Source organism: Castanea sativa, chromosome 7 (genome assembly GCF_040712315.1).
Source record: "Castanea sativa cultivar Marrone di Chiusa Pesio chromosome 7, ASM4071231v1".
NCBI classification, from domain to species: domain Eukaryota; kingdom Viridiplantae; phylum Streptophyta; class Magnoliopsida; order Fagales; family Fagaceae; genus Castanea; species Castanea sativa.
This window is the reverse complement of record NC_134019.1, coordinates 3910896-3982984: the sequence shown is the minus strand read 5'-3', so window position 1 is coordinate 3982984 and position 72089 is coordinate 3910896. Positions and strand designations below refer to the sequence as shown.

Sequence of the window (72089 nt, the reverse complement as noted above, 5' to 3'; positions counted from 1 at the left end):
TAGCAACTCCAAATGAATTTTTATACTTAAAAAATTCATACATCTCAATAAAGAAAAATTCTTTCTCTCTCCTCTAACAGCTACAAACACAATGGCTACAATCACAACAATCTTTCTCTCAAACATCTCTAAATTCAAGCATAATTAGATTATTAGAATACAAACTCAAAAACACAATTTTAAAATTAATCAAATCATAACAATGAAAGCAAAAAAAAAAAAGGACAAAAGATAGATGCCATTTGACCCATCTGGACTGCGTTGGGGACGAAGATAAGCGATGGCTCCAGGCTGGTAATAACACAATGGTAATAAGCATACCTTCCAGAATGAAGGTTCCCTAACTCTCCAGTATATGGGGCAAACGGATCCCTGCCAACCTCAACAGGGTGTCTTGCCCAGAAACCAGAAACGAAGAAAAACTCTGTCTTCCAATTCCTATCTGACGTAACCAAAGACTTTATTATCCTACAATCTCTCCCTTTGGCTGTGGATTGATAAAAGCCAAAGGATTGGTTAATTTCAGAGGGTTTATAACAATAAAGGAATTCGTCCATGGTGAGAGGACGATTCCCTTCAAACACCTCTCTCCACAAAATTTACATAGAGACGACTAGTCTCCATGCATTGGGGTTAAATTGACACAACCCTAAACCTAACCTAGTGAGTAACTCCCTAGAAAAAGCATTAAGAGGCAACCTAAGACCTCCTAAAAGATAAGCCTCATAGACTCCTACACCAAAACGAGGCTAGCAACACCATTCCTCTCGAACGGCCAACCTAGGGTTCAACTCGTCTGGAATTTGATACCAACTCCTAAGAGACGCTAACTTCTTATCATCCATCCTAGAGGGGACTCCCACAACACAATTGTATATGGTCTCAACCTCGTCTTGAGGGGTGGACAGGGGAATACTTGAAGGACCGGCCCTAGACCCAAACGCTACTCTCGTCCTAAGTTGTTCTTGAAGGACTTTTTGAGGAACCCCAAGAACCCCAGAAGTATATTCCTCATTTGTGGTGTTTCCCCCACTACTACTATCACTACTAGAGCCACTGTAGCTAGTTGAGTTGTGGTACTCATCTATCTCCTTATCAACATTATTACTAGACGAAGAAACAACAATATCAGACATTTTGAAAACTTAAGGAAAACCTAAAGACGAGTATAAAGAAGATACCTAGCTCTAGACGAAGGAAAACTAGGGATGCTAGAATACTTCTAGACGAGGCAATGGACGAGAAATGTCAAAGAATAAAATTTGAGAAATGTAAAGGGCACGAGAGGAATTCCACTATTTATAGGCGTTGAAAATTGGTACCTGGAAAGACGTGACCAATCGGGAAGCGCCGTGTGGCATTTCCCTTGAAAACTTAAATCGACACGACAGTTCACCAATGAAACCATGATGCGTGGCGCATTATTAAACAGTAAAATTCAGCCATTAAAATTGTGATACGTGGAACAACATCTAATTACCGATATGGAGACATGTGTCCAAAGGACGCCAGTAGATCCTCCAACACTCTAGACGACCCTTGGACAAGGGGGCAACTGGTGGTGAACTAAAAATCTAACCAACTCCAACTCGTCCATAGGAGACATCCAAAACAGAATGAAGATCCCACATAAGAAAGTCGTCCATGGAAGGACGATCGTCCGTGAGAAGTCCATCTATGGAGGGATGACCGTCCTCGAGAACGAAGTGCATTCATCAAGGAAGGCTCCTGGACGACCCCCTAACACTTGGGGAATTCTCAAGTATGGATTAGCTTACAAGAGCTAGAGATGGAACCACATACTATTATTCCAAGGCATGAGTGAGATCCAGATTCATCGCTACAACTAATTAAATACTTAACTTCTAATGACAGTTATATGAAAAAATATATAACTTCTATAGCGGTTATGGACATTATCCCTAGACCCTCTGACCTCCTCAAATATAGGGGAAGTTACAAACCTAATAACCGTTTCCAGGGTGCACTATATAAACTCTCATTCATACCAGATAAAGGTACGTTTTTGAAACACTTTCCTAAAAAGTTGGAACTCCAAAACTTAAGAAAGAAACTAACTTTGGCATCGGAGGGTTCTTCGCCGGTCCACCCCGGTCACCTTTGATCATTTCTTTCTTTTTCAGGCCTTCAAAGCAGTCGCTAGCCCCTTAAAGCCCGAAGCATCCAGTCTACTGATTTTCTTCGCATCATCAAAAATAAAAATAAAAACATAATTAAAAACAAAAAAATGGAGGAATTTAGATCTGTGTGTGTGCGTTTTTGTTTGTACTCATTTCTTTTTACTCTTTATTTTCTTCCCCAAATCTCTTTCTCTCAGTTTCTCCGCCTATTCTTTCTTCTTCTTCATCTTCTTTCTTTCTTTTTATTCTTCCTTCTTTCTTCTTCTTCCCTCCTTTTCTTCTTCTTCCTTCTTCTTTCTCTTCCCAGATCGTCATTTCTCCACCCTTCTCTTTTTTTTTTCTTCTTTCTTCTTCTTCTTTCTTTTATGCTGTTCTCTCTCTCTCTCTCTCTCTCTCTCTCTCTCTCTCTCTCTCTCTCTCTCTCTCTCTCTCGGTAGAACCCCATTTTTCTCTTTTTTTGTTCTTCCAAATCGTCAGTGTGACATAGGTCCTCAGCTAGCGATGGAGCAATGTGTTGTATATATAGGTATATACAAGGATAGGTTGTAATAATGATGGTTGAGTTTGGAGAATATGGTTTCATAAAGTGAAAATTCGAAAATTTGAATTTTCTAGAATTTTCTTGTGACTATTCAGAAAGGTTGAAGATGTTTCAATCTTTGTTAACCGTTTTATGAAGAAATAACTAATTCTCCATACGTGGCTTTTGCATGAAACAGACTTATGTTCACTTAAAAAATAACTAACCCTCTATATATACCTTTTCATAAAACAAGCTTATGTTCACTTAAAAAAAATAACTAACTCTCCATACGTGCATTTTCATGAAACATAACCCTATAAGTATAAATAAAGACTTATGTTCATTTGAAAAACTAACTCCACAAATTCAAAAATTGGAGAGAAACACAAGAAACACAAGAAATCCTGTGGTCATTCTTCAGAATTGCTATCTGTAAAACCCAACATCTTGGTTGTATCTTGGGGACAAATTTGCGATAACTTTTTAGCAACAAAAGTGTGGGGGGGGGCAATATTGTTTAAGGAAAACGATATAGTGCCTCCAAGTTATCTATTTTCTGTTTATCTTCTTGTTCTTCCATTATTACTTTGTGTAATATCCCCAACACAATGTGGGATCGACGGTGTTTGCAAGTGGTGGGTCAATTTTTTGGCTGTGTGTAGTGTGTGGTGTGGGTTTCCAAGTATATTTGAAGCCAATCTGGGATTGAACATGAATCCTCTCCCTCCTCACTTTCTCATCTCACTCTCTTTCTATCTTGGGGTTGAATCTAAAGTCGATCTTGAGTTTGTTGTATTTGTTTTGGATTTTTGACAAATTTGATAAAGGATATCATGGGTTTGTGAAAGGTAATTTTTTGGGTTTGTGATAGAGAATTTGTTGGGTTTTTGTACAAGGGGATTTGGTGGGTTTGTGAAAAATGTTTAGATCTTAGGATTAACATTAAAAATTTGGTTGGTTGTCGATCTGATTTTTTTTTTTTTTTTTTGAAACTGTAAAACCTGTTTGGTTGCTAGGAAAATGGATAATAAAATGTTATTTTCTTTTAACTGTCAATAAATTTTGATGAGTTTGGTTATAAAGAAAGTACAAGATAGACAAGGAAAAAAAAATAAAGGATTAATTTACTAAGAGAATATGAAAAACATGAACATGATCATTTATGTTCTGGGGAAGAACACAAAGAAGATGAACTTGTTCTTTCGAAAAATAATGAAAGGAATAAAAAATTTTATTTTATTTATTTATTTTACTTTTACAAAATTTGTAATTCAAAAGTTTAATTTAATTGCTTTATCTGATGTGGCTTTTTTAAAACCAAATTGCTAACGTGGCATTTTTAAAAAGCCAAATAATTTTTTTTTTAATATCATTTTAATGGACATGTTAGTATTTACTGTGCCAACAGTGCACTCGATTTTCCATGTAAGATATCTTTGTTAAATGAATAACGGTAAGAACCAAAATAGAGCACTTTTTTTTATGAATATAGGGTCAAAATGTAGGGACAAAAAAGGTATTTCTGCCTTTATGAATTCCATTCTAGCTTACCCCAAAATAGCCAAAATTTTCCATTCTAATTAGTTAACTGGTATGAATCACCCATTTATTCCATCTCATTCTAAATTCTGGTTTATTTCACTCCATTCTATCTAATGGTGATTACGGCCATTATATAACCAAATCATTATTTTGTTTCCTAAACCCATTTTTATATTATACTTCACTCATATGAAATTTTATTATTATTTTCCTTTAGCAATGTGTTATTCTTGTTTACTTTACTCACATATGACATGGTTTATTTTTCATTAATATTTTTTTCTTTACTTATATATGATATGTTATATATTTATATTATGTAATATAAATAAGTCTGTATTACATGATATTATACAACATCAAATTATTAATTCAAAGTCAAATAATGTGCAGTCTTAACATCGTAAGTACATAATATAAAATGATGATGGGTTAACTGAATTTGACAGAGGCACGTCTCTACCTAAATTTTTATAATGATAATCTCTCACCCATCAGTTAATGGGCTGTCAAGTTGTCAACAGATGGATTTGACATGTTACATAAAAAAAAATTAATGATTTGAATTGCAGGAAGCTCAAAGCTAGACAAGTCACAAGCTTGAACTTTGAAGTTCATCATGTTAACTCTTATGTATTTAAATAGCGCAAATTATAACTCGTATTTATGTAATGACTATTGACACTTGTTATATTTGTAGAAGCAACTGTACAAAATTGTGAGCCTTGTGGCATAAACATGATCCCCTATCCATTGAGCACTGGATCAAATTGTGGTGATGCTATTTACTTCAATTTCTACTGCAACACTACCTCGGGCCAGGTTAGTTTCATGGCAACAAAGGATGATCAAGTTTCATGGCCCGAGGTAGTGTTGGTGGAACAACATACTTCTTAATCTTTCCCTTGCCATTTTTAGAGAATGAGGAAGCCACGATCATTATATTGGTTTTTTTTTTTTTTTTTTTTTTTTTTTTAAGAATAACAATAAGGTTTAGTCAGCTTAATCGTAGTTGTGGTTAACCATTAACCACAACTAAAGTTAAATTTTTGTCTTTTAAAGAAGTGGCATGTTCCATATCCTTGGTATATTTCATTTAAATCCTACCCTTTAAATAGACTATCTCCATTTCATTTTGAAATTAATGGAGAGAAACCGAATCTGCAAAGGATAGAGGGCTTTGAACTATATCCATATAAAATTTAATCTCTTAAGTTTTAAGCAATAAATGATCAATCCTTCTTAACCAAAGTTATCATTTACTTTCCTATCACAAAAAAAAAAAAAAAAATAGTTATCATTTACTTACCAGTCATCACTTTTAGTTCTAACTTAGAAGTTGTGAGGCCTTTCCTAAAATTCAGAAAATTGCCTGTACCAAGTTTAATATGATTACCTGTTATATGATTTATATAATAGTTTTCAAAGGGGTGGAGCTATATTGGGACTAAGGGGGCCAATGGCCCCATAGTCCCAATAATTTTTAATAATTCATATATGTCATGCTTTATTTATAAATAATTTTTAATAATTTATGGTTTCATGTTTTTTAGCAAAAATAGATTTCTTAAAAGTTCGGCTACTGAAAAGATATGGAGTCTCTCACACCTAAAATAAATAAAACAGTCTTTTAAGGAAATTAAAAAAAAAGTTAAAAAATTGTAATATTGCATACAAAATAGTAAGATTACAAGTAAATTATATAAATTTTATAACAGTCCTCAAATTAAGTATTTTTATGAAAATATGCATAACAAATCTTTAGTGGTTTTAACTTTTAACACAATTATCTTTAAGGCATCTAGCTAAAGAAATTTCAATGCCAATTTTAAAATAAAGTTCCTATTTGATTTGAGTGGTAATATTGTCTAAGGAATTTTAGGTTTTGTAATCAAATTCCAACTTAATGCATTTTTTAGTCTGTGTGTTTAATACACTTAGTTATCATAAATTTCCTGAGTAAAATAATTTTTTTCTTCAATTTATTTATTGTTATTTTTTTCTTATTTTCTAGTATGTACGTAGTTTGTTGAGATATGGGATAGGAAAAAGTGCAATCTTGCATGACATGTCAATTGAAAAGAAAATAGAGTTTTTTGAGAGATTTATTGGAATGATGGTTTCCTAAAATGATTGTCAATTGATTTATTCTTTTGTTATTTGCGGGTCAAATACTTGTAATATATGCAATTTCAAGGCATCTAGTACATTCCATAAGTGCGTTAGTATTATGAGTGGTAAATATTCGTTATTTTTCTAAAATAAAAATTTTAATGTTTAAGAAATTAAAATGTTCAATAATGAAAAAATTATCACATAAAACATTATTAAAACTAAAAATCTATATTACAAATACCATATAAATGCTCAATTTAAAATCAATTTTTTAAATAAAACTCACAGATCTTTCCATTACTCAATAATCTTTTGACTTGTTCCATTTTATACGAACAATAGTATATATTGCGTATATGTATGTGTGAGTGCATGCACACACATATCTGTCATATTTGAGTTTCATACAATTTCATTTGATATAAAAATTAGTCCCTAAAAAAATTTCTTACTATGTTTGTGCAAAGTTTGTATTTTGCACTACAATAGCATTATAATTGCACCATTGATGAAAATATAACATCAATTGAATCCTACTTATTATCTTTTAAACCAGTTATTTGAGATTGTTCGTGATAATAAAATATGATTTAAGACACTTTTGTCAATTCATTTTATTAAAGTATGTCAAGTATTTGTTTATTTTCTGTCTTTTCTTTGCCATCAAAAAAGTGGATGACATTGCTTCTGAATATTGGAATAACAAGTGTGATTACTCTCTGTGCCATTAGTTCTATTTACATATGGAATAGAAACATAGCCAAAAGACAAGGTAACTTCCATACAAAATGCTTGCCATGCACAATTTATAGTTTTTTTTTTTTTTTTTGTGGCTAATTTGAATATAAATACAAACATTTATAAGTTCTTCCATGTACATAAAGTATTATGAAGTATATATAAAGTACCACCGCACACCTTTGGTGCAATGGTCACTCTATAAGTATAAGTGCTTATGGGGAGTGGGGGGCAAGGGTCAGGGTTCAAGTCTCTAGAAGAGAGCTTCACACACATATACACTTAGGTTAGGATAGAATAAAAATTCTATTTTGTATAAAATATATATATATATATATATATAAAGTATTTAATTGTTTTTATATTTTAAGTAAAATTAATAATTTGAGCATTTTCCTTTTAAAAATAACAAAAATATGGACCTTGATACGATGATATTGACATAATCTATAATTAAGGGTATTGGGTGTTCAAAATTTATGGCCAAATTTGCGTACATGTACATGCGGCCCTACTCATCTACGGGAGAGAAGCAGAAAATACTATCGAAATTTTATGACTCTTAACTCATAGATGCCTTTCTCGGTTTATTTAGCTATAAACAAATCAAGTTGCTTAGATTTCGCTAGTTTGAAACTCGATTGATTATTTTTATCAAACAAATGAGTTGAGTCCAAGTCTTGTTTTTAAAATTTGTTTGTCCAACATGCCAACTTAAATAAAATTAGCTTTTTCATCAACAAAAAAAAAAAATAATAATAAAATTAACTTGGTCGAATAAATTTATAATAAGAACCTTGACTATATACTAATAATAAAATTGTTTGAAGTTGATTCAAATTTTGTGTATTGCTTATCCGATAAATACTTTAATATTCCTTGTCTAAAAGGTATAGGAGTAGGAGTTAAATAGTGTTTGAAGTTAAATATATAGGTTTTGACCAAATATACCCTCCAATATGGGGAAACAAGAAGAATCTTATAAAAGTTTAATAGTTATCTTTGGCTTGAAATATATTCGTGTGTGAGAGTTAGAAGACAAAGTTTTGTCTAGTTTAGTTATTGTCGAGACTTGTTGGAAATTAACTCAAATTCATGGTTACTGATGAATCAATAAATTTCCATCTCCAGACAAGCCTTTGGACAACCAAAATGCCATAAACACTCATTTAATGCATAAACCGTTACTAGTGGACGGACGCATAGATATGACCGTTGGCAGGATTTTCAAATCACCTCATTAAACCACCAGAGGCGTTACCAATATCATTAATGCCACCAATGAAAGCCTGCAACGGCTAGAAAAGCAATGATCTATATAAACCAACTCAAAACCTAAGCAAAGGTACATATACACACTGCAATATACTCTCATATAGATTTATCTCTCTCAATCATCATCTGACTTTGTCATCAAAGGCTCATTGGATAGCATCACGCCAATGACGTTGAAGGGAGAAACATCTTTTTCTATTCTTTTACAGGTCTCAGACTTATTCTCATCAAATTTCGTCTGGACGAACATATTAACTAACAATTTTGGCATCATTAGTTTGACACTATTTGTGGGGAACTTCTTTCGAACTCTAGTTTGCAAATGTAGCTCTACCATTCTCTACATCTAGATGGAACCTAACGTACAACAAGATCCAACAGCATTGGTTCTGCAGATCAAAACTTTCACAGCTAATGAAGAAGAACTAACTAAGCAAAATCAAGAAATAAGGCAGTGATTACAACAAGAAGAAAATCACTCACCAAGAAGGATTGAACACAATGGAAATGAATACGAAGTTCAGAGCCTAGAAAACAGCCATGCAAAGGAGGGCTCAAGAAGGACAGATTAATCTGAGAGGACAAACGATGATCTCCTTAGGAGTATGAAGAAGGAGATAGACAAACTAAAAAATGCAATGAAGGAGAAAACAACCAAGAACCTAGATGAAATGGTGGAAAGGACAGATTCTCCTTTCACAACCAAGGTTCTGGAATGCCCTTTGCCACCAAAATTCCACCTTCCACAACTTGATTCATATGATAGTTTGAAAGACCCATTGGATCACATAACCACCTTCAAGATGACCTTGAGTTTGCAGCAAACTCCTGATGAAATTGTATGCTGATCTTTTCCTTCAACCCTTAAAGGAGTAGCACGAGTATGGTTCATCAAGCTAGCCCCATCGTCCATAAATGACTTCACGTAGTTGAGCAACTCATTTGTACATCATTTCATTGGTGGCAAAGGCAAAAAAGGCTGACAAATCACCTACTCATGATCTGACAAGAAGAAGGTGAGTCACTAAGGTTGTATGTAAAGCACTTCAATAGGGAAGTACTAGAGGTTAACAAAGCTAAGAACTAGGTGCAACTAACCACGCTTAACACTGGTTTGAAATCCAAAGATTTTTTAGTCACACTCATAAAGAGTTCCCTAGCAATGATGGCTGAATTGCAGTTAAAAGCCCAAAAGTATATGAACGCAGAAGATGCTTTAGTTGCAATCGGAGTAAAAGGTACTCGGAAGGATAGAGGAGATACTAAAGAAGACCAAAAAGGGAAAAAGAGAGACAAAAATGACTATTCGTCCAGTCATGACAATGTCAAATCTAGGAATGAAAAATTCAGAAGGATAGTAAATTTCACACCCTTAGTAATGCTTGTTGACAAAATCTTAATGTAGATTAAGGACGACCATCCTCTTAAATGGCCAAAACCATTGAACTCTTCTCCTAATGCTCGCAACAAGAAGAAATACTATCGTTTCCACCGGGATCTCGGACATTTCACGGACGAGTGTAAAGATTTAAGCGAACATCTAAAAGAGTTTATTCAGAAGGGGAAGCTACAGAAGTTCATCAAAAGAGATCCACAAGGATGATACTAGCACGATCAAAGACCAAGATCAAAAGATAAGCCCAGAGACGAAGATAAGCAACATGATTGCCCAAAATGTGCTATAGGAGAAATAAGGATGATCAACGGAAGTCCGTCGGCGGGAGGATCTTTTAAGTCTCTGAAGAAATCATAGCAGAAGAAGATTAATAGTGTCCATACAACACTACCATCGAAACACCGAAGAAGAGAAAATAGGGATATGGTGTTCTTTGAGGAAGATGCCAATGGGGTGAGGCAACCACATGACGATCCACTAGTTATCATGCTCATGATAGAAGGTTTCAACACCAAGCGTGTCTTTGTCAACAATGGAAGCTCTACCGACATCATTTATCTTTCAGCTTTTCAGTAGTTAAAAATAGACCCAAAGAAACTTCGTCCATTCAAGTCTCCCCTCGTCAAGTTCAACGGAGACAAAGTATACCCAAAGGGAATAGTCACATTGACAGTCACAACTGGCTCACACCCTCTCTAAGTAACTAAACAACTCAATTTCCTAGCAGTTGACTGCCCATCATCCTATAATGTGATTATAGGACAACCCACGCTCAATCATTGGAAAGTGATAATATCGACATGTTGACTAAAGGTGAAGTTCCCAACAAAGCATGGCATAGGAGAGATAAAAGGTGATCAAGTCCTAGCTCATGAATGTTACCAGGCAATCTAGCCTCAAAGGAGAACCACATGGAGATGATTGAGGAGAAAAGTTTAGAAGCACTAGAAACTATTGAACTTATAAAAAGGGATTCAACGAAGATAACAATGGTAAGGATGAGCCTTGATCCTTCGACGAAAGAAAAAATGATCAAGTTCCTAAAAGACAATCTGAACGTCTTCACCTGGAGTCACGAAGACATGCCTGGGATTTCTGGAGATATAATCCAACATTAGTTGAATGTAAACCTTGAGAGAAAACCAATCTAGCAAAGAAGAAGAGTCTTTGCTCCTAAATGAAACAAAGCAATAATGGATGATGTAGATGAATTGCTAGTAGCCAATTTCATTCGAGACATCTATTACCTAGAGTGGCTGGTTAATGTCGTCATGGTAAAGAAGGCAAATGGAAAGTGGAAAATGTGCGTAGATTTCATTGACCTAACCAGTGCCTGCCCAAAAGATAGCTTCTCATTGCCTAGGATTGACCAACTCGTCGATTCAACAGCAAGACACAAGCTTTTGACGTTCATGGATGCATTTTCAGGGTATAATCAAATTCAAATGGCTGAAAAAGACTAGGAGAAGATAGCATTCATTACCAGCCAAGGGCTCTATTGTTATAAAGTCATGCCTTTTAGGTTGAAAAATGCAGGAGCTACATACTAGAGGTTGGTGAACCAGATGTTCAACAAACAGATTGGAATGAACATGGAGGTCTATGTCGACGATATGCTCGTTAAAAGCAAGGAAGAAGGAAGTCACTTAGACGATCTCAATGAGACTTTTGAGACGCTGAGACAGTACAAGATGAAGCTGAACCCAAAAAACTGTGCATTCGGAGTATCATCTGGAAAGTTCCTTAGCATCATGGTGTCACAACAGGGAAGAAGCTAACCCTGAAAAGGTGAAATCTATACTGGAGATTCCGTCACCTAAAACTGTCAAGGAGGTACAAAAATTGATAGGAAGAGTTGCAACTCTCAACAGGTTCATCTCTGAAGCAACAAACAAATGTTTGCCTTTCTTTAAGACACTTAAGTTGTATACCTGGGATGCAATTACGGATTAAGTGGATGTCTAAATATAGTTGTCTTGATCATAGCCTAGTTTAAGTCTTATTACACTTCTAAGATAATAAGAATTAGAAGTTTAAGCTGAATGATGGCAAGTATTTGAATTGATGCACCAGGGGCATAAAATAAAATTTAAAAAAAAAAAAGAAGCAAAACAAGGGAAAATGCTTATTAACATTTTGGATATTCAATTCAGGCTTCCCCTTTACCAGATTTAGGCGACATAAGATTTTATGGATTACAAGCCCACACCTCATCCCACAACCGTCCACGTGGGCGTGCGCCTCTTGGCCTTTTGGGTCCTTACACCCCAAAAAGAAGAATTATTAATTTGAACAAAATTACTTTGCAAAAGACAAATGATACCTATCATTAACATACCATCCAGAGATATTGCCCACTTCTTTCAAGGCAACTTTCCACTCTTGCACATCCTTTGGGTTAACCTTGGGATCTTTTTGATATTTAGCAAAGGCTTCAAGAAGAGCCCTCATCTGTTTCCATACATGAGAGGGATCCACATGGTAAAAGATGGGCAAAACTATTAACTTGGTCTCCTTCATGCATTCAACAATCTTTGCTAATTCAATCAAGAACCACCTTGAGGAAGCATAGTTTTCTAAGATAACGATGATTGCATACTTGGACCCTTCTATTGCTTTCAAGAGCTCTTGAGAAATATACTTTCCTCTCTCAAGTTTCTCATCATCCCTGAAGGTGATGATGCCTTTTTGCTTCAAAGTAATATAGAGATGGTGGGTGAATTTTTTGCGGATGTCAACACCGCAAAAAGTAAGGAAGACATCATATTTCCAAGAAGACGAAGAGGCTGTAGGCGTGGTCATGGAAGCAATCAGAAATATACTAGCTTATTGTAAAACGATATACCAGAGTGTTGCAGTTGCAGACTTGTAGAAATATAGGATTAGGGACAACAAAAAAAGACTTCTAGTTTCTATTGTTGCAATTGCAGATTTAGGAAAATTGCAGGTATATTGCTAATGGGCACTATGAGACAGAGGATCCAACCTTTACAAATAAACAATTCATTTTTTATTAGAGTTGGTGTGCAAGTAGCGCTCCTCTTCTTCCAGGTACCTTCCTTGTCCAACAACTACTTAAACTAAATATTGGTTGTTAATTTTGTACCTGCAAAGAGTACAAGTAAGCAAGTGGCCCTATCCCCTCCAGGCTCCAGCTGCCATTTAGGAGGATTGTTATTTACACACTGGTGTGTAAGGTATGTGCACATCATATCGGTTGAAATCGTCGATTCACAACATGATCTATCGGGACACTATTTGTAAACAAAAATACCTTAAAAGGGCTTGGAGTAAGGAAGACTGAAATATATACATGGATTTTGTTAACAAATGTCCTTAGTGCATTTGTTAGTAAACCATTTTTAGGAAAGTTTTTATAGGAAAAGAAAACAAACAATTAACTTTTTATGGTTTTTTCTATTTTTCATAAAAATGATATCAAAATTTTCTCAAAATAACTCATTGAGAATGAGAAATGCCCGAATGGCACCATTAAAGGACCCTAAATACAAATACATAAAAAATGGAGGGCTTAAATATTAATTGAGATTGCCTCCTGCTGTGCGCCAAGTAGAATTTGTTGTCCTCTCTATCCCTTCTTCTTCAAAATCGTTTCAAATTACCAGCTTGTTGGTGTTCTTCAATAAAATGGTTGTCTTCACATGAATACTTATATAGACAATGGTGATGACAATTGAGTAGATACAGTTATGCAGCGGTGCCAATATGCGAGTTGATCTCAATGATCATGGAGATGGCAGCACTGTTAGTAGATGATATGACAAGTACTGTGTACAAAAGAAAAGGGTGGTATCAGAAACCAGTCTTAAAGCATGGAGACAACTTATGTTAGAAATATCTCCGACTGACAACTTGAAATACCAACAAATATGCAGCATATGCCCAAGCTTTGTTTGATAATTAAAAATATATATTATATTAATCAACAAGCATATTATTTCAAAACAGTGTTACACAAGGCCCCAAAGGGCACTAAACTGCTATTGACAGAGTAAGCCTCCGTAACACCAGATATAGAACAAAAGCACAGCAATATACAACACAATATTCTGTTAATGACAGGGTCAATTACTCTACTTTTTGCTCTCCACTCAACTCTTTGACATCCCTCTAAATATCCTTAACTATCTGCTCCTTTGAGTGGATAATAGCAATCCTTTGCTGCCTTAGATAATGCACAGCAGCCCACAAAGCCAATTTACAAATAGCAGCTCCAACAGCATTCTTATCAAAGATGTCAAAATGCTAAAATATTATTTTATAGCTTAAAACTTTAAAACATACTCTACACCAAGGGTTTGTTTGAATTGCACTAAACATGTCCGCGTTTAGCTTTTTTAGTAACTTTTTTTTATTGAAAATAAGTCTCACAATATTATTCACATATTTAAAAATTATTTTATTACAATATTTTTAATTTTTAAATGTATTCAAACAGACTCCAAAAATGCTAAAAGTTTTCACTTAAGCTGCTACTACTAGCCCCTCACTATAGCGGTGCTAGTATTTTTTTTTTTTTTTTTTTCTTTCTTTATCACGTTCTCTCTCTTGTGTGGTGCCTCTCCTTCCCTTCTTCTCTCTTGCTCTTTCTTTTTCTCTTTCTCTCAGCCCATGCCTCTCCGTCTCTATCTGTGTCTCTTCTTTCTCTTTCTTTCTGACTCTCCCTCTCTTTTTTTGATTGTTGATCTTTCTTTGTGGGTCGAGTTGATTTTGTGGGTAGTGGTGGATCGTCCTTGTTCGTGATTTCATGGGTCTGGGTTGATTTCATGGTTTGGTTGTCGACAAGTGTGAGTCTGGGTTGATTTCGTGGGTTTGGATGATGGTGGTTCGGCAAGTGTGGCTGATTTGGGATTTGATTTTGGCAGGTGTGATATGATTTTGGTGGGTTTCGTGGTTTGATTTCAATGGGGTGATCTGATTTTGTGACTTGGTGGGTTCGTGGGTCTCTGACCAGCGTGGGCATCGACGTTGAGGGGAGATCGGCGTGGGTCATTGGCTAGGAGATCGGCGTGGTTGGATTTGTGTGGTGGGTTTGTGGGTGGTGGATTTATGGTGGTTATTGGTAATGTTTGAGTTTTGGGCATGGTAGCTATTGGTATTGTGGTGGCTGTTAGGTGTGATTGGGTTTTGCTATTGTGGTGGTCGTTGGAATTGTGGTGGCTGGTAGCTGGCTCCTGGCGGTGGGTACTGGGTAGGATTGCTGGGTTGAGAAAGAGAGAGAAACAGAGAAACAGAGAGGGAGAGAGAGACAGTTTGACAGAGGGAGAGAGGATGAAAAAAAAAGGAATAAAAATAATTTAGAAAAAATATTTAAATGAAAGTTGTAAAAAAATAAAAGTTTGATATTAGGTAGATTACAAAGTGAGATATTAAATGTTAAAATTTGTAGAACCCTCTAAAGCTATTGCCTTTGAGACGAGTGAAAGCCCATTCAACCAAGTCCAGCCAGCTGATCAAACAAAGCCTTCTTTTATACTTATAAAAGAGCTTCTTCTTTTTTCTTTTTTAATGGAACAAAGGGAGATATAGGCTACACTTTGTGTATTATTATGAAGTGCTACAAACGTTTTGTTATATTCCTTCATGTAGTATTTCTACATCTTTGCCATAATTGTGCTCCTAATTTACAGAGAATTTTATTAGAATAAAAATGCTAGATATATATGTATACACTTCTGGATCCTTGGCCCTTGCCATGTCCGGGCCTTCTTTTTCAGGATTTTCTTTTTTGACTGATACTGTATAATACTGGTAGCCAATGTTCATAACAAGACTACGCAGGTTGGCAGCAGATGTCGTAGTATTCATAGTAAAATCAGTGTCTTCTAATGTACTCACGGGCTGTGGTCATAGGCTCATAGCAGCAGTGGCAGTAGAATCCCACTCGCGATAGACAGAAATGGTTAAATTTTGGCTGCAAAAAGCAATCATAATTTGCTTCTACTGAAATTTAAACCTTTGGCTTTCTGCATCCAAATAACTTTTTAAAACCATCACCAGACAGGACATTTTCTCTCTTTGATTTGCCTTTTTAGATGGAGAAGAAGGTATTTTTGGAAATGCTAACAGCCACTGCAACATATAATAGCTACTGCCAATATATGCATACAGAAATTATGGCAAGTGGAACATGCAGGTCAACTATTACCTTTTTTTTTTTTCTTCTTCTTTTTCTTTTTTTTTTGGGTTAAGGTTGATCACCTTAACTGAGACTTCATTCAATTTTCAATGCAAGGATTACATTAAATTATGCATTCCTTTGGAGTCTCCAAGTCCAAAGCAACTGTAGAACCTTTAAGTTCATGCGTTCCAGACTGAAGCCAATCTACTGAATCTGAAAACAAACTAGGCAGTACTGAGGTTAAACAGAAGACCAATTTATGTGTGGACACACACAATAGAGTATACAACAAAGGATGAAGCTCCACAATTGTCAACCTTCCAACACACACCTCAAACATTATACTTGTAGTTTAAGAACTCTTGATTAAATTAACAGTGTGTTTTAAAAATTCCCTTGAAGAAAACAAGAATATAAAAGCTTCATGAGTTGAGCTGCACTTCCTGCATTTCATACATTACAAATCCAATTCAACAGTGTTTTGTCACTTGATCTTGAATGCAAGCAACTTCAAATTTTAACCTTTCGATGTGAAAAAGTGAGCTAGGGTACAGCTTAATGTAGGGCAATATACAATAGAAGCAGGAAACTCAAAACAAATAATGAATTAGATTGCAAGTAACTTCTCCTTATTATAACTAGTCGCAAACCCGCTTATTACATGTGATAATTTTTTTATGGTAATCTCATTAAATTTTTTTTTTTTTTTTTGCAATTTAGTCTAATTTAATAAAGAGTAATGTATTTTATAATCATATCTTCATTTATTATAAGACAATAAAAAAAAATGTAATATATATAATTTATGGCGTACCAAAATGAGAACAATACAATTTTTTAGGACTTCAAAAGGCAAGTTAGTGAACATATTCATTTTTTAATAAAATTTCTTTATAACATTTTGTGTATCATTAAAAGGTATATAAAATTTGGAAATTATTTTTTTAGTTTTTTAAACAAACTTTCTTAAACCCTACTTTTTCTACTCTTCAATCCAAAACTCCGAAAAATGTATCTAAAAAATTAATAAAACTTAACAATGATTAACTAAACCAATTAGGAAAACAATTTGTTGTTGATAATCTATTGAGGTTACTTTCTTTGTGAAAATTACAAATTCATCCACCAAAAAAGATTATCAAATAAACAATTAGAATTAAGTTTCTATATATGCATAGTTGTAAAATATTAATAATAATGAAAATATAATTGCAAAATCTAAAATACGTCATTCATCCAATTATTTTCATTTGATTAACCTTTGCTTTTCGTTGAATAAGTGGCATTATAAAGTAATTCTAATACAACTATTAAGAATACTTTCTCTACAAAAACTACAAATTTTTTCACCCAAAAAGCTTAAAAATAAAAAAATTAGTAAAGTCTCATAGATTAACATTTAAATGGATCACTAAAAAAATCAAATTCTAACTTGCAAAACAACTAATTATTAACCCAAATCAAATCAAACTAAGGGGATAAAGAAAAACACTTGTGATCAAGAATTGAAATACCAAAATATGCATAAAAGTCTATACAAATTATCAAAAAGAGAAACAAATATGATGTGACAATTAAGTCAACAATAATAGAATGAACCATTGGTAGAAAATACACAAAAAGATGCTCCAAATATTTGATATCTTGTTCTCTGAATGAGATCTCAATTCCAGCGACAATTTCATTATTAGATATCTTACAACTGGAATCCTAAAAATAAGTGGTTGAAAAAAAATCCACTTATAAAGAAACAAAATTGGAGAGAGAGAGAGAGAGTATTGACCTAGTTTGTCGTGGACAACTTGGTAGGAATAGAGGAGGGTGGAAATGAAATAATAAGAAATTTATATAAAAATTAAGATGGAAGAGGAATAGTGGAAGTAGAGAAAATATAAAAATTTATAGAGGGAATCAAATGAATTTTTTTTTTTTAAAACAATGATTGGAGGTGATGAAAGATTGAATTAAGAAGAAAATAAAAAGTTGAACAAAGTAAAAATTGCAATAATAATAATAATAATAATAAAGAATGCTAAAGATAGTAAATAAAATACTAATTGTAAAAACCATGTCTAAAAATGAGGAGATTACATACATGAGTTTAGTTGTATATTGCATATATAGCTTAGGCCTTAATGAAAGTTTTTTCATGCGGGCTTATGCCATTTTTCCATGGGCCCGACAAGATTATTGTTTACATAATCATTTAAATAGTGTTATTTTTCCTTCAATCTTGAGCAAGGATTTTCCATATGGGCTCAGGCCATTTTTCTGTGGACCCGATAGGATTGCTATTTACATTTTGTCATTTAAATGAAGTCATTTTTCTTTTTAACCCTATGGAGAGTTTTTCTATGTAGGCTTAGGCCATTTTCCATGGACCCAACAGGATCTATCTCTACATTTAGTCATTTAAATAACATGGATTGTTATAGATTATTATTGGTGGGGCAAAAAAGTAATTTCAATGGTAGGTTGAAATTAAAACCAATAACAACTAACCATCTATGATCATTGAGAAATTGTTTTAACAATATTATGAATTGTGGCAATTCTCATGTATTTTACTCGCGCTAAACCCAAGAAAATAAACAAACTCTTTTTGGACTTATTTTAGGGCTTTTGTGAGGGTTTCGGCCCATTTTGTTACATGGATATGAGAGCTCACCTTGGGGTACCTCATCCATCAAGTTTATTTTCTTAAGCCATGACCCATGTTTATTGGTCTCACCGCTCATGGACCAAGAATGTGCTGAATTAAAATACTTGGATTTAACCCATCTCTTTGTGTTTATTTTGCATGATTGCTAAGAAATAAACTACATGGATATTTGTATCCAAAAAAAAACTACATGGATATTTATCACTAATGATTTCACTTCGAGTTCGGAACCTTGGTCCAGTTTAGCCTCATTAACCTTGTTAAATTTTTAAGTGTTTGATTTCTGTATTTTAAATTCAGGCTTATCCCTATATTAAATTTCCGATGCATCATTTCTGAGTCATGTCAAGCATGTTTTGGGATGAGAGATCATCTACCCAAGACAGAAGAAATCCTATTGGGCAGAGTTATCTGTACACTAGTGCACGTACATGGGCCATGGAAAAAGCCTAACGGTCCATATGTTTGCACTCGGTGGCAGGTGCGTGCCTGTTGTATTTAGCTTGTATGGGCGAGTGTCTCTATCTATATCAAAACTATTTTATCTCTTTGACTTTGAGCCAATGTTATTAAACCCGGCCCCACACGGCCGGTCGGATCGGTGACCTAGTGACCCGGCACATTGATCGGGTCGGGTATTCAATTGGATCGGAAAAGTATGTTATCCGATCAAAACTGGTACAACCCAGTAGGTTTTAAGCAACTCGTATGACCCGGTTGGGTTTTATTAACCCGGTTGGATTTGTAAATTATGTAAAATTACATTAATAAATCCACTTTGTTAACTCTTTTATTATTTAAATGTGTGATAATATGGCAATTTAAACAAGATAAAACCTAAAAAATTCAAAAAAAAGCATTGTTATGTATATCGTACCATCACATCACTTTTCAATTTTCACAATTTTCAAAACCTACTGCTATGGGCTGCTATTGTGCAAAGACTTTGTTGCAATCTTATGACATTTGTTTATTTTCCTTGTGAATATAGAATTTCTAATGCTATTGCTTATGAAACATTGATTTTAAATTATAATGGTGAGTTTAATTTAGGCATGTGTCCTTTTTTTTTAATTTACATATTCAGGTTATGATTTTTCAAACTTAATTTTATATATTTTTAATTTTTAAATTCTTTTATTTGACCTGGCAGTTTAACCGGTAATTCACTGGTTGAACTGGTAACTCACTGGTTGAATTAGTGACTCAGCTCATAGATCGGATCAACGTTTGGTCCGGGTTTAATAACTATGCTTTGAGCGAAACCCTACTAGTGTGCCAAATGCACACCACATGCGAAATATTGCCACAATTTTCGCAAGAAGTTAAAGTCCTGCCAGATTTTCAACATGAAAACTTAACAGCATTTCTTGCGTGCCAAAAAACATAGATAGAGATCACACAAATTTTACTCTTGAAATTTCAGAATTTGAGGATGTAAAATCCAAACATCCTAAAACTTTAAAAGTAAAATCTAAATTCTGAAACATCAGGGTGTAAAATCCTAATACCATCAAATTTTAGGAGTGCAATTTTCAATTTACTCAATTTTATTTTTTATGACAAAAAATAAAAACCAAACTAAAAAAAGAAAGAGAAACTTTTGGATGTGATGGTGGGGAAAGCCATGGAAGAGACAAATTGAATTAGAAAAGAACAAGAGTAAAATCAAAGATGTAGAAAGAAGTTGAATCGATCAAGAATGACAGTAAAAAAAATTTTAAAAATAAAAAAAAAGGATGAGAGGTCAGATGAGGGAGTTACAAACTTGGAGAAGAAGATGAGGGATGGGAGGACTTTGAGAATAGGAATGGCGAGAGAGAAATAAAAAACAAGAGATATTAAGGGTCTATTTGGTTAGGCGTTTTGAGAGTTTAAAAGAGCGTTTTCAAAACTCAAAACTTTGTTTTGCAACCACAATTCTTCATAACTTTTTTTACAAATGCTCATTTATACTCAAAATACTGTTTTCCACCGGCTTATATAAACTCACCCCAAATAGGTGGTGATAATAAAACATGGGAGGGTAGATAGGAAGCTTCTAGGAAGGTGCTTCCTTTTACAATTGCCATTACATTGCTTTTCTATTTACAATAATACCATTACATCAATTCATTAGTTCTTTGAAATATTTCATTTTATAATCAATTTTAAAATTTTAGTTTAACAATAATAGTAAGTCCCATAAAACGATGACGACGACGATGACGACGACGACGACGACAACAACAACAACAACAATAATAATAATAATAATCCAACTCTTTTATTCTAAAAAGGTACAATAGTACATACTGGTAGCGAAATATTTGGTTCTAGCAATCTCAAAACGGTTTGAACGAAATTCAAAATTTTGATATGGATGCTTATTTGAAGGTTTTTTTTTTTTTTTCCCCTTATACTTCAAACCCATAGCTTGAAATTCTGGGTCCATCCCTACTTATAAGCGCATGAACTGCACCAACATACAGTTTGGCAAGCACGCGGTCATACCTAGAGAGACTTACATGAACATAAGAAAATTAATCAAACCTTAACCAAATAAATCCTAATCTAGTTCAGTAAAAATTACTTTCTTCGTCCCAAATTGTTTGGCCTGTATTCCATTTTGGGATATCCCAAAATTATGTCCTGTTTGAAAAGTCAAACACTATTAATTTATTAACATTTCCTTTATGCCCTTAATTTATTTGTGGGATCATTTTTTTAATTAAAAAAAATTAAAAACCTAAATTTTGAAATCCACTAAGGTGGCATTTGGATTGCGTTTCTGCGGCCACGTTTTGTTTTTTTGTTTTTTTTTTTTTCCAGCTAAGCGCTTCTTGCACTGTTCATTGTCCATGAACAATGAATTTTGGCATGTGAACAGTAACTTTTTTTTTAATATTATTTTTGTTATTTTCAGCAAAATAAGCGGTATCCAAACAGACCCTAAAACTATTGTTTTGCCACCAGTAGAGTTTCTAATCTACCGTATTAAAATTTGATTTAAAGATAAAATTGAATTTGGATTAGGCTTGGTGGCTATAGAATTCGGATTTGAATATAGGTTTGCAAATTGTAAGAGTAGTACACTAATAGAATTTGAAATGTACAATAACTTTGAAAATTGCTTGGCAGTTGGTGCCAATACAAGAAATATTTTTTGATAAATTTTTTAAGGGTAATTTAGGAAATTTTTAACTATTTTTAAAGAGATAAGGCAGTTAATGATGTTTCCCTAAATAATTGGGTTTTTCTAACTAGGCCAAACAATTTGAGATGGAGGGAGTAGTTGTTTTAAAAATCAAATAAAACTAGCAAACAATTAAATTAAGCAAAGAGATTATTGAAGGCAATAAAAAGATGAAAATAGCCAAGAGAAAATAATTAAGGCTTTGGAGTCTGTCTTGTAATTCACATCAGCATATTTTTATGATCATTGAATTTTCCCAAACTATTGCATGATTATCTAAAAATCAATCTTGTTATCAATATTCTCATTAAAATCTAACATATGCTCTTCTTTGCTTCCTAAATATAAAATCAAATCATCAATTGACAAACAAATTACAACAAGATATATCCAATTATAAAATCAAATCATCAATTTTTTCTCCGTTGCCAAACAAATCATGAAGAGATATCCAATTTTAAAATCAAGAAATAATAAACAAAGCATTCAATTGATTATGACCACCCTAAACAATGAGAAAAACATTATGGAACTCATATTCAGAATAATATTTTTATCAATTGATATAAAACAAGAACAATTAAAACCAATAATAAACAATTAATATGGGAAAAATTAAATCTCATAAATAAATATTGATAATTCTCAACACGGTTTCATCCTCACCTTAGAAATTTAGCTTTTCAAGTTTATTAAAATAAAATATTAAACAAATAAAATAAAAATTTAGAGAAAAAAAATAATCACTGTGATTTCATGGAATCACTAATGCAGCCAACATTGGCTACTCTCTCTCTCTCTCTCTCTCTCTCTCTCTCTCTCTCAAACTAATCTAAAGCCTTTATATATAAGAAAAGCCACTTGACACTTCAATCCATTGCTAACTCCACTGACCACACATTAGAAATCATTCTCAAAAAATCTAGATCAGTGTTGATGTTGTTGGGTTAGGGATTTGGTGGGTTATTGGTGAGTATCTTCCCCCCCCCCCCCCCCCCTTGTTATAGCCTTTTAGACACTCAAGCATACTACAGTATTTCTATTTTCTGATTTTTTTCCCCTTTTACTAATCGGTTTTATTATTTCAAAAAAACAATAACATATTATTTCTTTTATTAAATAATATAAGGGAAAACCAAAACATTGCTATTTTGGGTGCTTTTAACTGAGGAGTGCAACTAGGCCTGTTCAAGACTACACCGTTGCCAAAGGAACCGGCTAGAGCCGTGCTGAGCAAACCGATTAAAGGCTCCATCGAATCCTCCTGGCACGATGCCGGCAGGTGTTTTTCGTTTTACTGAAATCGGCCGATACGGTGATCGGTTGCAAGATTTGCACATAAAAAAAAATGACCTTATATATATATATATATATATGCCAAAATGGTCAAATACCACACCAAAATATTTTGCAATGTACCATTGTTTTGGAACTATTTAAAGATTTACCACTTTTTTAAAACTCAAGTTCGAGAAACTCGAGTTTTTTATGTAAAAGTGACATAATGACAAAAGCTGACCTAAAATTAAAAAATATATAAAATGCCATGTGGAACTTGAGTGGTACAAACTTGAGTTAAATTTGAGGTGGATCTCGCTATCTCTAAAATCGAGTTCCACTTAAATTCTAGTTAGAAAGCCTTTAGCTTTAGAAATAAGTCAGCTTTTAATTTAGAATCAAAACAGTTCAATTTCAATGTATAGTTTTGACTTTGAGTTGGTGCAAAAACAGGATGTACAGGAAGCTTCAATACGTGAACAGTTAAATTTTATGACGGAAATTGTAAAAAAGGTCCAGTTGGATCAAAATGAACGATAGAGCTGAGAAACATAAAAGCCAAAAGGAAGGTAAAAAACAAATGAAAAGAGCTTACCATCTAGAAAGTAAAAAAATGTTATGTTGAAGGAAGAGGGTCTACGAATATCAGATCAGTTGCAAACGCAGATGGGTAATTGAGAAATTAAAAAATTGAATAAAAAAGACATGAACCCAAAAGGAGCAACTGTAGATGCAGATGGGTATTTGCTGAAGGAGGAGGAAAGACATGAACACAAAAGGAGAACAGTTTACCTTCCAACTGAATGAGTTGTGTCAGTGAGACCATTGGGTGGGACATGGTTGCAGGGCCGGCTTTTTTATATTTAAATATTAATCAAATAATATATATATATATATATTGAATTTTTTATTTTAAAATCTATTTTTTTTTTATTTGAAATATTTATAATCAAACCGTGTTCAGATAAAAACAAAATAATAAAAAAAGTGAGAAACCGCATTGTTATATAAGAGCATCCATATCAGTGTGTGGATAATCATGTATAATGTAAATTTTTTTCAATTTTACACATTTTGAGCTACATCAGTGGAGCTAAAACTAGCTAAAATAGTGTAAAATCATCCCGAGCTACAGTACCGTGTATATTTACACGGTTACTGTAGCTCGGGTAAACAATATTTTATCATTTTTCCTTCGCTCCTTTTTTTCTCTCTCTGATCCGTTCTTAACAGACTCCATCATTTTCTCAACACAGAATACAGAGATATACTTTGCTAAAAAAAAAAAAAACACAGACATACACAAACAACCACAGATCGGTGCTTGACTTGTAGATCGGTGTTTGACTGGTCGGAGCTCGTGGGTCTTGCCGTGGATCGCAGCTCGCGAACGCTGGATCGGAGCTGGCGGATCGGCGATCTGAGCTGGCGAATCGCGATCGGAGTTGGCGGATCGGCGATCGGAGCTCGCGGATCGGCGATCGGAGCTCGCAGATTGCCGATCGGGGCTCGCGGATCGCGATCGGAGCTCGCGATCGGAGCTCGCGAATGGCGATCGGAGCTCGCAGATCGCCGATCGGAGCTCCCAGATCGCGATCGGAGCTCCCAGATCGCGATCGGAGCTCGCCGATCGGAGCTCGCAGATCGCGATCGGAGCTCCGGATGGTGATCTGAGCTCGCCGATCGGACTCGCGGATGGTGATCGGAGAGGGAGTTGATGGAGAGGGAGAGGGAGAGGGAGAGGGAGAGTCTGAGAGATGGGTTTAGAGAGAGAGAGCGAAAGTGAGAAATGAGTTAGGAGAGAGAGAGAACGCGGTAATTTAAGAGGTTGTTGGGGAAAAGAATAAAATATTAAAGAAAATTAATTATTTAATTAAAAAGGGTGTAAGATAGATGAACTGATGTAGAGGTTTTGTAAAATTAGATGAGTAAAATAGAAAAAGTAGATTTTTAGTGTAAAAGTGGGTATGTAAAATGGAGGATCTGATGTGGATGCTCTAAGTGGTAACTATGAGCTGTACTGCACAGTTGCGTATTGTGCTGCTGTGCGCCTCCCTGTGCAGTCCAGCCTATACTCCTATCAATCTATGGCTAAGTTTTTTCTTTTTAGTTGAGAAACCATCTTATGGCTAAGGTTTAAAGCAAAAAAAGTAATAAAAGTATTTAAATTTTTTTTAATTAAAATATATAAATAAATATATTAGGTATAATTTATTTTTTACAAATAGGTCTTCTTTTATTTCTAGCCTTAAACAATTGCACATCACCTACATGGTTGAAGATCAAGGGAGAAAGAGCTAGCTAGAAAATGTAGAACGACGGTGAGAGATGAATTATCGGTACGAGTGGCAGTCACTTCAGCTTTACCTTTCTCTACTTTTTCTGAAATCTTTTAATGGTGTTTCAACTTTCATGTTTGTCTGAAATCTTTTTCTCGAGTTTCACGTTGTCTCTTTTAATTAAAATAACTCAGGTCAACAAATGCACGTGGCAGTTTTTTAATAAACTCGATTTTTTAAAGCTCAAGGAACAGATGGTGTAAACGGTGCTTAGAATGGCCAGTTTTCAGTTATATAACTCAACTATCTTAACTCAAAACTCAAAATCTGTGAGACGCAGGGTGTTTAATTTGTATTTTCAAACGGCTATTTTTAATTTTTAAACAATATTACGTATATTTTTACATTTTTACTTCCGGAGAAATGAATTTTGTGAAATTTTGAGTAAATAATTGCAAATATGTGAGACTCTCTTCAGTGTATTGTAGAGCCGTTGGAAGCTTTTGTTGCGCCAAATGCTCAGCTTCAGTTATGCCCTCTGTTTTCCTCTATTTTCTTTAGTACCCTGACATCTCCATTTACTTCATTTACACCTTCTCCATTTACTGCATCTCCATTAACACCTCTCACCCACCTCTACCGACATGCCATTATTTTACTGCTTCTCCATTAACACCTCTCAACCACCTCTACCAACATACCATTATTTCAAACTTTTGTCTTTTTTTTTTTTTTTTTATTGCTCAGACCTCTCAGTTGTTCCATTTTTTCACAAGCTACTCTTAACCCAGCACAAAGCGAGAGGAAGAAGAAGGAGTCCCAGCCAGAAACAAGCACACCCCGACACATCCGATACCGGTGCCGACACCGGTTTGAGAATCCAACCTCTGCCCAGGTGACCATGTTTTCTCTCTCTCCCTCTGTAAACCCACATTGCTCTGTTTTGTGTTCCTCTAAATTTCATTGTTTGTATTTCAAAGCTTTTGTTCAAGTGCTCTGTTTTGATTTTGTTTGTGTTTCAATGTTTTGCAAATAGGGATAGATAGCTATATATTTTAGTTAAAGATGGTATTTGACCATTTGACATATATATATATATATATATATATATATATATATGAATCCTGGGTTACAGACTTATAGAGTGAGTGAGTTAATAGATCTGGGTTTTTCTATTTCCTTTGGGAAGGACAGGTTAGTGTGTTACAAACCTGTCGTTTCACTTTTTGGTGGTTTGGCCATTATAATATTGGAGTAATATATAATATCTATTTTAAAAAGACTGTCGTTTTAGACTTTTTTTTTTTATTTAAATTATTTAATCATCAAACGATGTCGTTTAGAGTTTTTAAATTTTTTTTCACAACTCTCGTTTCCTTTTCAAGTGAAACGAAGCCGTTGAGGTTATTATTACTGTGCAATATATTTTTTCATCTCTTTTGCTCTCAGCCACACACATTGAACTCCCTCAACCACACAGCCCAATCCCGCCAAACAAACAGTAATTTTTCCCTCTTATTTTCAGATTCTCAAACGGACCCTTTGTATATTGTAGGATTAGGAACTGGAAATTGCAGTCGTGGAAATTACAATGTTTACATCCCAAACGACATGAAATGGGCTGAATATACCAAAGTCCGCACAAACTTCTAAAATGCTAACGAACATAGGAGGCGCTATAATCCACCGTGCACCTTCATCTATCATTCATGTTACGTTTACGTTCAGACAACAGGGAAACAATTCTATTTATATTGTACATTATTAATCATTAATTATGGTAAGCAAAAGGGAAAAAATGAGAACAAGCATCAATATTAGGAGATGGTCTGCTAACTGCAGGCTGTCTTCCATGTTGATCTTGTTCATGTTACTGTTTTGTCCCTTTTATGCATATTGCGAAGCTAGAGACACACTGAGGCAAGGAGAGTGGATTAGCGACAATGGGGAAACTCTGGTTTCGGCTGGAAGGAGGTTTGAATTTGGATTCTTTAGTCCTACTGGAAGCTCTGGCAACAAAAGATATGTTGGAATATGGTACCGCGAGTGGGATAACCGAACAGTTGTATGGGTTGCCAACCGGAATAGCCCAATTGTCAATGCCATTGGAGTTTTCAACGTTACAGAAGATGGCGAGCTCAAGTTATTGGATACGAGTGGAAAGGTATATTGGTCTACGAATATTCGAAGCTTATGTCCGTGTAACCGGACCGTGACTCTCACAAATTCGGGAAACTTGGTTTACGGAGATTATGGAGTGCTGAAGAATATTCTGTGGGAGAGCTTTAATACTTCAACTGATACACTTCTTCCAGGCATGGATGTGAATCAAAACACGATTTTGACTTCTTGGAAAGGGTCTGATGACCCTGGAAATGGGAGCTTTAGGTTTTTTCTAGGTATAGATAGTCTCGGGAACGAAAATACCATTTACAAAGAATATAATATTTACTGTAAAAAGTTTAGTTCAGAAATGTACGATAAATTACACGACCTTTCAAGCGATTTTACTGCAAGATTTGTGTTGGATTTTAGCGGAAAGTTAGAGTATTGGAGATGGGATGTGAAAGGTATGAATTGGTCCTTGATAATTGCAGAGCCAGGTAACAAATGTGCTGTGTATAATGCTTGTGGAAACTCTGGTGTTTGTAATCCAAACAATAATTTGGAGTGCAAATGTTTGCCCGGGTTCAAGCCCAATGCACCAGAGAAGTGGCATTCTGGAGATTTTTCAAATGGGTGCGCCAGAAACTCGGTGTCATGTGGAGAAAACGATGTGTTTCTTCCTGTATACATGAAGAGTGTGGACAGTTACAAGGTAGTTGAGGTCGAAGACGAATCGGCTTGCAAAAAGGAGTGTCTTAAAAGGTGCGACTGCAAGGCTTATTTTCACAATAACAATTTTAATTGTGTTATTTGGACGCGGGATGTAGTTGATCTTCAAGAGTATGCCGATGGTCATGTTACCGTTTCCGTCCGTGTGGCAAGATCTGATATAGGTACTAATCCTAATTTTCACATGACTTTGCTTACTTTTACTGAGCTCATAAAATTGCATCTACCTGCTGCCGTTTTTCATGGTTTTGATTGTTTTACATCGTTGCTAAAGTCTGGATATTCTTAAACAAGTTTTAATTTTCTTACGTCATCTACTTTTCGCATTCACTTATATGTAATAAAATATAGATATTCCTGCATTAAACTAGTGTAAAAGAGTATTTAACTTCTTGAAAAATATAGATATATACTGGTCTTGACAATATGTGAAGTACTTTATAATTATATCCTCAATATATGAAGGAATGGCATTATAAATATTTAAGATGTCCTCAATATAAAAAGGGGAAAAAGCTTTTTGATGCAGGACTAGAACAGTGCCACAATTGTTTAAAATCACCACCAAACACAAACAATTGTTCAAAATGAATTTTATTAATAAAAAAATGGTCTGACTACAATCGTCCAAAGTTTTATAGAGTTTCCAATAAATCAAGAGATAAAGATGGCATCCATGAAACCAATCTTAAATTAATGAACTCAAATAGTAATTTTTACTAGTCCAAATACTTATCATGACTCAAACTAAATAAATAAAAACCTAAAATGCGGAATGATCCAAAGAAAATAGAAAATAAGTATTTTCAAATAATTTATGGTTGTGCACTTATATCACATTTTCCCCTTTATATTTGGAGTAGTTTACAATTCCTCTCCTAAACATTAAAACCGGGCTATTACTCCCTTTAAGTTTTGGAAGTGAGCAATAACTACCCCTACAATTACTCTCTCACTTGAACCCTAACAAAATCTTTTAATTTGTGGAATATTCTATTATGTAATGTTTAAAATATCCTAAAATCCTAAAAATACATTAGTTCTATTTAACTTGACTGGTAAAGTCTCGTATCATCAAGTAAGAGATTTGGGTTAAAATCTTATCTACACCAAAATTCAATTATTGTTTTGGTAATAATCATTATAACCAACCGTTATCATAACCTATTGGTGATAATCTTGTTTACACCAAGGGCAAGGATATTTTTTAACTGAAATAAATAGATTAATAATGTCATATTGCTTTTATTTTTTAACTAATGAAACTTTGTGTTCTTTGTAAATAAGAAAAATAATATATATTTTTTACTTTCTTTTTATATTAAAATTTTCATCTACTTATTTTATGATCGAATTTTCTTTATATATATATATATATATATATATATATAATCAAAACATACCCATATAAAGATGTTTTGCAAACAAACAAAATGATATCTTAAAAAGGGACAACTCAAGCAAAAACGGTGAGATTTGCTCATTAAGAGTCCGTTTGGATAGAACTTATTTTGCTGAAACTGAAAACACTGTAGCAAAATAATTTTTAAATGTGTGAATAGTACCGTGGGACCCATTTTTAATGAAAAAGTTGCTGAAAAGTAAAATTTGTGGGACCCATGAACAGTGCATTTGTGCACTGTTCATGGTTGAAAAGTCAAACCTTGCGGCTGGGTTTAAAAAAAAAAAAAAAGAAGCAAAACGCGGACGTGGACGCAGAAACTTGGATCCAAACGCCCTCTAAGTGTGTTTGGCAAAAATTAAAAAGTTAACTTATTTTTGCTATTATTCATGGGTCGCACTGCATTTTTTGGTACTATCCATGGTTCCACTGTACTATTTTAGCCAATTTTTACATTTATCTACGGTACTTTCAGCAAACAGTTTTCAGTTTTAGCAAAATAAATGGACCCAAACAGACGCTAAATGTGTGTTTAGCTCCAAATTAAAAAGCTAGCTTATTCCCCTTTTTTTTAAAAAAAAAAAAAAAAAAAAGCTAGCTTATGTTACTATTCATCTTATTTTTGTTATTATTCATGGGTCTCATTGCACTTTTTGATACTATTCACAAGTCTTATTGTACTATTTTAGTTAACTTTTACTTTTATCTACAATATTTTTAGCAAAAAAAATTTCAGTTTCAACAAAATAAGCAAATCCTAGACAGACTTTATATAGGCCAAACCAAATGTTTACCGTAAATAAAGATGTTACCTGTTGGCTATTTTTATAAAGTTAAGTAGGAGCATTCACATCAGCTTGTGCAAATTTTTTTTGTTTATTTTAGTATAAGAACCTACATTTTTTTTTTTTACACTCTCACTCTTCTAATTAACGTACATCAGATTATCTTTTCTACATTGTATAACATTAAAATATCAATTTTTCTTGATTTTTTTTATTATTTCTCTTTCTTCACACACAATAATCACTGTTAACTATCTTCCTTATGTTTCAGGATATGTAAAGAAATAATAAAAAAAACTATATGCAAAGTAAATAGTGTTAGTGTAAATTTATATAGTTAAATAAGCAAATTTACACATTTTTAACTTGCTTGATGTGGGTGATTTTGGGAGTAAGAATTGATACTTTTTTGCTTATATATATCTTCTAATTAATGTTGGGACGTGTGTCTATGAAGTGTTTGTGGCTGGTGTCTATTAAGCTATCTATTATTGAAAACATTTTTTTTAGGAATTGAAAAAGCTGTTGATACTTTTTTAATTTAAAAAAAAATTCTTTTCCAAAAATGAAAATTTTTTCTGAGAAAATCTTTTCCAAAAATGAAAATTAACAAAATCCATAAAAGAAAGCCTAGAGAAAAACAAAAATTTAAATAGCATAGGCCACCTGGTTGGTGCAGATAATTTTGAAGGCTTTTGAGTTTTTCTTCATTTATTCACGTAAAACATAAAAGACAACACAAACTCCCATAAAAAAAAAAAGTAAAAAAGACAACACAAACGTTTGACTAAACAGTTTTATTCACACTTGAATAAACGAAAACACTACTGCTAGGCCTTTTCACGCTTTTTATATATAGTTAGTAGATAATCTCTTACCCATCTGCTGATAGTTGTCAAGGTGGTTGGTGGAGATAATTTTGAAAGCTTTTGAGTTTTTCTTCATTTATTCACGTAAAACATAAAAGACAACACAAACGTTTGACTAAACAGTTTTATTCACAGTTGAATAAACGACAACACCACTTCTAGGCCTTTTCACGCTTTTTATATATAGGGTCCGTTTGAATAGAGCTTATTGTTAAAAATTAAAAACTGAAAATTGAAAACACTGTACCAAAATAATTTTTAAATGTGTGAATAGTGTCGTGGGACCCATTTTTAATAAAAAAAATTCTGTAAAGTGAAGTTTGTGGGTTCCGTAAACAGTACACGGGACCCACAAATGTGCTGAAAAGTCAGCAAAATGCGGCTACTGTTTATGCACAGTGCATGAACAGTAGCCTTTGTCCCCTGACCCGTACAGCAGCAGAAGAAGAAAAAAAAAAAAAAACGCAAAACGCAGCAGACGCGGACGCATAAGCTGTATCCGTTTGGATAGAACTTATTTTGCTGAAACTGAAAACTGAAAACACTGTAGCAAAATAATTTTTAAATATATGAATAGTTTTGTGGGACCCATTTTTAATGAAAATATTGTTAAAAAGTGAAATTTGTGGGACCCATGAACAGTGTATTTGTGCACTGTTCATGGCTAAAAAGTCAAAATAAGCTGCTGGGTAAAAAAAAAAAAAAAAAACAAAACAAAAGCAAAAACGTAGACGCACAAAACGGCGGATCCAAACGCCCTCTTAGGGAGGGTTTGGATACAACTGTTGCGTTTCCACGTTTTGCATTTTACGTTTTGGTTTTTTTTTTTTTTTTTTTTGATTCTGCTGCAGAGGGGACATGTGTGCAGTGCACGCACTGTGCGCGTACTGTGCACGCACTGTTCATGTACGTTTTTAACAATTTTTTATTAAAAATGGGTCCCGCATCACTATTTACACATTTAAAAATTATTTTGCTACAGTGTTTTCAGTTTTCAGTTTTCAATTTTCAGCAATAAGTTCTATCCAAACGGACCCTAATTAGTAGATAATCTCTTACCCATCTGCTGATAGTTGTCAAGGTGTCAACAGATGGATTTGACATATTACATAAAAAAAAAAAAACATTTATGGATTTGACATGCAGGAAGCTCAAAACAGTACTACAAAGTTAGACAAATCATAAGTTTTTTTTTTTGGATGAATAGACAAATCACAAGTTTGAACTTTGAAGTTAATCATGTTAAATAGGGTCAATTATGACTCGTATGTATTTAATGGCTATTGACACTTGATACATTTGTAGAATCGGCTGTACAAAGTTGTGAGCCTTGCGGCATAAACGTGATCCCCTATCCATTGAGCACTGGACCAAGTTGTGGTGATCCTAATTACCTCAGTTTCAATTGCAATACTACCTCAGGCCAGGTTAGTTTCATTGCACCAAGTGGCACATATCGAGTCGCTAGTATTGATCCAGATACACGAAACTTTTTAATCCAAGTTAATGACAAAGGAAATCTGCGGCTCAACTATTCGTTGCCATTTAATTTAACTAGTCCAAGAAACTTTAGTTCTGAAATTTCAACTGAAGTTACAGATGAGGTTGAGATTGTTTGGGAGCCACCACTGGAGCCTATTTGTAATTCATCTGCAGATTGCAATGATTGGTCACATTCGACTTGCAAATCCGCAAGAGATGGAAAGAGGAGGTGTCTTTGCAGCTTTAGCTATCGATGGGATGGCGCAATGATAAAATGTAGAAAAGGTTAGAATATGTCGTTTGCCTTGTTGCCGAAGCAGTGGTTTTTTTACTTTGCATTTCTTCTTTCTAAATTGTGTTAATGGATGCTTTACTTCTTTACCACAATGTTAGGACTTTGCCTATTTAACTTAGATATTAAATTCTATAAAATATGTGCTATAAGTCCCTATTTTATATCCTACAGTATTATATTGTGAACTCAATTGACCTTGGAAACTTTAAGACCCAACAAAACCTAACCATAATAATCACAAAAAATCAACGGGTATCAAACGAACCATAAAATAGACCCTACGCTTTAAATTCTTGATATATTTCATTTAAATTCTACCCCTTAAATAGACCCTCTTCATTTCACTTTGTCTGTATAGATTATAATGTTTTATGTAAGAATAAATCCTGCTTTGCCAAAGTTTTCATTTACTTACCAATAATCACTTTTTATTCTAACATAGAAGTTAGGAGTTCTCTCATAAAAATGTTTAAAAGAAAAAAGAAAAGAAGTTGGGAGGTCTTTCCTAAAATTAAAAAAATTGCTTATACCAAGTAATAAATGTTAAATGTTATAAATAATAGTTTTGTAAGGGATGGAGCTATATTGGTACTAAGGGGGGCAATGGCCCCATAGTCCCAATAATATATATATATATATATATATATATATATATATATATATATATATATCATGTTATTTATAAATTATTTTTAATAATTTACAATGTCATGCTATTTATCAGAGTTTGGCCTCTAAAAAGATGTGAACCCCACCTAATAAAGAAATTTCAATGCCAATTCTAAAATAAAGTTCCTATTTGATTTGAGTGATAAAAATATTGTCTGAGTTTTAGGTTTTGTAACCAAATTCCAACAATGCACTTTTTGGTCTGTGTGTTTAACATACTTAGTTATCATATTTTTCTTGAATAAAATAAATTTTTTGTTCAATTTATTTATTGTTTTTTTCTTCTTATTTTCTAGTATATAGTTTGTTGGGATTTGGGATAGTAAACAGTTAGGGTGCAATCTTACATGACATGTCAATTTAAAAGAAAATTAAGTTTTTCGAGTAATAGATTGGAATGATAGTATTTCCTAAAATGATTTTTAATTGATGTATTCTTTGTTATTTGTCGGTCAAATACTTTTATATATGCCTGTCAACTAGTGTATTCCATAAGTTTGTTAGTATTATGAATGATAAATGTTCGTTATTTTTCAAAAATAATTATATAAATGTTCAAGAAATTAAAAGTTTGAATAAAGTAAAAATCATCTCATAACACATTATTAAATTAAACTCATTGATCTTAACATTACGAATATCGTATAAATGTTCGATTTAAAATCAAAATTTTAAATTAAAACTCACAGATTTTGCCATTACTCAATAATATATGACTTACTCAATTTTATATGAAAAATAGTATATATTGTGTGTATGTGTGCGCACTTGCTTGCGCACACATATATGTCTGATTTAGGTTTCATATATACAATTTCATTTTGGTCCTAAAGGTCGCCCCCTAAAAAACAGCTCTGCCTACGTCACTGCAAAGTTTGTGTTTTGCGTAACAATAACATTATAATTACACAATTGATGAAAACATCAATTGAATCCTGCTAATTATCATCGTTTAAACCAATCATTTGCACATGTTCATGATAACAAAATATGATTTAAGATGCTTTTGTTCACATCTATTTTATTAAAGTATGACAAGTATTTTTTTTATTTCCTGTCTATTCTTTGCCATCAGAAAAGTGGGTGACATTGCATCTGATTATTGGAATAACAAGTGTGATTATGCTCTGTGCCATTAGTTCTGTTTACATATGGCATAGAAACATAGCCAAGAGACAAGGTAACTACCTTACAAAACGCATGCTATGCACAAGTTATAGTTTTTGTCAATTTGAATATGAATACAAATATTTATAAGTTCTTCCATGTGATTAAGATGTGAACTAAGACATAGAAGTATCTTTTGAATTTAGAAAATAGAAAAATTGATCAAAGAAATCGAGCACAAAGTATGTTAAACTGTGAAAGACATGTCCAAGCTTTGATAGACTCAAGTGAGTTCAAAGAAGAAGATGAAAAAGGCATAGATGTTCCTTTTTTTGATTTGGAAAGCATACTAATGGCTACAAATAACTTCTCAAATGAAAACAAGCTTGGAGAAGGAGGCTATGGGCCTGTTTACAAGGTAATTTCAGCAACATTTATTGGTCATTATTGTTCATACCATGCAAATAGTTTTTGGTTAATGGTAATATTATTTATTGGAATTTTGGTCACAGGGTAAACTTCCAAATGGTCAAGAAATTGCAGTAAAAAGGCTTTCAAGTGTCTCGAGTCAAGGTTTACAAGAATTTAAGAATGAAGTGGTATTGATTGCAAGACTTCAACATCGAAACCTTGTCAAACTCTATGGATATTGCATAAAAGGGACTGAAAAAATTTTACTTTATGAGTACATGCCGAATAAAAGTTTAGACTTCTTTATATTTGGTTAGTTTTTAAACCTACTCTCTAATATTTTACTATCCATGTTATCACATTTTTTCTTTTTTTAGAAAATGATTGCTTATTATAGTTACTAAAACCGTTTTTTGAATGGAAATGAAAACTTGCAAGATCAAAAGCAAAGTGTACTTTTGGATTGGGAGATGCGTTTCAACATCATTTGGGGAATCGCTCGAGGACTTCTTTATCTTCACCAGGACTCTAGATTAAGGATCATTCATAGAGATTTGAAAACCAGTAACATTCTTCTAGATCAGGAGATGAACCCCAAAATATCCGATTTTGGGTTGGCGAGGATTGTTGGTGGCACACAAACTGAGGCAAACACAACTAAAATAGTTGGAACATAGTATGTTTCTTACAAACAACATGATTATTGTAGTTAGTTGTTTATATTATTACATATTATGGCATATCTTATCTATCAAAAAAACATTTTGAAAATTCTAAATCCTAAAACATTATTTAGAGAATATGCACATAATTTCCTTGCTAATATTATAATTTATTATGACCATTGCAATGCAGTGGCTATATCTCCCCAGAGTATGCAGTAGAAGGAATTTTTTCAGTCAAATCTGATGTTTATAGTTTTGGTGTTGTTCTACTTGAGATTATAAGTGGAAAAAAGAACACAACTTTTTATCAGTCAGAAGAAGCAATGAGCCTTCTAGGTTATGTAAGTGCGCATAATTTTCTTAATTATTGGATCATTTTTTTCACTTCATATTAGCTAGATTGTGTACCAGTTACGCTTTGGTCATTTTTTTTATTCATACCGATTTTATTGTCACAGGCATGGAGACTGTGGACGGACAATAAGGTCTTGGATTTAATGGACGAGACCCTACAAGATTCTTGTATTGCAAATCAATTTGTAAAGTGTGTAAATATTGGTCTATTATGTGTACAAGAGAATCCAGGTGATCGCCCTACTATGATGAATGTTATCAAGATGTTAGATATTGATACTGTGAACCTTCCAACTCCCAAACGACCAACCTTTTTCTTAAGGAGAGACCAATCCAAGGCAACTTCCTCTGATCAACCAGAATCAAATAATGTATTAACGAATACTCTAGAAGGACGATGATGCATGGTAAGGATTCTCATGAATCTTGTATCTCTTAATTACTTATGCACAGTTTTTTGTGCACCCACAAATAGAAATATGATGTCTTTCTTAATAACATTTCTTGAAAAGTTTGGGGGGTCATAGCCCCCAGGCTTGTATATATATATACCTTTGCCCCTGTTTTACTTGTAATTAATTTTATTTTAATTGTCTTATAATATCTCTCTATATTATAAAGTTTTAATTATTTTTCTATTTTAAGTAAAATTAATAAATTTAGCATTTTCCTTTTAGAAATATGGAAAATATGGACATTGATATACGACGATATTGACATGTACATGTGGCCTTACTAAGAGAGTCAATACCATACTGGAAGTCATTTCAGTTTAATCAAGAAAATGAGATATTTCGGTACTAGTTGAAACTGGTGCACCATTTTGGAATTACCGCTAATTTGATATAATTATATATAAAAATTAGTAAATATAAATATTTATATGTTCAATAGTAGGAAATATATATTTCCTTAAAAATATTTAAAATTATAAATCTATGTCTCGTTTAATATGTTAACCCCTAATTGAAATGTTGGGTAATTAAAATAATATGCAATCTACTTAGATGATGATGATGTAATTCAACCAAAAAAAAGAAAAAGAAAAGAAAAGATGATGATGATGTAGATTTGATAGTCACTAGTAGATCACATGTATATAAAAAAAATTAGTAAGTTTTGCACTATATTTTTTTGAGACATGAGTTCTATAAATTTTTTTTTTTAAAAACAATAAAAAAAAAAAGTAGCTCAATGGAAGTTGTAACTTTAAAATGTTAGTACTTTGTTCACGTGGGTAAGCGTCAGGGCACACTTGCCACACCACCACACGAAATAAAGATTCTTTGTTTTTTATAAAAACAAAAGAAAGTCTTAGAATGCATTTAAAAGAAGCGCAAGAGTCGTAGAGAAGATGAAGAAGAAGAGCAGATAAGGACGACGGCAGAATGGGACCAGTGTTAGCAAATTAATGGCGACGACTATATGTGGGTTATTCTTATTTTCTTTTCCATTTATATATATTTTTATTTGTTTGAATTTTAGTTACTGGCCAATTTTCATTTTTTGGCCGAAATCCACTATACAATTCGGTACGGGCGAAACAAGGCCGATATGACTAGTATTTGAATTGGCGCAAAACACCAGTGTTCCTGTATCAGTGTCCATGCTAGAACGATAAATACCGGCCATTCTAGCCAGTATAGTACGAAATTAACTTCCTTGGGCCCTACTCATTCATGGGAAGATGCTTAAAATACTATTGAAATTTTAAGTCTCTTAACTCATAGATGCCTTTTCTTCATATTATTTAGCTATAAACAAATCAAGTTGCTTGGGTTAGTTACCATGACTTTTGAGTGGAGTTGTGGTATACATTTGTGTTAAAATTTCTTTCTCTTTCTCCTCTATTTGTGTGTGTTTGTTTCTCAAAAAAAAAAAAAAATGGTAATTGTCTTACATTGCTTAAAAGAGTATGTTGTGTGTAGTATAACTTGTCTCACCCTCCTTTAATAGTTACCATGACTTTTGAGTGGAATTGTAGGGCACATTTGTGATAAAACCTATTTTCCTCTTCCTTGTGTGTATGTTTGTTTCTAATAAAAGAAAAAAGAATTAGTAATTGCCTTACATGGCTTAAGAAAGTATATTGTATGTAGTATAACCCACCCTCTCTTAAGCTTTTAAGTGGACTTGTGGTGTGCCTTTATGTTAAAACCCCTTTTCGTCTCTCTTGTGTGTGTGTTTGTTTCTCAAAAAAAAAAAAAAAAAAAACTCAATTCATTATTTTTATCGAACTGATGAGTTGAGTCCAAGTCTTGCTTTCAAAATTGTTTTTTAAACCTGCCAACTAAAATAAATAAATAAAAATTAGCTTTTCAACAATAAATTAATAAATAAATAACATGGCTGAATCAATTTATAATAAGAACCTTGACCATATATCAATAATAAAATTGTTTGAAGTTGATTCAAATTTTGTGTGGAAGGAAAAAGTGTTGCTTATCAAATAAATACTTTAATATTCCTTGTCTAAGAGGAATGGAAGTATAAATTAAATAGAGTTTGAAATTAAATATATAGGTTGTGACCTACATGGGGCGACGAGAAGACTCTTATAAGAGTTTAGTAGTTTGCTTTGGGTTGAAATATATTTGTGTGTGAGAGGTAGAATACGAAGTTTTGTTTAGTTGATTCATTGTGGAGATTTGTTGGAAATCAACTCATATTCATAATTGGGCATAGTTAGCAATTTAAGTGTTTTTAATGTGGAAAGAAACTCTATTTCTTATCAAGGAGGTAATATAGTGTTCATTGTCCATCAAGAAGTAGGAGTTGGAATGTCCTATGAATGATTTGATTTTTTTTTTACCCACGAGGTATTCTTGATTTTAAAGAGAAGAAAACTCTTTAAAAAAAAAATGAATTTTTTTTGAATATATAGTAGTTTGCTAGTTCTTGTAAGGCTAAATATATTCGTGTGGAAGTATTAGAAGACAAGACTTTGTCTAATGTATTAGTGTGGAGCACTTTTGGTGTATTTCAGAATTAGGGTTTAGTTTATATTTGTGAGAGTTTGTATTGTAATCAATATTATTAATGGTAGATTTTGATTTGTGTTGCTAGTTTTTTTTTTTTTTTTGAGAAAAGTGTTGATAGTTAATATAGTCATAGAAACCAAGAATTTTTTAGCTCAACTGACACCTCTTGGTGTTCTCAATAGAGATCTCCTACGTTCAAATTTGCCACTTTCAATTTTCGAATTTTCAAAAAGAATGTATAGTCATAAAATTTATCATACCATGTTAAATTTTGCATCTTATTATGCCCCCGCCCCGCCTTTTTTTTTTCTTTTATTGCATATTGCTCACAGCAAAAATTGTTTACAACAAACAAATGATTTACATTTATTTTCTTAATATTTTATTCATTTATTTGAATTTTATTAATCTTATTGGTGAAATTCTTTTCCGCATATTTTAATTTTTTTTCTTTGTTATTAACCATCTTTACTTGAAAAAAAGTTAACGCATGGTGTGAGGAGAGGAGCGCAAATTATATATAAGCTCAAAATCAGAGGTGTCCGATCGTGCCCATGGCAATTATATGTCAACAGCGTGCTTGTGTTGATCTGATAGTATTGAAGGTGCAGATGCTGGCATGGAAATTGATAAAATGCAATTTTGCCTCGTCAATCTGTTCCTCGTCAGTGCGATGGACGATCTTGATATCCTATATGAGAGAAAACACTAAGTAATGACATTGATTTGGGGCCTGCGAAGGACCCTCCAATACTTAAATTAGCTTAAACTCTTTAGAAATTTGTAATCTGTAGAACAATTTGTGTGTGTTCAATATTGATCATTTACTTGTCTCTCTTGACTTTATATAGCCTTTGTATGAGTAAATGTCCAATTTGTTGGCCTCTCTTACGTTGTACCTGAGCTAGAGGATTTATGGCTCAATAATGACCACTTAATCCCAACCCTTTAACGTTTGTAATGGCCATTAAATGTACATCATTGGACAACAGTAACCGCTCTGCACTCATTCATCATTTGGTAATTAAATGTTGTCTAGAATAAATGCGCTTACGCTCGTCTATACTTTTACTCGTCATTAACTTGGATGGTTTGCAATATGGACGAGCATTTTATCGCTATCCATCAAATGCTTTGTGCATTTATCTTCTTAGGCGTTATGGTTGAGCTGGAGGGTTAAATGACTTATTTAATAGCCACTTCACCTCTCCCATTCAATGACTTGTAAGGGCTGCGTAGCAGTCGACTTGAGGTGGCTATAATAGCTGTGAGCTAGTGACTGGAAAGGCTGTACATTCGTTACACTTGTTCCATTTAAGTGAGAAATTTATATCTAGGTATTAATATGTGCTTACGATCGTTCTTAGTAATGACGGTCACTTTAAACGACCATTTTACACTACTCATCAGTTGCTCCCTTACTCCTGCATCGACCTTTTGGACAGCTGTAGGAATATTGACGGTTTACACCTGTTTTGACGAAGACTCCTATCTTTGGATGCCATTTATAGCACACGCTTCTTGCTAATCTTGATAATTAGGTAGAGCCTTTGTTTTGTTCATCTTGCCTGCTTCTATGAAAATTTCGCCAAAGCAGTTGTGCCCTTCAATTTTTATAGTTGTGACTTTAATCATACAACTTTTTATCGCTTTGAGAATATGATCGTCATTATGATTGTACTCGTCAGTTTTTAACAATGCAAATTTAATCGTATGACTTACTCTCGCTTTGAGAATTTGATTGTCATTATGATTGTACTCTCTGTTTTTTAACCATATGAATTTAATCATATGACTTACTCTCACTTTGAGAATTTGATCGTCATTATGATCGTACTCGTCCGAATTGAACCTTATGTGACAATTTTACTCTTATTGAGATTTTTATCGTCTACTTGGTTTTACTCGTTGGACTTCAATGATGGGCTTTCTTCTTGAATTTTTTTTTTCTTTTGTATTGTAAGTAATACTTTCAGATCTTTCAAGAGAACAACATTTATTCACATGGGGAAAATGCTCCCTTATTAATTCCTACTTAGAAAACAGTTTGATGAAAGAAAATTGAAAACGTCATCTAACTAGCAATAATACCTCTTGAAGTGCTCTACATTTCATGGACGAGGTAACTATTTTGTCGTTGAGTGATTCGAGGTAACAATTTCTTCTTTTGGAATATTTGACGTTCTTGTATGAGCCTACGCATTTTCATTGTCATTCTTTCGACTAGGGGAACAATCCTTCTTCTCCTTCTTTTTGTGTTGGAGCTCGTCGATTTCTTCCATCTTTCGCTTGCTATCTATTCCATTTATTGTTAATGCATCCTCTCTGTTCATGTACTTCTGAGCTTTGAACAGGAGTTTTGTCATTGTAGTTGGCGGAGTCTTCCCTAGAGAGAAGACGTGGTCAGGATTGTACAACCCTACTTGGAAGGTTGTCATTATCACTTGATCATTTGCCTCGTCAATTTTTAACACTGTTTTGTTAAAGCGTTTTACATACTCTCTCAAGGTTTCCCCTTCCTGTTGCTTCACAATTAGCAAGTATGAGGTGGGCCTCTTATGGCGTTGGCCTCCAATGAAATGGTGGACAAAAGAGACGCTTAGCTACTCAAAGTTCGCAATGGATACCGCAGGCAACTTGTTAAACCACACCCTTGCTGCTTCTCTAAGAGTTGCTGGGAATGATCTACAAATTACCTCGTCTTGGGTCGACTAGACGTTTAATATTGTCTTGAATGCCCCTATGTGATCTAGGGGATCTTTAGTGTCATTGTAAACCTCCAGTTGTGGGAGATGAAATTTGGGAGGCAAGGGGCACTCCAAAACACTGGTAGTAAAGGGTGAGTTTGTCCTCTTGATCATGCCATCAAGATTTATCGTTGTCTTTCCCTTTATGGCGTTCCTGACTTTGTTTAACTCCTTCCTCATGTTTTTCATCATCGGATTGTTGCCATGAGTTGACTGTGTGGTGTGCTTAGAAGTTTCTCTTCTGCTATTTCCTGGACTATGGGCTTCGTCGTCATTGTCATTGTCATTGCGATTACTTAGTGATTGTGACGTATTTGTGTCCTCTAGACGCACTCTCTACTTCGAGTCTTCATTTTCTTTCTTCAATTCTTTCACATTGGCTGTTAGTGCTTGGATTTGTTGAGCCATCACCACCCGGTCCAGCAGCGCAGTTGTGGTTGAGTCCATTGGTTCTAAGGAACTTAGTCAATAAAGAATTCAACGGCTTATTGATTGATAGCCTGTCGTCAATATGTTCCTCATTAGTGCGATGGACAACCTTGATATCTTGTATGAGAGAAAACACTAAGTAGATAATAACATCGATTTAGGGCCTGCCAAGGACCCTCCAATGCTTAAATTAGATTAAACTCTTTAGAAATCTGTAATCTATAGAGCAATTTGTGTGTGTTCAATATCAATCACTTACTTGTCTCTCTTGACTTTATACAGCCTTTGTCTGAGTAAATGTCCAATATGTTGGTCTCTCTTACATTGTACCTGAGTTGGAAGATTTATGGCTCAATAATGACCACTCAATCCCAGCCTTTTAATGTTCGTAATGGCCATTAAATTCACGTCATTGGACAATAGTAATGGCTCCGCACTAATTCATCATTTGGTCATTAAATGCTATCTAGAATAAATGCGCTTACGCTCGTCCATACTTTTACTCGTCATTAACTTGGACGGTTTGCAATATGGGCAAGCATTTTACCGCTATCCGTCAAATGTTTTGTGCATTTATCTTCCTAGGCGTTATGGTTGAGCTGGAGACTTAAATGGCTCATTTAATAGCCATTTAACCTCCCTATTCAATGTCTTGTAACGGCTGCATAATGGTCAGCTTGAGGTGGCTGTAACAATTGTGAACTGGTGGCTGGAAAGGCTGAACGTCCGTTACACTTGTGCCATTTAAGTGGGGAATTTATATTTGGGTATTAATGTGTCCTTACAATTATTCTTAGTAATGACGGTCACTTTATGGATGACCATTTTACACTACTCATCAACAATGATTAGCAGTGGATTTGGTAGATATAAAGGTGACAAAAATGCTAACATTATGCTACTAATGTGACAAGAATGTTGACCTAGATACTTTTGTGTCAATTATTATTTGAATCACCAGCATGGGTGGGTGTGTGACTAAAGTTGGTGAATGGGTGGGAAGACAAGCAGAGTCTTCTAAAGGGTTGTGAGAATGGTAGATCCTCAAAACTAACTCTGGTTTGAGCTGATCGATCAATCTACCATTTGGAATTGATTTTGGGATCAATTTTGACAAAAGTTGACATTTATGGTTGCAAATGGTCGATCTCATTGAAAATTGTACAGGAATGGTCTTGACTCCAGAGTTGGTTTTTTGGTGTAGCCAAGGATCGGACCTCAAATTTTTTATTCAACTACAAAAGACTTTATCAGTTGAGCTAATTGGAACTCACTACAAACAATTAAATGTGTTTATCATATAAAAAAAAAATTATTTGTTTTTCAAGATGACGAGATTCAAAATTTATAAAATCTAAATACCCTTAAGAAGCTAATAAATGAAGACGAAACAAAGATGCATAACCTGAATGAGAGTGTCACAAGTATGGTGTGTGATAATGGTAGCGACTAGCGACAATAGGGGGAGACAAATTGGAAGGGACCAGCAGAGGGGAAACCTTCTACGTTACAGCTTGTCCCAAGTAATTGGCACATCCACGGATCTTCCACATCCTAGTTTATCTCATAAAAGTGGACCACAAGACCAAGTTCACAAAGTTGCCTAATTGAAAGAAAATTAAGAGAGCTTTGAAACAAGGTATGTGTCACCATGATAGATAAATGTGAAGAGGTAATGAATCCTATGTGGCTTATATAATTAAAAGATTGGAAGCTAATGAATACTTGTGTGAAATTAATAACTTTGGTTCATATAATTGCGACATGCATAATTAAAAAACCAAAAGGTTGTACTTATATGGCGATGGACAGGCAGTAGAAGAATGGACCAATTTTGGTCAATCTATGCCTCAAAGTCAGCTAATAAGGGTAGTAGCCTATGGAGGAAGATAGGTAGAAGACTCAGAAGCTGAGGTCCTAACAATATTTGCTTGGTGAGAAGGGGCCCAAAACTAGTTTTTAAGTTGCAACTTGCAAAACTTTAAGACAAGATGATATATATACACCTAGAGGCCGGTTTAGATACAATCACAGGAGAATAAATATTAGAGATATATATATTGCCTTTTGTTTTTGACGCATTTGGTAGAGAGAGTATGCTCTCGATTTGATACTCTATTGATGCATTGTGAGTGCAATTATAGCCTTTGGCGAGAAAGTCAGTAGCGTTGGCATTCCCAAATTTTGGTAATAAGATTTATAGAAGGAAGTGAAAAGTGTTGGCATTCCCAAATTTTGGCAATAAGTTCCTTCCCAATCTGCAAAGTGGGTAACAAAGGCATCCTTAAATAAATTCAACTGTCTTCTTAAATTCAGCAGCCTACGCTACAACACAAGCTTGGACGACATTTCACCAGAAATGTAGTGCCATAATTTCATACCTTGGAGAAATACCATCATGAGCCCAAAAATGAAGATTAAGCCTATCCAAAATGTTTATGGTAACGGGATAGATTACATAATTGGATTGGCTATGGAAAAATATATTTTATTTTTTTGAGTAATGCTAGATATAGAAATTATTTTACAAAAAAATTTACCAACTGTAGATATGATGAGTGATTATTAATTAGTAAATAATAAAGTGAGGTTAATGATGGACCTAGATGAAAATCAGTAAGAAGTTGACCACAACATTTTTTTGTAAAAATTTTATAAAATATTTTGTATTTGTATCATTACTCTTTTTTTTTTTTTCTTTTTTTTTTCCACTGTATTTGTGGGCAAGAATCATGTTATGATCCAAGTGTAAATTACATAAGTGCAAACTTGAACATATTTAGCACAAAAAGAGTACAAACTTAACCATAGTATAAAGCTCTTAAGCACCCTTTCTTTGTATCATTTTGGTAGGATCTCATAGGGATATGTGAATGGTGAATCTTCAAAAACAAATGAGTTGCAACCTTTGTGGTTGGATATCTGGTTTGAGTTGACCAACCAATCTACCAATTTGGATCATTCTCATTTTGGTAGGATCTCATAGGGTTATGTGGTGAATCTTCAAAATCAAATGAGTTGCGGCCTTTGTGGTCAAATATCTGGTTGGAGTTGACCAACCAATCTACCAATTTGGAACATTCTCATTTCCTATGAGAAATATAAATTGTATGTTTAACCAAATCAAACCCCACACAACAATCTTATTACTTCTAATTTATTTTTTTTAATAATTTTGTGCAAGGTTTATATAAAATAATTTATCTTTTAATCATTGCACTCTGGTTATTGAATACTTGTGATTTTCCTAGATGTGAGTCCTTATTTTTGCTAGGCTAGTAGACAGAGACACGGACCCAAATAGAAAAACCCAAGAAAACAAACTCATCTAAACAACAGTACTCCGGATTCCTGAATACCTGTGATTTTCCTAGATGTGAGTCCTTTGTCTTTGCTAAGCTAGTAGACAAAGACAAAAACCCAAATAGAAAAACACAAAAGAAAACAAACACATCTAAACAACAGCTAACCAGAAGAAAACAAAAACATCTAGACAGAAGAATACCAGAAAACTAACAGACTTAAAGAAAAGACACTGAAAACGTTACTGAGCCAGCAAGTCAGCCCTCAAAGCTTGAAAGACACTAGGAGCGAGAAACCATGATGCGATGAGCTCACCACCTGCATTATTACCCGATATGGGAGACCATGAGAAGATGAATTTCACTCCAGGAATTTGTTGTTGACAATCTCTGTTGGATATATTTCAACAATTTCCTTTTGTGATAAAGCAAAAGGAACAACATACATATCTAAACTTAAGCAATAACATAAATAGATTTGATAGGCAAAACTAATAAACAAATACTTAATATATATATAGATATAAGAAGAAATTTGCAAATAATTAAAAATTCACAAACCAAATGCGTGAATGATGAATAATTCAGATCAAGTCTTGTGTTCGACGCAATTTCCTTAAAATAGATTTCGCCCCTCACACAATCACTGTGGTTCTTTGAGACTCACGGACGTTTGCCTCCCAAGATAAAATGATCTACAGCACGAAAACGAAGCATACAAGGTCGTGCTCTGCGAACTACTCAATGTCTCTTTCTCTCTATTTGACACAAAATGAAATGCACAAAATATTCTCACTTGGAGAATCTTTTGAAAAAAAAAAGTTTTTATGAATGAGAGACTATGAAAAATTATGCTTTACTGAACAAGCACTCTGTTTCAGTAATAGCTACTATGCACAACATAACTGACTCAAAAATTAAAATAATAAAATATTATTATTTGAATAAGTAAGCCTAGTCCACATATGCCAAAAGCCCAACCCCCAACCCAATGTCAAACTCGTAAGTATATAAACTCATATATTATCTTTTTCCTTTCCTATGTGAGACTCAAGATTTTTATCATTTTAATAACATCTTCAAGTGAACATAAAAAACATTAATTTCTTATTCACTTCATGCTATTTTTTTCCAACATCTTGAATATATCCTCTATAGTTTTCAGGATACTTTTTAACATCAATTTTAGATGTGAATTTTTTTTTTTTGCAATTCGAATCTTTTCCCTTGTAGACCTTCAAGCACTTTGTACATATGAGTACTTGATTCATCATTAATGGACACTAATCCCAAAAAATCTTCAATAAAATTCAATCTTAGGAAATTAAGCTTCTCTTTTCTTTTTCTTTTTTGAGAACCAGATTAAGCTTAGTTGAATTACCTTCCAGTTATCTTTTCCTGGATCACCGCACAAACTGTTATACATATCCTATTTCTATTCTCACAATAATAAAAGCCAAATATAGAGCACAAGAAAGTTTTCTATGACCATCTATAAATGACGTCCTATATTTCTTAATAAGTTATGTATATTCATTGAATTTTAAATTCACAATCATACCTATCAATTTTACTTTTTAGTTTATTTTTTAAGGAAAACATACCTATCGATTGTGCTCTAACAATAGAAAAAAAGAGTCATTTGTTTTATAGGTTAACCGACACCGTACGGTGCCCGATAACATTTCCCTTAGTATATTATAAGATTACAATAACGTGTATAGCTAGTTTTATATTTGTGGTAGTTTTGAACTGAAAAATGCAGCCTCACGGAAATTACAATGATGTTTAGTTCCCGAAGGACATGAAATGGCTGAATATTTATTTTTGACCCTTATCGATCCCAATAGGCAGGGCGGCTCAATAAATTCAATTAAATTATTATTTAGTGGGCTGTTTTAATTTTTAATTGTTAATTAAATTAAATTTATTCAATTTTCTATATTATATGCATTTTTTCTATTTTAATACTGTTCTTCAAGTTTTTTGAGATGTAAAAGTATTAATCATGTTTTTTTTTCACAAGTTGTTAAGAAAATTTTGTCAATAGTTATCTGGTACCCTCATAATAATTTTTTTTTTTTTGTTGGTAAAATAGGTTATAGTTTCAATTGGATTGAATTTTTATTGTTGGCTTAATATTTTGGGTCTTCTTGGAGGTGGGGAAAAAAGGCAAAACCAACCTATATATTTTTTTTCATTTAAAAAATCAATTACTATTTTAAAATTTAGAGAGGACTTTTGTTTAGGCAATAGGGGGCCTTGAGACCCTTCAATTTTTTAGGACAAATGGCAGCACTGCTGGATGCTTTATAACTTATAATCCAATGTGCGAAGCGCCCATAGTGCACTTGGTATATTCTTATTCTTAATCATTATGGTCAGTGAAAGAAAAAAAATGAGAACAAGCACCAATAGTAGAAGATGGTCTGCAATCTGCATGCTGTCTTCCATATTGACCTTGTACATGCCACTGTTATGTTCCTTTTATGCATATTGCGAAGCTAGAGACAGTTTGAAGCAAGGAGAGTGGATAAGTGACAATGGAGAAACTCTGGTTTCGGCTGGAGGGATGTTTGAATTTGGATTCTTTAGTCCTACTGGAAGCTCTGGCAAGTCTCTGGGACAGGGTCTTGTTGATTGCTGAGGTTCTTATTTCCCTTTTAGGTTAGGAATTTTTTTGGTTTAAAATTTAATTGGGTATTTAGTTTATAAAAATTTAATTATTATAATTTTTGTTGATTTAAAAATCTAATTTGGGACTTTGAGTAGTGAGTGAGGACTAATCTTGGCTTTTTTTTCCTGAGGTTTTTATTAGGCTTGCTATTATTATAATTTTTTTTTTTGGAATTTTTCTTTTTGCTCAATAGGCCCAAATATATGAGTCTTTTGGCTAAATATTGCAAAAAATGAAGTTTTTTGTTGTTATAGCCACTGTTCAAAGTTATTTGGCAAAATGAGGAAAGAGAATGAATTTCGGCAACAGCGTTGCCAAAATTGCATAAAAAAGTATGAGAGAGAAATAAATTTGCAGGTGATGGCAGGATTTGAATTTCAGTAATCCCATTACCGAAATTCCTGCTGCCCAAACCATTACCCGAGTGAGTGCCCAAATAAAAACAATTGTGGCAATGCCATTGACGAAAATGGGAAAAAAAAAAAAAAAGAAGTCAATTGTGGCAATGGCATTGCCGAAAATGGGGGAAAATATTATAAAAAAAAAAAAATCAATTGTGGCAATGGCATTGCCGAAAATGGGGAAAAAAAGTAAAAAAAAAAAAAAAAAAAAAAATCTATTGTGGCAATGGCATTGCCGAAAATGGGTGAGAAAAAAAAAATTGTGGCAACCAAGTCGCCGAAAATGGAGGGAAAAAAAATGCTTCGTCCACAACATTTTTCACAACAAATTACAAGTGGTTAGTTGTTATTGGTTTAAATTTAAACCTAATACTAAGATAACTTTTGTGCCCCAATAATAACAATCAGTAACAACCTGCCAGTTAGGATTTGTTGTAAAAATGTCGTGGATGTATCATTTCTAAAAAAAATCGTAGTGCCAAAATAGAAAAAAAAAAAAAAAAGTGGCAAATTGTTTTGTGGCAATTGCATTGCCCAAATAGAGGGAAAAAAAAAAAAAACAATTTGCCACTTTTTTTTTCCTTCTATTTCGGCACCACGATTTTTTTGAGAAATGATACGTCTACAATATTTTCACAACAAATCCTAACTGGCAGGTTGTTACTGATTGTTATTATTGGGGTACAAAAATTATCTTAGTATTAAGTTTAAATTTAAACCAATAACAACTAACCACTTGTAATTTGTTGTGAAAAATGTTGTGGACGAAGCATTTTTTTTTCCCTCCATTTTCGGCGACTTGGTTGCCACAATTTTTTTTATCACCCATTTTCGGCAATGCCATTGCCACAATTGATTTTTTTTTTTAATATTTTCCCCCATTTTCGGCAATGCCATTGCCGCAATAGACTTTTTTTTTTTTTTTTTTTTTTTTATACTTTTCTCCCATTTTGGGCAATGGCACTTCAATTGGTTTTTTTTTTTTTTTTTTTTTTTTTCTTTTCTCTCATTTTCGGCAATGGCACCTCAATTGGTTTTTTTTTTCAATGGCATTGCCACAATTGTTTTTATTTGGGCACTCACTCGGGTAATGGTTTGGGCAGCAGGAATTTCGGTAATGGGATTACCGAAATTCAAATCCTGCCATCACCTGCAAATTTATTTCTCTCTCATACTTTTTTATGCAATTTCGGCAACGCTGTTGCCGAAATTCATTCTCTTTCCTCATTTTACCAAATAACTTTGAACAGTGCCTATAACAACAAAAAACTTCATTTTTTGCAATATTTAGCCAAAAGATTCCAAATATATTGTTAAGTGGAATAAACTATGGACCAAAGTTTAATTTTATAGGGTATAAAATAACTAAGGGTGGTCACAAATATTTTTTTAAGGGTATACAAATATAAAATATAAAATTATTACTTTTTTTTTCCAGTCACCATGAGATATAAGCCCGCCGCTGCCACAATTCCATCAACTATATACCCGGCAGTGTTTAGCCAACCCTGAACCTTCTTCCTGTATTCATCATCTTCAGCCTTGTGTATCTCTGCATCCTGGACCATCCTGGCAATATCTTCACTGGACAGATTTCCCTTATAATTAGTGAAAGTGATCTCACTCATCACGCCAGTGGTCATCTCCTTGGCAGAAACATTCAAGATACCATTAGCGTCAATATCAAAGCAAACTTTTGCCTTAGTAACACCCTTAGGTGCTAATGGAATGCCAGAAAGCTCAAATTGTCCCAATAAGTTGTTGTCACAAGCTCTACATCTCTCACCCTCGTAAACAGAGAACAACATAGAAGTTTGGTTGTCCCTCATGGTGGTGTATATCTCCTTCTTGGTGGGAATGGGGGTATTCCTTGGAATCACAACAAGCATATCTGATCCACGAACCTCTATTCCGAGGGACAGAGGAGTGACATCTAAGAGCACGATGTCTTGAAGTTTCTGATTACCCATTCCGGTCAAGATTGCAGCTTGAACAGCAGCTCCATAAGCCACAGCCTCATCTGGATTAATTCTCTTACAAAGTTCCTTCCCATTGAAGAATTCCTGCAACAACTGCTGCACCATGGGAATTCTGGAAGAACCACCTGTAACAAGAACATCATGGACACAGCTCCTGTCCATCTTAGCATCAGTCAAACACGTCTCCACGATATGGATACACTTCATGAACAAATCCCTATTGAGTTCCTCAAATTTGGCACGGGTAATAGTTGAAAAGAAATCAATACCATTACATAAAGAATCAACATCAATAGTAGTCTCCATTGCAGAGGAAAGAATTTTTTTTGCTTTCTCACAAGCGTTTTTTAACTTCCTATGTGCTTTGGGGTTTTCACTAATGTCCACCTTGTGCTGCCTCTTAAATATATTAACGAAGTGCTTTACCATTCTGTTATCAAAGTCCTCACCTCCAAGGTGAGTGTCTCCAGCAACAGCCTTTACTTCAAAGACACCCTTCTCAATGGTAATTAGTGAGATATCTGTAGTGCCACCACCCAAATCAAAAATCAATACATTTTTTTTGCCAATGCTACTTTCCATCCTATCAAGACCGTAAGCAATGGCGGCAGCAGTTGGTTCGTTAATTATACGCAAGACATTTAGGCCTGCAAGGCCTCCAGCATCCCCTGTTGCCTTACGTTGTGAGTCATTGAAGTAAGCAGGGACAGCAACAACTGCATTTTTTACAGTTGTGCCCAGGTAAGCTTCGGCAATCTCACGCATCATTCTTAGGACCACAGATGAGATTTCCTCAGCAGAAAAGGGCATCTCCGTGCCCTTATAATCGACAATGATTATAGGCTTATCACCAGGACCTTCGATGACCTTGAATGGCCAAAGATTGATCTCACTCTGAACCAAGGGATCGCTGAATCTCCTCCCAATCAATCGCTTGGCATCTACAAATATGACAATACCATTTTAAGGAATCAATAAATTATTTGACAACAATAAAGCATAAGGAGCAGAAAAAATTATTGATTTCTTGTCCATGGGTATATATATTTAAGTAGAATTAGAAAACATCGAAAATTGGCAGCTTAAGCTCTTGCTGATGACCTTGAAATTTTTTAATTTAAATCGATACTATATGCCTGAAATTTGTAACAGAGAACTTTAATTACGCTCAAATTAAATACAATTAATAAAGCCAAAACTGCCCGTAATTGATAGCTTTCAAAACCATGCATGGTAGAATTTGAATGAGATTGTCGCCCATAAAATGGTGAATATGAATGCTATAAAACATTGTGAGATATTCGGGTAAGTTCGTTTTTTTTTTTTTTTTTTGACTTATTTAATTAGGTAAAGTATAGCAACATATTTATCATTTGAAGAAAAAGTAAAGTTATATTTTTATTCCAAAAAAAAGGTATAGATATATTTTTATGTAATTTAATTTCAAATCAAATAAAAGGCAAATAATAATAAGCTCATCCAAACATATTATAATGATTAAGTTAAATAATCCTGCATCTTTTGGCTAATATTTTAGTGCAAACTAATTTTGTAAAAGGAAAAACTAGAAACTTCTGGAAAAGAAGTTCCATTTTTCCTTTAAATTTTCACTAATCTGAGCAATTAATGCATGGGAAAAGCTTGATAAAAAAAAAATTATATATGAGACATTCAATTAATAATACTATTAATAGATAACAAGTTAAATTAGATAATTTGTGAAAAGGATCTTTCCTAATTTAATTAGAAATTATTAAACCTAATTTAATTAGAATTTGTTTAGTATTAGGGTACAAGTTATCTCTATACTCCAGGAAAAAGTTTATTTATATATGATACATATTAATTCAATAAGTACTAATAAATAAAATTTGATTACATAATTATAAAAAAGGTCAAACCTAATTTAATCAAAAAAATTTGTACTATTTGGTTACTTATCAAAAAAGATGGTGAATTTTAATTAATTTAAGCTAACATAGTTTGATATTATTTCTAACTACAAAAAATAAATTAATATATTTGAAGGAGACCAGGGATGGAGCCAAAAAATCATTCAATTTCTTCTGTTCTTAAGTAGTTTGCCTCCCTAACGTGGTGAAAAATAGAAAATAAATGACTCCCACTCCAGAGAAACAAACATTGATACCAACATAAAAAAAAGAAAGAAAAAAACTTCCCTCACATATCAAAGTATTAACTTTTTCATCTACTTCACTATTTTTTTAAAGTAGCTTTTATGTTGTCTCATAATTTCCACCCATTTTACTAATTTCTTTTCTTTTTCATTATTATCACTCATTTCACTATTTATGTCACTTTTCTTGTTGAGTAATTCATATTTATTATTTTTTCAAGTGGCACTAATTACATTCTTAACTTATCAACTTATTAGCATTTTGTAGTAAAATTTGTAGTAGTTTAACATTTTTTTTTTTTTGTCTTTTCTCATGAAAATTCAATTATTGGGCTCCATAATTACATAAATTAATATATTTTTAAAAAAACATAATGCTCTTATACTCGACCTTGCCTAACCAAAAGAATAGATGCCCTAATCCCTATCCAAGACCAGGCTAGTAGGGATAACTTTGCTATGGTGTGTATCTGAATAACCTAGGTCTAAGTATTTAAGTAAAAGAAAGAAATGAAAAAAAAAGAGAGAATATTATGAAATTAAGTAACCTTGTTTGGATATTTTAGAATAAAAGAACGGAAATTTAAATTTGAGGTTTTGAGAGAATAGAAAGGAATGATGAATATTCTCTGGCTCCTATCTATTTCATTCTTTCACACTTAACCTTCAAAATAAGGAAATAAACTTTTCATTCCCTTCATTATAACTCTCATATAAGAAAATGGAAAAATATTCTAAAAATATTCTTTTAATTCATTTCTCTACTATTCTTTTTCCTCCTCCTAAATGAGGGCTTAGGGCCAATTTGAAGTTAAAAAGACTATATCTTTTTCAATTCTAACCCAATCACAATTTAGCAAATAAAATAAAATAAAAATTTATGTGGAATTATTATTAATATTCATGCGATGAGCTAACAATGGATGTGATCAAAGTTATTTTCACAAATCACCTTATTATTATTAATGGGGAGTATAACACTAACTGCTTAAGAATAACACTAAAATAAAAAAATAAAAAAACTTTGAAGATTACCAAAGATGGAGTTGGTGGGGTTCCTGGCAACTTGCATCTTCGCCGCATCACCGACCAAGCGCTCCGTGTGAGTGAAAGCAACATAAGATGGCGTTGTCCTCTCTCCATAATTATTTACTATTATCTCTACTCTTTCATTTTGCCACACTGCCACGCACGAGTTCGTTGTTCCTAGATCAATTCCTATCGCCGGACCCTCTCCATGGTCGGACATTGTCGTCGGGAATAGAAGCCTAAAGACTTTTGTTAATCAAAACAAAAGTAGATGCTGTAGATGAAAGTGGACTATGAGGCACTTTAGAACTGAAAGGTTGAAGGCCTTAAATGCTTAACATGCACATGGGCACGCTGGTGCTTTTAGAAAAAGGAAAAGAAAATAGAAGAAAGCAGTATGTATGAGACACTTTTGATGATGAAAGCTTAAAGACGGTACAATCTCCTTAACCCTTTTTTGTTTTTTTTTCTTGACAAGCTATATCCCTGAACCTCGAAGTTTCCTCCCTTCCACTAAAGATGGAAAAGGAAAAGGAAAAGGAAAAGGAAAAAGGAAAAGGAAAAGGAAAAAGAATTGATATTTTGATTAGTTACACATTTTAAAAAATTAATAAAATTGAGATACAATATATTAGTTTCCTTAATTAAATTCAAACATTTTCATGGATTGAATTTATCAATCAATATTAATATTTTTTTTATAAAGTATTACTATTTATCTTTTATTTATTAATGTAATCATATTTTTAAATTTAATTGGAAAATGATTTTATTGCATTTAAGTTATGAGCAAGACTTAAGTACAGTACTTATGTATTATTCTTTAAATTCTTCTTTTAAAATTCTGTCATGTGAATTTTTTCTCAGAAAGTATATTTTTTAGTTAAGTAACTATTTGACTAAATTTTAAAAGAGGAACCTAAAGAACAGTATCTAAAATACTTAAGCTATTATATTGAAATTTACTCTATGCAAATTTATTTAAGAGAATTTTTTTTTCCCTGTCTCATGGTGAGCCGATCCAGATGGTTATATATATATAAATTTTTTTTTTTGAAATATGAAAAACAGAATTAGGTCGGGAGGACTGAGGAGGGCCACCATTTGCAATGATAATAAAAAGTATATCTGATGTGGGTTCCACCCTGCGGTTGTTGCGCTAGTGAGGACTGGGAGATGTACACGTGGCACACGTCACCATTGCCAAAGAGGGGCATGTAGATGAATATAAATATAGAGAGGTCGGCCATCCGTTGGAGAAGCTCAAAAGAAATCCACGTGAAACTGATACACAAACAGACAAAACGACATTGCTTTCCGTGTGTTTTGTTCTTTTCGATGGGAATAATAATAATAATAATAATAATGTAGATTCATTCTTCAAGTTTTCTTGTAGGAATTTTGGAAAAAAATTTGGGTCGGTATTTCATTTTAAGCAATTGACCAAGTTATTTTTTTCATGCCATGACAGTGAAAATAAAGAATGTGGTGGAGATGCAAGTGGAGTTGAAGACATTGTGAGGAACATGAAAGCAGTTGAAAGGGCAGTCTTGGGGTTTATGTGCAAGCAGATTATTGACATGGGAAGATTGATGTGGGTCAAGGAATGCGGTTTAGAAACAGAGTTTGTTATATATGTCCCATCAAGCATTTCTCCTAAAAACCATCTACTGATTGCCAGACATACTGATCAATTTTGAGATGTCTTTGTTTTTTCTTTTATGTAGGATTGTATGATTTCCAATTTTGCTAGAATGTGATATTGTATGACACTCTTATTCAAGTTTTGAAATGAGAAGTAGAGTTCTGAGAATTGCTTGGCAAGTGAATGAAATACATTTAACACGATTTCACTTTCATCTCTTCAGCTTGGACTTGGTTAGGGACAATTTTGGGGATGAAATGTGGTAATTGACATGAGTATTGCAAAAATTTACCTAACTAGGACAAGGTACAATCTGCTTTGGTAGATTGCATACTCTCTAGCAGCATTTTAGCCTTCAGAAAAACTAATGAGGAAAAACACAACAATATTTGATCTGATCATAAAACTCTCACGAAATATGTTTCACTGGTTATAATTTCCTAGTGAAATATGTTCAACTTTATACTACACATGTAAGTGAGTCTCCAATTTCTTTCTTGAACAGCCTACAATTGATACACTTAGCTTACTTTCCTGCTGCTTTCCTTTTTACTCTTCCTTTACATCCATAACCAGTTCTTGCTTGTAAAAAAATGTCACTCGCTATCTCTGCGATTATAAAGTGGAGCAAGTTTAAACCCTTTTACTCTTGGCTATAATTTGATTAGCCGTTCACCTATTCCGTTCTTGTCATCTGCCTGCACTTTTTAGATGGGTACGCATGAGCAGATGTGTTACCCTTATCCGAACTCCCATTAGTCATGCTGACTTGAAAAAGGGCTTGGCCACATCCACTTTGGCTTTTGGAAGTTGCTCTTATTTTGTTTTCGTGTAGTGCTTACTCTATTTCAGTTTTACGCGATAAGGAACTTAGTTTTGATAATAAAATGAAGTAACCAATGTTTTATTAAATTGTGAAGTTACATTACAAATATCACATGGCATGCTGCAAAAGAGAATTCACTAATTTATTAAATCATTTCCTTTGCTCCCATTTGTAAACTAAAACTATAATTCAGTAATTAAATACAATGCTTATTTTGCAATTTTAAAATAAATTACAATTGTACAGAATAAATTGAATATATTGATGAGCTTAAGTCCTACTACCTATTCATCTAACACCAACTGCCTCTTTGCTTGATTGACAAACAATATGTTCGAAATGGTTGAGCTGCAAATCACTTTGTCTCCATTAAACTATCATATCTTCTAGGAAAGCAAGCAGTGAAGGAAAAAGGCAGGCAAACACCTTCTTTTGTAAAAAATTTGGACAGAAAACAAGCAGGAGCAACTTGCATCTTTTTACAATTTAATGAAGACGTTCCTTGAGAACATGCTTCAACTGAGAGGTTGAGAAAAAAATGAACAAATCTTTAAGCATGGTAACCCAATTGTCATTATTTTCCTACAATAATGAAAAGTTATACATTCAGTAGATACCACATTTAAAAATAAAGCTACAATGTTAATGACCGGTCACTAGAGCAGTCTTAGAAGATATGACAAATAAACCAAAAAAATTCACTAGCCACTAAAACATCTTTAGGTATTGCTAATATCAATACCTCCAATAACTTCCAAGATATGCAAATCAAGATATTTGTATTTAATTCTCTAAGATTAGTATTTGATTGTTGTTCTAAGAATCTTTTGCCTTTCTAGTTTCGAATTTCTAATTTGAAACTATCAATCAAACACCAAAGACAAACATCAGACATTGAAAAAATAATTAGAACTCAACTTCATCAAGGTGAACAGAGAAATCAATGTCCATTTGCTGTTAATTTTCCTTTGTACCTCTTCCACATAAAACTCAAATGCTTCTCACTCTCTCTTCAAAATTGGATAGCCAGCTTCAAAGGGTACTATCAATAGTTACCAATTTACATTATCACTAACTACCTGCTACTCTACAAGGATCCCATCATCCTTAAGAGGCAATTGTACTATTAATAGTTGCAAAGAAAGCACTAGAACTAAATTATCACAAATAATGCCATTGTTCCTCCCTACATATATGATCAACAATTATAAGCGGCCTTATATAACTAGCAATTATTTTTTATACATAAATAAATTTGATAAGATTAAGACATGGTGTTACTACAACACAGTGATTAACACACTTAGACATTAATGAAGGGTTTGTTCTTTTCTTGCTTTTCCTACTGATGCGATGTCAAAATGGTTTCTTAGGAGTTTATCAGCTTTGTGGTTTATCAGACCAATTAACCAAAATTGATGCCCAAATCAGAATCAACAAAGGAAAATTCTAACAAACCTCAAAATAACACAAACCCAGAAACTAGAATTGAAAACCCAAATCAAAACTAACCAAAGCAATAATAACGCAGACCCATTAACCAAAATTGAAATCAGAATTAACAAAGAAATACTCTACCAAACCTCAAAATAACACAAACCTAGCACTAGAATTGGAAACCCAAATCAAAACTAACCAAAGCAATAATAACATAGACCCATTAACCAAAATTGACACCCAAGTCAGAGAAAAACTATACCAACCTCAAAATAACACAAACCCAACAACTAGAATTGAAAACCTATAATGAGATTTAATCGATACATACCAACGAATCACTTTAGTTCCAGCCAACCAATATGTGAAAATAGAGCGAGAGAGAGAGTTCAAAGAGCTGGATTCGATAACTCAAACAATCTAAGCGAGAGAGAAGGAAAGAGCGAGAGAAAGAGAAGAAAAGAGAACGTCATAGGAAATCTAGGAGCTGGTCAGTTTTGGGGTTTTCTTGTGGGAGTTCTTGAGTCTAAAACAGGGGGAAAATAAAAGAGAAAAGAAATAAACGGAGAGGTAAACGGCAGTTTCACTGTTAAGTAAGTGGACAACTGTTTAAATTTTAAAATGGGTATCTAAGGTACTTCACCTAAAGTACTGTATCTAAGTTTTGCTCTATTAATAAATAACAAGTTAAATTAGAGAATTTGTGAAAATGATCTTTCCTAATTTAATTAGAAATTATTAAACCTAATTTAATTAGAATTTTTTTAGTATTAGGGTACAAGTAATCTCTATACTCCAGGAAAAAGTTTATTTATATATGATACATATTAATTCAATAAGTACTAATCAATAAAATTTGATTACATAATTTATAAAAAAGGTCAAACCTAATTTAATCAAAAAAATTTGTACTATTTGGTTACTTATCAAAAAAGATGGTGAATTTTAATTAATTTAAGCTAGCATAGTTTGATATTATTTCTAACTACAAAAAATAAATTAATGTATTAGAAGGAGACCAGGGATGGAGCCAAACAATAAATTAATTTCTTCTGTTCTTAAGTAGTTTGCCTCCCTAACATGGTGAAAAATAGAAAATAAATGACTCCCACTCCAGAGAAACAAACATTGATACCAACATAAAAAAAGAAAGAAAAAAACATTCCCTCCCATATCAAAGTATTAACTTTTTCACCTACTTCACTATTTTTTTAAAGTAGCTTTTATATTGTCTCATAATTTCCACCCATTTGACTAATTTCTTTTCTTTTTCATTAATATCACTCATTTCACTATTTATGTGACTTTTCTTGTTGAGTAATTCATATTTATTATTTTTTCAAGTGGCACTAATTACATTCTTAACTTATCAACTTATTAGCATTTTGTAGTAATTTAACATTTTTTTTTGGTCTTTTCTCATGGAAATTCAATTATTGGGCTCCATAATTACATAAATTAATATATTTTTAAAAAACATAATGCTCTTATACTCGACCTTGCCTAACCATAAGAATAGATGACCTACTCCCTATGCAAGACCAGGCTAGTAGGGATAACTTTGCTATGATGTGTATCTGAATAACCTAGGTCTAAGTGTTGTCGCAGCCCCATTCGGCATATAGATGATAAATCTGCACAGCTTCTGGTTGTGGGGAACCAGTCATCATTGACGCTAGATATCATATAGTGGCATACCATATCAACACCAGCTAGTACATCGCCAAATAAATACATCGTCGAACTATCGGTGCATCGGTATGGGGGTGTTTCCACTCGAATAGTTAGGATTGACCTTGATATATTTAAATTGGAGAACGAGTCAAATGATAAGCAAATGCAACGCGTTTTGTTGCTTCAATTTGGAAAAACTCGGATCAAGGTTTAACCTTTTTAATTTGAAAGCAGTCGTAAAGTGGTCATTGCACTCCATTTTGAGCTACCCCATATCTGCCAATTGGGTTTTTGATTCCGTTGTGGATGATATTCGAGTTGCCTTTTTTGAAACTCTTAATTCCACTTATGGTTGTTTAAGATTCTCCCTGGAAATGCTAATTTTTAACCCACAATGTTATTAAGTGGGCCACTTGTAATTCCTTTGTTTGGAAGTTCTTAAGGAAATGAAATGAAATGATAATAAAGAAATGGAATAGAATGTGTTTAAGTAATAGAGAGAAATGAAAAAAAAAAAATATATATATATATATATATATATATATATTATGGATTTAAGTAACCTTATTTGGATATTTTAAAATAAAGGAATGAAAATGAAAATTTGAGGTTTTGAGAGAATAAAAAAGGAATGATGAATATTCCCCCGGCTTCTACCTATTTCATTCCTTCACACTTAACCTCCAAAATAAGGAAATTGATTTTTTATTCCCTCCATTATAACTCTCATATAAGGAAATGAAAAAATATTTTAAAATTATTCTTTTAATTCATTTATCTGCCATTCTTTTCCCTCATCCTAAATGAGGGCTTAGGACCTATCCCATCTTCTCTCTTCCCTTATGAACTATTTTTTAGGAAAAAAAAAAAAGGAATTGTTAAGTTATTCTGGCTTTTTCGCTGGGTAATAGGGTTTTAATTTAGCCCAAAAACACTAGCACAAAAAGAATATAATTAACTTTTAAGATTTCACAAAGCATATACTAATAACACGATTGGTGGCCTAGTGGCTAGGACCTTAGGCCAACAAAACTCCACTATATGGAGCCAAGGCAAGGGAGCCACATTGATTCCTCCTCCTAACCATTTATAAAAAAATAAAAAAAAAAAGTACCTTGCATAGTAATTCAATAAAAAAAAAAAAAAAAGGCATGTATATGTTACCACCATATAGATACTTTTAAATTGCATCTGCCTCTGCTTACTAAAATGATTATCATCTTTTATGATATCCATCGAGAAATTGATTTTCTTTTTTTTAAAAAAAATATGTGACTTGTTAGTTGTTACTTGTTACTATCAACTTAATATGACATTAATAAATAAATAAAAATTATGAGTTATTATGTGATGTAATATAATTGTCAATTTGACGTAGACAATTTTTTTTTTCTTTCCAAACAGAAGTTAAAAAGATTATATCTTTTTCAATTTTGACCCAATCACAATTTATCAAATAAAATAAAATAAAAATTTATGTGGAATTATTATTAATTTTCATGCGATGAGCTAACAATGGATGTGATCAAAGTTATTTTCACGTATTACCTTAGTATTATTAATGGGGAGTATAACACTAAGTGCTTAAGAATAACACTAAAAAGAAAACCAAAAAAAAAAAAAAAAAACTTGGAAGATGACCAAAGACGGTGTTGGTGGGGTTCCTGGCGACCTGCATCTTGGCCGCATCACCGACCAAGCACTCCATGTGAGTGAAAGCAACATAAGATGGCGTCGTCCTCTCTCCCTGATCATTTACTATTATCTCTACTCTTTCATTTTGCCACACTGCCACGCACGAGTTCGTCGTTACTAGATCGATTCCTATCGCTGGACCCTCTCCATGGTCGGACATTGTTGTCAGGAATAGAAGCCCAAAGACTTTTGTTAATCAAAACTAAAGTAGATACTGTAGATGAAAGTAGACTATGAGGCATTTTAGAACTGAAAGGTTGAAGGCCCTAAATATATACTTACCATGCACATGGGCGCGCGGGTGCTTTTAGAAAAAGCAAAAAGAAATAGAAGAAAGCAGTATGTATGAGACACTTTTGATGATGAAAGCTTAAAGACGGTACAATCTCCTTAACCCTTTTTTTTTTCTTGATAAGCTATATCCCTTAAGCTCGAAGTTTCCTCCCTTCCACTAAAGAAAAGGAAAAGGAAAAGGAAAAGAAAGAAAAAGAAAAAGAAAAAGAAAAAGAAAAAGAAAAAGGCAAAAAATCTATTTTCATCTCTACATTTTCACGTGATTTTTACTTTAGTTTCTATCTTTTATTTTCACCGGTTTTAGTCCCTAAAATAAAAAATGCGATCTCGTTTTTGTTCCTACCGTTACTGCCCTAACGGCAAAGTCCTAAGTGGCAGACGAAACACCCTATTAGTTGACATGACACTGATGTGGCGATTAAAATATTATTAAAAAATATACCACGTCAGCATTTTATTTTTTTAAGCCACGTCAAAATTTTTTAAAAAAAATTTAAATTTAAAGAAAAACCTTAAATCTAATTAATTTAAAATTTAAAATTCTAAATATTCATGTCCTTCACAGACCAAGCCTAGCAACAACAACTTAAACCCAAATCAGAAGAACACAAACAAAAACAAGTAGAAGAAAATTAGATTAAATACTAACAGGAAATTTTCTTCATGTTCTTCCCAAATCCAAGAAGCAACCAAATCAATCTCTAGCAAACCCCAAATCCAAATCCAACAACCAAACCCAATCTCCATCAAATCCAGAAAAACAAAAAATAAATCCAAGAAACAAACCCTATAAATTTTTTTTAAGGGTATACAAATAGAAAATATTAAATTATTACATAAATTTTTTTCTTCCAGTCACCATGAGATATACGCCCGCCACTTGCGCAATTCCACCAACTATATACCCGGCAGTGTTTAGCCAACCCTGGACCTTCTTCCTGTATTCATCATCTTCAGCCTTGTGTATCTCTGCATCCTGGACTATCCTGTTAATATCTTCACTGGACAGTCTTCCCTTATAATTAGTGAAAGTGATCTCACTCATCATGCCAGTGGTCATCTCCTTGGCAGAAACATTCAAGATACCATTATCGTCAATATCAAAACAAACTTTTACCTTAGTAACACCCTTAGGTGCTAATGGAATGCCAGAAAGCTCAAATTGTCCCAATAAGTTGTTATCACAAGCTCTACATCTCTCACCCTCGTAAACAGAGAACAACATAGAAGTTTGGTTGTCCCTCATGGTGGTGTTTATCTCCTTCTTGGTGGGAAAGGGGGTATTCCTTGGAATCACAATAAGCATATCTGATCCACGAACCTCTATTCCGAGGGACAGAGGAGTGACATCTAAGAGCACGATGTCTTGAAGTTTCTGATTACCCATTCCGGTCAAGATTGCAGCTTGAACAGCAGCTCCATAAGCCACAGCCTCATCTGGATTAATGCTCTTACAAAGTTCCTTCCCATTGAAGAATTCCCGCAACAACTGCTGCACCATGGGAATTCTGGAAGAACCACCTGTAACAACAACATCATGGACACAGCTCTTGTCCATCTTAGCATCAGTCAAACACTTCTCCACGATATGGATACACTTCCTGAACAAATCCATATTGAGTTCCTCAAATTTGGCACGGGTAACAGTTGAAAAGAAATCAATACCATTACATAAAGAATCAACATCAATAGTCGTATCCATTGCAGAAGAAAGATTTTTTTTTGCTTTCTCACAAGCGTTTTTTAACCTCCTAAGAGCTTTGGAGTTTACACTAATGTCCACCTTGTGCTGCCTCTTAAATATATCAACGAAGTGCTTTACCATTCTTTTATCAAAGTCCTCACCTCCAAGGTGAGTGTCTCCAGCAACAGCCTTTACTTCAAAGACACCCTTCTCAATGGTAATTAGTGAGATATCTGTAGTGCCACCACCCAAATCAAAAATCAATACATTTTTTTCGCCAATGCTACTTTCCATCCTATCAAGACCGTAAGCAATGGCGGCAGCAGTTGGTTCGTTAATTATACGCAAGACATTTAGGCCTGCAAGGCCTCCGGCATCCCTTGTTGCCTTACGTTGTGAGTCATTGAAGTAAGCAGGGACAGCAACAACTGCATTTTTTACAGTTGTGCCCAGGTAAGCTTCGGCAATCTCACGCATCATTCTTAGGACCATAGATGAGATTTCCTCAGCAGAAAAGGGCATCTCCGTGCCGTTATAATCGACAATGATCATAGGCTTATCATCAGGACCTTCGATGACCTTGAATGACCAAAACTTGATCTCACTCTGAACCAAGGGATCGCTGAATCTCCTCCCAATCAATCGCTTGACATCTACATATATGACAATACCATTTTAAGGAATCAATTAATGATTTGACAACAATAAAGCATAAGGAGCAGAAAAAAATTATTGATTTCTTGTCCATGGGTATATATATTTAAGTAGAATTAGAAAACATCGAAAATTGGCAGCTTAAGCTCTTGCTGATGACCTTGAAATTTTTTAATTTAAATCGATACTATATGCCTGAAATTTGTAACAGAACTTTAATTACGCTCAAATTAAATACAATTAATAAAGCCAAAACTGCCCGTAATTGATAGCTTTCAAAACCATGCATGGTAGAATTTGAATGAGATTGTCGCCCATAAAATGGTGAATATGAATGCTATAAAACATTGTGAGATATTCGGGTAAGTTCGTTTTTTTTTTTTTTTTTTTTTTTTTGACTTATTTAATTAGGTAATGTATAGCAACATATTTATCATTCGAAGAAAAAGTAAAGTTATATTTTTATTCCAAAAAAAAAGTATAGATATATTTTTATGTAATTTAATTTCAAATCAAATAAAAGGCAAATAGTAATAAGCTCATCCAAACATATTATAATGATTAAGTTGAATAACCCTGCATCTTTTGGCTAATATTTTAGTGCAAACTAATTTTGTAAAAGGAAAAACTAGAAACTTCTGGAAAAGAAGTTCCATTTTTCCTTTAAATTTTCACTAATCTGAGCAATTAATGCATGGGAAAAGCTTGATAAAAAAAAAAAAATATATATATATATATATATATATATATGAGACATTCAATTAATAATACTATTAATAGATAACAAGTTAAATTAGATAATTTGTGAAAAGGATCTTTCCTAATTTAATTAGAAATTATTAAACCTAATTTAATTAGAATTTGTTTAGTATTAGGGTACAAGTTATCTCTATACTCCAGGAAAAAAGTTTATTTATATATGATACATATTAATTTAATAAGTACTAATAAATAAAATTTGATTACATAATTTATAAAAAAGGTCAAACCTAATTTAACCAAAAAAATTTGTATTATTTGGTTACTTATCAAAAAAGATGGTGAATTTTAATTAATTTGAGCTAACATAGTTTGATATTATTTCTAACTACAAAAAATAAATTAATATATTAGAACGAGACCAGGGATGGAGCCAAAAAATCATTCAATTTCTTCTGTTCTTAAGTAGTTTGCCTCCCTACCATGGTGAAAAATAGAAAATAAATGACTCCCACTCCGGAGAAACAAACATTGATACCAACATAAAAAAAGAAAGAAAAAAAGTTCCCTCACATATCAAAGTATTAACTTTTTCATCTACTTCACTATTTTATTAAAGTAGCTTTTATGTTGTCTCATAATTTCCACCCATTTTACTAATTTCTTTTCTTTTTCATTATTATCACTCATTTCACTATTTATGTCACTTTTCTTGTTGAGTAATTTATATTTATTATTTTTTCAAGTGGCACTAATTACACTCTTAACTTTATCACCTTATTAGCATTTTGTAGTAAAATTTGTAGTAGTTTAACATTTTTTTTTTTGGGTCTTTTCTCATGGAAATTCAATTATTGGGCTCCATAATTACATAAATTAATATATTTTTAAAAAAAACATAATGCTCTTATACTAGACCTTGCCTAACCATAAGAATAGATGCCCTAATCCCTATCCCAGACCAGGCTAGCACGGATAACTTTGCTATGGTGTGTATCTAGATAACCTAGATCTAAGTATTTAAGTAAAAGAAAGAAATGAAAAAAAAGAAGAAGAATATTATGGAATTAAGTAACCTTGTTTGGATATTTTAGAATAAAAGAGTGGAAATTTAAATTTGAGGTTTTGAGAGAATAGAAAAGAATGATGAATATTCTTTGGCTCCTATCTATTTCATTCTTTCACACTTAACCTTTAAAATAAGGAAATAGACTTTTCATTCCCTTCATTATAACTCTCATATAAGGAAATGGAAAAATATTTTAAAATTATTCTTTTAATTCATTTCTCTACTATTCTTTTTCCTCCTCCTAAATGAGGGCTTAGGGCCAATTAGAAGTTAAAAAGACTATATCTTTTTCAATTCTAACCCAATCACAATTTAGCAAATAAAATAAAATAAAAATTTATGTGGAATTATTATTAATATTCATGCGATGAGCTAACAATGGATGTGATCAAAGTTATTTTCACAAATCACCTTATTATTATTAATGGGGAGTATAACACTAACTGCTTAAGAATAACACTAAAATAAAAAAACTTTGAAGATTACCAAAGATGGAGTTGGTGGGGTTCCTGGCAACTTGCATCTTCGCCGCATCACCGACCAAGCGCTCCGTGTGAGTGAAAGCAACATAAGATGGCGTTGTCCTCTCTCCCTGATCATTTACTATTATCTCTACTCTTTCATTTTGCCACACTGCCACGCACGAGTTCGTCGTTCCCAGATCGATTCCTATCGCCGGACCCTCTCCATGGTCGGACATTGTCGTCGGGAATAGAAGCCTAAAGACTTTTGTTAATCAAAACAAAAGTAGATGCTGTAGATGAAAGTGGACTATGAGGCACTTTAGAACTGGAAGGTTGAAGGCCCTAAATGCTTAACATGCACATGGGCACGCCGGTGCTTTTAGAAAAAGGGAAAAGAAATAGAAGAAAGCAGTATGTATGAGACACTTTTGACTTTGAAAGCTTAAAGACAGTACAATCTCCTTAACCCCTTTTTTTTTTTCTTGACAAGCTATATCCCTTAACCTTGAAGTTTCCTCCCGTCCACTAAAGATGGAAAAGGAAAAGGAAAAAGAAAAAGAAAAAGAAAAAGTAAAAGGAAAAGGAAAAGGAAAAGGAAAAAGAAAAAGAAAAAGAAAAAGTAAAAGGAATAGGAAAAGGAAAAGGAAAAAGAAAAAGGAAAAGAAAAAGAAAAAGGAAAAGGAATTAGAAAAAGGAAAAGGAAAAGAAAAAGAAAAAAAAAGACAAAAAACCCATTTTCGTTCCTATATTTTAATGCGATTTTCATTTTGGTCCCTATCTTTTATTTTCACCGGTTTTAGTCCCTAAAATAAAAAATGCGATCTTGTTTTTGTCCTTACCGTTAGTGCCCTAACGGCAAATTCTTAGGTGGCAGACAAAACACCCTATTAGCTGACGTGGCGCTGATGTGGTGATTAAAATATTATTAAAAAATATGCCACGTTAGCATTTTTTTTTTTAAAGCCACGACAGAAATTTTTTTTTAAAAATTTTAATTTAAAGAAAAACCTTAAATCTAATTAATTTAAAATTTCAATTAAAATTCTATTTTCTAAATATTAATGTTCTTCACAAACCAAACTCAACAACAACTTAAACCCAAATCAGAAGAACACAAACAAAAACAAGAAGAAAAAAAATTAAATTAAATACTGACAGGAAATTTTCTTCATGTTCTTCCCAAATCCAAGAAGCAACCAAACCAATCTCTAGCAAACCCCAAATCCAAATCTAGCAACCAAACCCATTCTCCATCAAATCCGAAAAAACAAAAAATAAATCTAAGAAACAAACCTATAAACACAGTAACTAACCCAATCTCTAGCAAACCCATAAATCCAGAAATTTTCTTGAGAAACAAACACACAAAAAAACCCATAAAATAAAAAAACTCCACATCCTCTCAAAAAAACGAAAACAAAAAAACCCAGAATAAGAGGAACAAAGTTTTGCAAATCAACTGGCTATTCCTCTTTGGGTCCTCACATGGCATGTGGTCCACTGAGTTTGTAGAGTAAGCCTTGATGGTGACTGACTGAGTCCCCAGCTCCCCCAACCCCACGAGGCGATGGCACTAACCTGGATTGGAGGTGGAGAGGAGGAGGGCTTGGCGTCCCGATGCGGCCATTGAGTCCTAATGGCCGCCACCACAATCACAATCACAATCACACTCACAAACAACAACACTTCCACCACCACCACCATCAACGTCCACCACTGCCAAGTCCATACCCACAAACCCAAATATAAAATAAATAAATAAACTAAACCAAATCAGATATTATTTTTGCCACAGCCATCAAACCCAAGACTTGCGGCGGCCAACGGCGAGCAAAACCATGGCCACCCATGAGCACCAACAGCCCCACGCCAGCCCACGACGATTTGAACCCACTCACAACGAGCCATGACCACCCACATGCACCCACCGGCCCACAACGATCTGAATCATGGCCACCTAAAGCCCAAAAGTCGATTTGCCACCACTAAACCCAGTCACCCATAGCCCAAAAGTTGATCTGTCACGTCGATCTGCCACCACCAAACCTGGCCACTGATTCAACTCCACCACCTAAACGCCACCACCGAAACACCAAACTTGGTTCTTTTTTGTTTTCAGAAAAATTTATGGACTTTGTTGTTTTTGGGGTGTTTTTGGTTGAGAGAGAGAGAGATTTTTGAAGTGTGACCCATTTTTTTCTTCTTGTTTTTGTATGTGTTTTTTTTTATATGGGTTTGAGTTATTGGTTGCTGGGTTTGGTCAATGAAAAACACAAAGAACAAGTTGAAGAACATGAATATTAAGAAAATAAAATTTTAAATTAATAGATTTAAGGTTTTTCTTTCAATTTAATTTTTTTTTTAATTTCTAACGTGGCTTTAAAAAAAATTAAAATGCTGACATGGCATATTTTTTAATAATATTTTTGTGTGGGGCGAAAAGATCCTGGTGGGAATGTGGGCCTTTTGGGCCGTGTTAAGGAAGGCCGACCTGACCCTGGGGTTAGAAATTGTTAGTGCGATGGGTCGGTCCATACGCCGAGGATCCGAGGATCCAGCCGAGGATCCGAGGATCCAGCCGAGGATGTTTTTCCCTTCGGACTGACACCAGAGAACCCGGGACCTCATGGTACAGGTTAGGGAATGACACGGTCAAGACCAATGGTTAAAAGGGGTGAACCCTTGAATGTCCTAGAAGCACCGATGTTGGGAAAGTATCAAAAGTAAAGGCTGCTACCTCCACATTAAAGACCCTGCACCTACCACCCTGGCCGCATTAATGAGGAGGTGATACTTGAACAGTGGAAGGGAAACTTCTAGTTACTGTTCAAAGGCACTAAGAAAAGAAATATCTAGGCTAAGGGAGGAATTGGGGCAACACGTGTATAAAGTATTAAAAAGAGGAGTATTTAAGGAGGGACCTGGAACAGAAACAAGGGGGACTTTTTGTAACCTAAAAAGAAAAAAGACAAAGAGAGAGATAATATAAGAACAGCTCTCGACTTATGTCCGAGGAGACCTACTTACATTTCTCCTTGCTGTTTCCAAGTACTTGCAATCTCTAGTTTGTCATTTAATCCTCACTCACTTCTAACCTGGGTTTCAAACCCACGCTCTACAAATTCTTATTGTTTAAGGCTCATTGGGCCTGAGCCCATAACTGTTCTTGGGTCCAGGTGCTATTGTGCACTTACAATTTTAATTGCCACATCAACGCCACGTCAGCTAACAGGGTGTTCCGTCTGCCACCTAGGACTTTGCCGTTAGGGTACTGACGATAGGGATAAAACGAGATCACATTTTTTATTTTAGGAACTAAAACCGGTGAAAATAAAAGATAGAGACCAAAGTGGGAATCACGTGAAAATGTAGGGATAAAAATGAGTTTTTTGCCAAAGAAAGAAAAGGAGGTCTTAAATATAAACAGATCCTACATTTAAAATGTGTACATTTACTTATAGGTGATGCGTTAATTTTAATTCTTTTTCTTCTTAATTTCTATAATTTCTCTAATGATTACACAACAAACATTGCTGTTAAGAAAAACACTCCCACAACAAACATTTTAATTTACATTTAAATGTAAAAATTTGAACAATAATATAAATCGCTACTACAATAGTGTTCACAGTGATACTCTTATTTTGCTAAAAAACTATTTTTAGCACCATAAACAACAAAATGCATGCTGCATTGATGGTGCTAAAGTTAAAAAATTTAGCATCCAAACTATAGTAACTATAAAAAATGATAGCTTACTATAGCTATAAAGTTATAAAAAAAATTTTAATTCCAGTTCTCTCTCTTCTTCTATTTCTGTCTCTCTTTAGCTCTCCAGCCTGTTCTCTCTCTTTCTTCTATCATTTTTTTTTCTCTCTTCTCCTCAGACTCAAATTTTTTTTCCTCTCTTCGTTCTCTTTTGTAGTGATATAATGGGTTTTGTGGCCGGCTGTGGGAGTAGTGGTGATAGGTTTTCTAATGATAGGTTATGTGGCTGGTTGTGGGTTGTTGGAGAGGAAGTAAGAAAGAAATTAATAAATAAATAAACAATGTTTGGCTTAGATGTGAAAAATAAGAGAATTGATATAGGGAGAGTTATGAAATGGTGTGATAACATAGATAAAATGAGTTTTTGAGAAGTTAAAAAAAAAAAAAAAACTTAAAATTTTACATTTACCATTGTGAAAGCTCTAACAATGCATAATTAATTTAAGTTGTAATGGCCTTTGTTACATATTTGTAATTTCCTTTTAAATTCATATATCAATAACATTTAAATTTGAGATATTATATATTATAAAAATAATAATAGAAGAGGAATTTATTTTCAAAAAAAAGAAAAAGAAAAATGATTCTCTTTTACTGGATACAAGTCCTTTTGAGAAAGCATCCAAGTGGAATCTCCTTGTCCAATACCCCCACCCCCAGGAGAATGGAAGAAGCATCATAAAGGAGGATAGACTACTATAGAATACAAAGTACTTGAGAGGCACTCCAAACTAGGCAAATCTCAATTTGTGCATATTGGCTTTTTAAGAAGAGAAAATTATTAAGTACTTCTGGAGTACTATTAATGCGTACTCTTCCCTCTCACATAAATGGTAAGTCCCATCATAAATTTAATTAGTGGGACTCACTATTTATGTGAGAGGAGGGAGTACACATTTATGGTATTTCGGGAGTACACAATAATTTCCCTTTAAGAAGTTGCACTTGACATGATTATAGGCCTTACCAACATGATTATAAGCCTTGAAATTATGTCCTATTTTTCTTTCCGTAGAGGTCTAACATGTAATTTTGCTAAATCAAAGGGGCAAAATTTCAAGGCGACAGCCAACAAGACCACTAAAAAAAATTGAAAAACAAACATTTATTTTTCTAATCTATATTTATATCTGTACTTACATAATTTTTTATATAATGTTTTTTTAGGAATTTTTATTTTTATTTTTATATAATGTAATTACGTAACGTTAAATCTTTTTATTTTTGTTAAATAATTTTAAGGCAAAAATCCAAAACTGACCTTCTAACTTTCAGCTTTTGTTATTTCAATCTTCTAACTTTTAATTTTGTGAGAAATTATCTTTAACTCATTGGGTTCATCAATACTATTATCTTTCGTTACTATAGTCACAAGTAATCGACTAAGTTTGCTAGTAAAACTAAATTTAAAGTAAATCATAGTCTCTAGTCATATTTTCAATTCCAAAACTGGGTATGCTTTGTTATATAGTGTAAGAAGGTATGAGACAAATACATTTACAATGTTTGAGAAATTATAGACATCGCCATAAAAGAAAAGAAGTACCATTGTCCATGATGTTTATTAATTAGAAAGAATATATATCTATTCATTACAATCCAACCCATTACCCACTATGTTTATAACGAATAAATAAATACATCAAATCTCCTCTTTTTCATATTTTACATAGTTATCTTTAAAATGTAAGATGTAAACAAGATAAAGGGATAAAACACAATTACAAAATAAAAATTGTAAAACATAAAATAAAGAATATGCCTTGCAATTTAAAAATTGAAACTTGTAGAGATTTATATATGCCAAACACCCATTCTTATCACAGGCAAACCAAATCCTAACCAACCCACCAAAAATATATTAGTCACAAGCCATCAACATTGACTTGGAATAGTTGAAGAATAACGTAAAAATGAAAGAAATAAAAGGAAAAATTGGCATCTCAAGGGGAAATTTCCATTATGCTAATACATTGGCAATTTTTGCAAAAGGAAAGGAGAAAGAAAAATTCGATATGTTGGGATTCCTTGCAATTGCCATTGCCCTTGTCATTGCTTGTGATTAATCATGCAAAGCTAAAAATCATACTGACAAGTTTAAAATTAAAAAAAAAAAAAGAAAAAAGAAAACTTAAAAATGAGAAACTTTAAAAGAAAAAACGAAGTGATGATAAGAGGGCATACAATAACTGTGATTTAGTCTTTTTTATTTATTTATAATTTGAGAAGAAATTCATTGCATTAAAGAAAAGAGAGAATTACAGATGGCCATTAGACTAAGCTTTGGCAATGTTAGCAATACAATCAGACACTTCCTTAAACTAAATGGAAGGACTATCTAGAAACAGTGCAGCCTTG

General features: G+C 33.4%; 4 protein-coding genes across 8 annotated transcripts; 1 reads left to right on the top strand and 3 right to left on the bottom strand.

Moving 5' to 3' along the window:
* Nucleotides 1-12028: 12028 nt before the first annotated feature.
* LOC142643236 (TMV resistance protein N-like) lies at nucleotides 12029-12532 on the bottom strand. Its single transcript, XM_075817771.1, has one exon. The coding sequence runs from the start codon at nucleotides 12530-12532 to the stop codon at nucleotides 12029-12031; it is 504 nt and encodes a 167-aa protein (XP_075673886.1).
* Nucleotides 12533-25883: 13351 nt separating this feature from the next.
* Nucleotides 25884-39858, top strand: LOC142642041 (G-type lectin S-receptor-like serine/threonine-protein kinase At4g03230). 4 transcript variants are annotated; one of them, XM_075816390.1, is made up of 10 exons: nucleotides 25884-26161; nucleotides 26822-28265; nucleotides 32463-32924; nucleotides 34679-34783; nucleotides 34917-35128; nucleotides 35223-35433; nucleotides 35560-35797; nucleotides 35977-36127; nucleotides 36245-36547; nucleotides 39605-39858. In XM_075816390.1, the coding sequence occupies exons 2-9, from the start codon at nucleotides 27044-27046 to the stop codon at nucleotides 36539-36541; spliced, it is 2898 nt and encodes a 965-aa protein (XP_075672505.1). In that variant the 5' UTR covers nucleotides 25884-26161; nucleotides 26822-27043; the 3' UTR covers nucleotides 36542-36547; nucleotides 39605-39858. The 4 variants fall into 4 exon arrangements, with proteins under 4 accessions (XP_075672505.1, XP_075672502.1, XP_075672504.1 ...); XM_075816387.1 differs by lacking the exon at nucleotides 39605-39858 and adding an exon at nucleotides 37449-37880; XM_075816389.1 differs by lacking the exon at nucleotides 39605-39858 and adding an exon at nucleotides 37449-37880 and having other exon boundaries at nucleotides 26792-28265.
* A 10151-nt stretch (nucleotides 39859-50009) lies between these two features.
* LOC142644697 (heat shock cognate 70 kDa protein-like) lies at nucleotides 50010-61334 on the bottom strand. 2 transcript variants are annotated; one of them, XM_075819271.1, is made up of 2 exons: nucleotides 61046-61334; nucleotides 50010-51597 (listed from the first exon to the last, which is right to left on the bottom strand). In XM_075819271.1, exons 1-2 carry the CDS (start codon nucleotides 61257-61259, stop codon nucleotides 50099-50101), a joined length of 1713 nt encoding a protein of 570 aa, XP_075675386.1. In that variant the 5' UTR covers nucleotides 61260-61334; the 3' UTR covers nucleotides 50010-50098. The 2 variants fall into 2 exon arrangements, with proteins under 2 accessions (XP_075675386.1, XP_075675387.1); XM_075819272.1 differs by lacking the exon at nucleotides 61046-61334 and adding an exon at nucleotides 53829-54235.
* Nucleotides 61335-62007: 673 nt separating this feature from the next.
* Nucleotides 62008-66393, bottom strand: LOC142644695 (heat shock cognate 70 kDa protein-like). The gene is made up of 2 exons (XM_075819270.1): nucleotides 65986-66393; nucleotides 62008-63730 (listed from the first exon to the last, which is right to left on the bottom strand). The coding sequence occupies exons 1-2, from the start codon at nucleotides 66197-66199 to the stop codon at nucleotides 62226-62228; spliced, it is 1719 nt and encodes a 572-aa protein (XP_075675385.1). The 5' UTR covers nucleotides 66200-66393; the 3' UTR covers nucleotides 62008-62225.
* Nucleotides 66394-72089: the final 5696 nt, after the last annotated feature.

Coding starts and splice junctions, on each gene's coding strand:
- LOC142644697 (XM_075819271.1), bottom strand. CDS start 61,259: ATGTCCGACCATGGAGAGGGTCCAGCGATAGGAATCGATCTAGTAACG. Junction 51,598..61,045: donor CCCCACCAACACCGTCTTTG/GTCATCTTCCAA, acceptor TCATATTTGTAG/ATGCCAAGCGATTGATTGGG.
- LOC142643236 (XM_075817771.1), bottom strand. CDS start 12,532: ATGACCACGCCTACAGCCTCTTCGTCTTCTTGGAAATATGATGTCTTC.
- LOC142642041 (XM_075816390.1), top strand. CDS start 27,044: ATGGTAAGCAAAAGGGAAAAAATGAGAACAAGCATCAATATTAGGAGA. Junction 28,266..32,462: donor TGTGGCAAGATCTGATATAG/GTACTAATCCTA, acceptor ATACATTTGTAG/AATCGGCTGTACAAAGTTGT. Junction 36,128..36,244: donor CAATGAGCCTTCTAGGTTAT/GTAAGTGCGCAT, acceptor TTATTGTCACAG/GCATGGAGACTGTGGACGGA.
- LOC142644695 (XM_075819270.1), bottom strand. CDS start 66,199: ATGTCCGACCATGGAGAGGGTCCGGCGATAGGAATCGATCTGGGAACG. Junction 63,731..65,985: donor CCCCACCAACTCCATCTTTG/GTAATCTTCAAA, acceptor TCATATATGTAG/ATGTCAAGCGATTGATTGGG.